A 66250-nucleotide genomic window follows, 5' to 3' on the forward strand; every position below is an offset into this window, starting at 1 on the left:
GCGAAAGGTGGAAAAAATGTGGGAAACTGTGAAGTAAAGCACAAACATTTGCTCATTTTTTTTTCTTCTTATAAGCATGTGAGGCCAGCGAAATTTAGGTTAAACTGGATAGATCATGTACCGTTAAGGCAATATGAATTTTACTTCCATCGACAAAAAAACACCAAAAAAACAGCGCACCTAAGGTTTGAAAATACTGTGTAAAATTCACAATGTCCTTTTTAGAAAGTTTAACGTAATGTTTTATAAAAAAAGTACAACATTGTATCTTTCTTAATAATACACACATTTATATAAATATAAACTCTCGTCCTACAAACCTTACCTGTTCCTTCAAAATAAAAAATATTTTAGGAAAATTAACTATTGAATTTCTTTAATTATTATCAAGTTCCTTTAGGCTAGACTCGTAATCTGAGGGTCCGGGTTCTTATCCCCGTCGCACCAAACCTGCTCGCCCTTTCAGCCGTGGGGCGTTATAATGTGACGGTCAATCCCACTATTCGTTGGTAAAATAGTAGCCCAAGAGTTGGCGGTGGATGGTGATGACTAGCTGCCTTCCCTCTAGTCTTTCACTACTAAATTAGGGACGGCTTTGCGCGAAATTCAAAAATAAATAAAATAAAAATAAAACTCCTCAGAAGAGGGTTTACTGTTTCATTTTCTAAACGCAAAAATTAAAAACCGTTTTAGAAAGCAAGTACCTTTTTAACATTATCTGGTATCTAAAATATTATATTACTTATATAAAATGTATTTTGTTCTTAATTTCGAAAGATACCGAAAATCATCGTCAAACTTGCAATATGTCCTTGAAAAAAGAAGCTATTAATAGTTTCTGTGTCGTCATCACAGAAACACACGATGGGTTTACGTCTGCCAATTTTATCTTGTCAGAGTAGATTATCTTAGATATACACTGGCAACGGAATTGTAGGGATGAGTACTGGGGACACGTACCCTCTTATTTTGCGAAACAATAAACTGCTTCTCTGTATAAAATAATAACTATAACATTAAACATTAATGAAGTCGATAAGATAGCATGTTTCGCCTAAGCCTAAAATATAAGGTGAGTTGTAGCTGTAGGCATTCTTACGATCTCGATTTAAGTTGGTATTTTTATTGGCAGATCTATGACACTGCGGCAGGTGTCCTCCTACTGTTATGTCCCTACAATTTCAAAATGTTTGCCGCCTATGCAGATAGATATCCAAAATCTCATTACATATCGCCTTCAACTTTCAAGGTTCATCCAAACTGGGCATGAGAAAAATTCAGAAGTGCTGTTGTCAAATGTAATTATGATTATTCACACCAGCAGTGAACACAGCGAACACGAGTTATAATTTAGATGTAATGCTGTCAAATGTAAAGTATCCACACCAACCACGAGCAACGTGGAGTAAGATATACAAATACAGCCCGGCATAGCTAAGTGGGCAGAGTACATGACTTCCAATTTGAGGGTCGCGGTTTCGAATCTCCGTCACACACATTATTTCGTGTGTTTTTAATATTCAGTAATGGATATATAAATTACTTGTAGATGTTACTTTTGTCATTAATGTCGCGTTTAGCTTAGTATCAATAAATACCAGTAGATAGCAGCACAGTCATCTATCTAACGCCGTTTATACCATAAAAGACACAGTGTTCAAATTAAATTACAGCTCGACCGAAACAGGAGAATGTTTTGTGTAAAGAAATGTATTAGTACCATATTTGTATGTCAATACTCGATCGCTCTTGTAATTATACGTTTCGTGTTGGTATTTTCTTAATTTTAGAAACTTGGAAAACAATTATAAAATACCCACGCTTCACTGTAGGATTCAAAGTGGCCACAGTGCACCGTTTTATACCTCTCAAGCGCCTCCATTATAGCTAATTACATATATATCCATCCCAATGGAATTAGTACCCACCCTTCCATCACCAAGAAAACCGTTAGGACTCTCATTTCTAATACTTGGATGCATCATATGCCAAGTGTGGTCCCACTACCTAAAGGACCAGTGATAGTCAGATGGTCAGGGACCTCGAATCCCCGTCACACCAAACACGCTCGTCGTTTCAGACTTGAAGGTGTTATAATTTAACGGTCAATCCCATTATTTGTTGGTAAAATAGTAGCCCAAGAGTTGGCGGTGGATGGTGATGACTAGCTGCCTTCCCTCTAGTCTTTCACTACTAAATTAGGGACGGCTAGCGCAGACAGCCCTCGAGTAACTTTGCGCGAAATTGCAAACAAACTTAAATATACGTTGGTATGTTAGTCTTTTTAATTTAAACTGTCATAATGAATTCAGTAGAATACTATTTTCATAGCTCAACTATTGTATGTGAAAATGGAATACTACTTTCGTAATTCAATTGCTGTATGTGGAAATAGAATACCATTTTCATAAGCTACTATGATATGTGAAAATAGAACATTATTTCCTGCTTTTTTGTTACCATAATGAATTTTTTGGTTTATAATAGCAGAAATAACTTCAAGCGTTTAGGTTTAAAGCGTCTGTAAGTGGCTATCTTAGTAAGTTTAGTTGATTGTATTCGATTCATAAAACATTTTTTTTCAATTATTTTCACTCTTCTTGCTGCTTATATCTGAATGCAATAGTCTTTCTCTCTCTATCCTTCGTTTTCCAAGAGTGGACAGAACGCATATGTGTAGCTTTATGCTAAATCAAAAACAAATAATAGTATTCTGTCCAGATTGTCTTAACACAACCATTTAGGGTTAGTTTTATCTGTATCCTTCTAATTGTCAACTTCAGCTTTCATTTGTGTTTTCAATAATTTAATTAATCATGTATAACGAGCAACTATAGTACTGGTTTCGATTTTGTTCTGTTGTTGTTTGAATTAAGCACAAAGCGACACAATGGGCTATCTGTGCTCTGCCCACCACGGGTATGGAAACGCGGTTTTTATCGTTGTAAATCCGCAGACATAACGCTGAGCCACTGGGGTACTCGATTGTGTTCTGTAAAAATTAAGTAAATATTTGTTTAATGGGCTCATGATTGTTTGTTTTTTTAATTTCGCACAAAGCTACTCGAGGGCTATTTGTGCTAGCCGTCCCTAATTTAGCAGTGGGGAAGACTAGAGGGAAGGCAAGTAGTCATCACCACCCACCGCCAACTCTTGGGCTACTCTTTTACCAACGAATATTGGGATTGACCGTCACTTTATAACGTCCCCACTGCTGAAAGGGCGAGCATGTTTGGCGCGACCGGGATGCGAACCCGCGACCCTCAGAGTCGCACGCCTTAACACTCTTGGCCATGCCGGGCCCGGCTCATGAAGACCTCAGTGTTTATTCTAAACTATACCTCACTGATAAGTGACGCGGAAGTCTTTTGTTTATTTTTTTTATAAGTTAAAAATTAATTCCTAGTCAGAGTGGAGTTCGATCCCTGCGGTGAATACAGCAAAAAAAATTTCTGAATTAAGAAGAACACACTTATTCAGAGAGGAAAGATTTAAAATGTTTAAACGTTAAAAATAAGTTATAAGTCGTTTTAATATTTTTAATATAATTATCAAACAAATAAAAAAATAAAGAATGGGACAAAAATGAATCATAGCAGGTCAAAGTTCATCTATTGAAGATGACGTAATTACAAAACTTAGATTTTTTGGTTCCTCTTATATTCGGTATTTTTTTAAGATCAAAGTATAAAACACAATAGTGTATTAATTTATTCGGCCCGGCATGGCCAAGCGTGTTAAGGTGTTCGACTTAACTCTGAGGGTCGCGAGTTTGAATCCCGATCGCACCAAACATGCTCGCCCTTTCAACCGTAGGGGCGTTATAATGTTACGGTCAATCCCACTATTCGTTGGTAAAAGAGTAGCCCAAGAGTTGGCGGTGGGTGGTGATGACTAGCTGCCTTCCCTCTAGTGAGTCTTATACTGCTAGATTAGGGACGGCTAGCGCAGAGAGCCCTCGAGTAGCTTTGCGCGAAATTCAAAACAAACAAACATTAATTTATTCACAATCAGGACATCAATGATTTAGTCACAACCACTTTAGTAATACATGTTTTACCAGTCGTAGGTTTTTTTGTCATGTCAACATAATCATTGATACGTGTTTTTCGTTCATTACACTACGTCACACAAATTTTGTTCCTGGACAGTATGTGTTATTTCTTAATTGTTTTTGTTGTAAAAGTACAGAAAATGGCCATTTGTTTCCTTCAAACTTTGCTTTCGTAACCTGGATAATGAAATTTAGAAATTAACCTATTTTCTGTGTAAAAACCGGGAAATTTGCACATTTTCACTTACATAAAGTCCGGATAAAACAACATATGAATCAAGATTTACATGCACTTATTCTAAAGTTACACAAAAATGAACAATTTTTTTTTAGAAGTGAGTAGTTTCTCGAGATTTACGACTGTAATGTAAATCGCTTTCACGTATCAGTTCCCAAATATAGTCTCCCATCATGTTTTCGTTATACACTTCCAGGTCACAAAAGCAAAGTTTGAAGAGAAAAATAGTTCTTTTCTATTTACTTTAGACATAAGCAATTGGGAAACAACACTTTCTGTCCAGGAACAAGAAAAAGTAAACATTTTGTTACATAATGTTATGATTAAGATATTATATTGTGTGAAACAGCAAAATGAAGTACTTTAAAAACGTAATATGCATTTGTTCTTGTTGTTTCAAAGCATCATGAAAGAAATTAAAAGAAAACAAATGTGATAAATCAGTCAGTGGACGCACAAAGTAAACAATAAAACTAACCCATTTTAAAGTCTTGGCTCTTTGTATTTGAGATGAGAGCATTCACAAAAGCGATGGATAATCATGATGGGTTTGAAAGTATTCACCCAAGTGAAAGCTTTTTGTGATAGGGTTTGACAGTATTCAAACAGGTGAGAGCTCTTCGTGATGGGGTTTGACAGTATTCAAACAGGTGAGAGCTCTTCGTGATGGGGTTTGGCAGTATTCAAACAGGTGAGAGCTCTTCGTGATGGGGTTTGACAGTATTCAAACAGGTGAGAGCTCTTCGTGATGGGGTTTGACAGTATTCAAACAGGTGAGAGCTCTTCGTGATGGGGTTTGGCAGTATTCAAACAGGTGAGAGCTCTTCGTGATGGGGTTTGACAGTATTCAAACAGGTGAGAGCTTTTCGTGATGGGGTTTGGCAGTATTCAAACAGGTGAGAGCTCTTCGTGATGGGGTTTGACAGTATTCAAACAGGTGAGAGCTCTTCGTGATGGGGTTTGGCAGTATTCAAACAGGTGAGAGCTCTTCGTGATAGGGTTTGACAGTATTCAAACAGGTGAGAGCTCTTCGTGATGGGGTTTGACAGTATTCAAACAGGTGAGAGCTCTTCGTGATGGGGTTTGGCAGTATTCAAACAGGTGAGAGCTCTTCGTGATGGGGTTTGACAGTATTCAAACAGGTGAGAGCTCTTCGTGATGGGGTTTGACAGTATTCAAACAGGTGAGAGCTCTTCGTGATGGGGTTTGGCAGTATTCAAACAGGTGAGAGCTCTTCGTGATGGGGTTTGACAGTATTCAAACAGGTGAGAGCTCTTCGTGATGGGGTTTGACAGTATTCAAACAGGTGAGAGCTCTTCGTGATGGGGTTTGGCAGTATTCAAACAGGTGAGAGCTCTTCGTGATGGGGTTTGGCAGTATTCGCACGAGTGATCCTTGTGATAAGTTACAAAATACAGTGGAGCGCCATTAAGCCGCGGACCAGTAAACCGCGAAATCGCTTAAGCCGCTGTAGCAAGTCTTGTGAGCGAGGATTATCGCGGCTCACCGCTAATTTAAGAACGTGTAAAAACGCGGCTTACGAATTTAATCCTGGCTTTATAACTTCAAGGGATATTTAAAAAGGATTTGCTTTAATTTGGGAAATAAATAAAATATATTACAATAGAAATCGACTGTTAATCTACCTTATCCGCTCTCTATGTCAGCTTTATGGAGGCCGCCATTGTTACCGAATCACACCTCTCCATACATTAAAGTTAATCCGCGGTAAATCCGTGAAAAAAGTGATCAATAATTAAAGTATTATTTTTAATTCGATAATCCGATATAATGATCACGAAATGGCCCGGATGAGGCTCCTCGGCGGAACTGTTGGCGAATTCGGCTTTTCAGTCACAAAGGTTTAAGCCGCGGACCACTTAAGCCGCGGTTAAGCAGGTTGACCCCCCAAATACCGCGGCTTAACGGCGCTCCACTGTATTGACGTAAATGTTCTTTGTGATGAGGTAGAAGGTACTGGCATAAATGCCTGCGTGATGGGTTTGACAATATTCGTATGAGTGTTAGGAAGTTTATTACAGCTAAACAGTCATTATCTGTAAAGTATTTTCTCATCTGCCAACAATACTTCAGACTTAATTGTTGTGAACATTTTTCCATTGAGTTTTAGCAATGTTACTTGATATTTACTTTATTCATATCCGTAAGACGCGTCAAGCATTTTGTCTTCAAACGACGCAGGACATGATTAACTAGTACGTGTATGAGAAATTTAAACTACAAATTTTAACAGCTTATCAAAACCACTTTGAATCCGGTTCGCTTACGACAGTCAGATAACCAACTTTTAACATCATTAGACGTCACCTTTCAAGGGTAATTTTAAACGTTCAAGTTGGGTAAAATACCGTTCGTTTCGTAAGAACTGTGTTTTCAAATATAATTCTGGGAAATATTCATGCAATGTATTATGCAAGAGTTTTTCTCTTATCATCCAAGAAACGAAGAAATCAAAAACTAAAAATACGCACTGACACATATTATATGCTTGTTGACATAACAATGGGTACTAGAATAAAGTAAATGTTAAAATATAGGTTATATAATTCAAGAGTCGATACTAAAAAGTAAAGTGTGTTTCATGCCAGACTTAATAGTAAATAAATGTGTTGATTGTTCATAGGTGACCAGTCGATTGTCTATAGGTGCCGGATATAACAGTGAAGTAGCCAGTCAATTGTATATTCGTGCCGTCTATCACAGAATACAATCAACAAAACTTACTGAGATAGCCACTTACAGACGCTTTAAACCTAAACGCTTGAAGTTATTTCTGCTATTATAAACCAAAAAATTCATTATGGTAACAAAAAAGCAGGAAATAGTGTTCTATTTTCACATTACATAGTAGCTTATGAAAATGGTATTCTGTTTCCACATACAATAATTGAATTATGAAAGTAGTATTCCATTTTCACATACAATAGTTGAGATACGAAAATAGTAGCCAATCTAGTGTCACAAGGTGCCGGATATAAGAGTAAAGTAGCCAGCTAATTTACCTCTAGGTGCCGGATATAACAGTAAAATAGCCAGTCGATTGTCTGTAGGTACCGGAAATAACAGTAAAGTAACCAGTCGGTTATCTCTAGCTACCGGATATAACAGTAAAGTACAGTCGACTGTCTGTAGTTGCCGGATATATCAATAAAGTAGACCTTCGATTGTCTGTAGATGCCGGAAGTAACGTAAAGTAGCCAGTGAATCGTTTGTAGATGTTGGACGTAACAGCAAAGACGTAATAAGTGTTTGTAGTTGTTACATTAAAGAAGCCAAAATCCGTTAAATACGTAAAGATTCAACATTCAATGGTAAGGAAATAAGATAACGTTCAGGTGTTTTATCAGCTTTCAGTTCAAGTACCATTTCCAAGAACTTCTTGATAGAAACAGTATAACTTGAGGAATTTTCCTGACGTTGTAAAGCAGTTTGGTGATAAAACAAAACAATAACGTCTCCGAGAGGAAGTATACTTGTCGTCAGATATTCCCAATATATGGACGTTTAAGCAATGGTGTGTTTTATTAAACTGGTAGAGTAAGAAAAGATGAAACACTCGTAAAGATCGAGTTTTTATAGCATTATGTCACAACTGCTGGTCTCCCACTGACACAGCGATAACTCTTCGGATTTACAACGCTAAAATCGGTGGTTCGATTCCCCTATGTGGACCCGCCAGATAGTCCGCTGTTGATTTGTTATAAGAAAACACGCAGACATCTGCTGTTGCCAAGGCTTCATTGTTCGGGGCCTTTCCGAAAAATATACGCTCGTGTTTTGAGACTGCAAATACGCTATAAGAGTAACTAACGGTCAAATCTCAGACAAGAGTAGCCCAACAGCTGGCGGCGGGTGCTGTTCACCAACTATCTTCTATCTAGCCTGTCCTTTCAAAATTAGGGGCGACTGTGCGCAGACTGCCCTTTATCTTTGTGTAGCTTTGTGCAAATAAGCAAACAAACACAGTTGTACGAAACGCCTTGCTCATATCATTGTCATACACTAACAGCAAAGAATGAAATCTGTATGCTTTTGGACTTTGTTCTCATCTATATAATACATATATAGAGATATTAGCTCGATACCACATTAAAGATAACTTAAACAGTACCTGGTATTCTCGTCATATAGTTCTTAAACAGGACGAATGTAAGTCTATTATTTATCGTTCTAGGCTGCAAAATATTTTTATATTAATTAAAAACTTCTAAATTATGTTCATCAATATTTTTTAAAGAATTAGGTTTTTAGACTATCTATTTTCTTGCCTATGTCTGTATGTTCTTATTGGGTATATATTCAACAAAAAGTTCATAGATTTTGCTGAAAAGGTTTTACAGACACTAAAGTTACTCAAGAAACCACGAGATAAAATATATTTAATGAACACTAAAGCTTCTCATGAAATCTTCAACTAAACTATATTTAATGAACACTTAAGTTACTCAAGAAATCTTCAACTAAACTATATCTAATGAACACTAAAGTTACTCAAGAAACCATCAGCTAAATAATAGTTTACAGACACTAAAGTTACTCAATAAATCTTCTACTAAACTATATTTAATGAACACTAAATTCACTCAAGAAACCATCAGCTTAACTATATTTTATGAACACTAAAGTTTCTCAATAAATCATCAAATAAATAATATTTTACAGACTCTAAACTTACTCAAGAAATCATCAACGAAACAATATTTAATTAACACTAAAGTTACTTAATAAATCTTCTACTAAACTATATTTAATGAACACTAATGTCACTCAAGAAACCATCAGCTTAACTATATTTTATGAACACTAAAGTTTCTCAATAAATCATCAAATAAATAATATTTTACAGACTCTAAACTTACTCAAGAAATCATCAACTAAACAATATTTAATTAACACTAAAGTTACTCAAGAAATCATCAAATAAATAATATTTTACACACTCTAAACTTACTCAAGAAATCATCAACTAAACAATATTTAATTAACACTAAAGTTACTCAAGAAATCTTCAGCTAAACTATATTTAATCAACACTAAAGTAACTCAAGAAATCTTCAACTAAACACTATTTTACAGACACTAAAGTTATTCAAGGAAGTATTATTACCTACACTATATTTAACAGACAATAAAATTACTCATGAAAATCATCCACTAAACCAGATATTACTAACACTAAAGTTGCTTAAGAAAATATTAGCTACATACATTTATGAAGTTACAACAAACAACTATTATCTAATCTAAACTTACAGCTAAACTAAACTTATGAACTTGAAATTACAAGACATTATTAATTAAAATATGTTTATTGAAAACAAAGACTGTAGGATGTCTATCGCTAATGGATTAAAATTCAACTTTAGTTTTAGTGTCTTCAAGGCGAGAGTCTCTTTGATTCTTATAATTTGCTTGTAATTAGAACTACGAAGTTATTTTCGTTAACACTTCCGTTACATTCTTGGTTCAGATGTTTAAAGAACACCACAGATTTATATTATGCTGCCTTAAACTCAAAATACAGCTTGATTGATCCAACATAATCTCGTTTATATAACATAGATTTAGGATCTAACGACAGACTTATTGAAGGTCTGTGACTGTGATCAGTTTGATTCTACAAATTAGTATGGATCAGGTGAGATGTTTGTTACCCAACTTAATCCCGCAGATATAACTTAAGCTATATTATATTTACAAGCCTAATTATAGGCTAATAGTAATGGAAGACCAACTAAACCTGTAAATTATCCTCCAAGAGAGTGATTATTATCTGATATACGGTTTGAATTACACATGACAACTCTATCTGTAACAGTCAAGTAGCTTAGGCCTAGACCAATACATGTACAGAAATGAAAGCTGAAATAACTGTAATCATGTATTTTAATTTGATTTGGTTTGAATTTTCGCACAAAGCTACACGAGGGCTATCTACGCTAGCCGCCCCTAATTTTGCAGTGTAAGACTGGGGGGAAAGCAGCTAGTCATCACTACCCACTGCCAACCTTTGGACTATTCGTTTACCAACGAATAGTGGGATTGACCGTCACATTATAACATCCCTATGGCTGAAAGGGCGAACATATTTGGTTTGACGGGAATTCGAACCCGCGACACTCGGATTACGTACTAGTCGAGTGCCTTGACCACCTGGCCATGCCAGGGCTTTTATTTTGATAACATCATATTCTAACAACGTCATATTGTTCCTATGTTTATGAGCAAATTAACATAAAAGAAACTTGATTAAGAATGGAGTACTGTTCTTTTGTTAAGGCACAAAAGATTTGTTTATTTGAACCCGTAGTCGTATTTCAATAGCCTTTTGCCCACTTAGTTTCCACTTCAGGTGCTTTTTTTTTTTTTTAATGACCCACTTTCATCCTTTGATCTATATGTCCTTATAATAATTTTATAATCATCCTTGGATCTTGATTTAGTCCTTGTAATGATTATGTTCACTTGAATGATAATATATAGTTTATTATATAAACTTCTAATTTTATTTTAACATCAACGTTATAATTTTCCAAAAGAGGGAAACTCGCTTGACAAGTCTAGTGAACCGTCAGGTAAAAATTAACAGATTTAGAAACAACGTGAAAGAACATTTTCTGTTCGAAACATTTCCACAACTCTGATATTTTTTTTTTTTTTTGCGTATGGATCAAATGATGATACGATAGATGATTATAAAGGATTAAGTTTTTGTATGTATTAATTACACAGGCCTTCTAATTGAAACTTCATAAAAGCTGTTTTGGATCTAATAACGGATTTTCCATAATTCAGCTCTGCAGATTACTAAAGTAATATTTTTTTCTAACAAGTGAGGATTTTTTACAAATCGGGAACTAAAAAAGTGACTTCAATCAAATTAATTTTTCGTTTACCACATTGAACATTTTATTATTATTACGTTTGAGTTATCGAACGGTCGATAAGACTCACGTCGCGATTGGTCTAGAGAAATCTACAGCCAGTGGTTATCAACATTTAAAGTATAACAAAATATGACTCGATTTCTGTGAAAATGATTTACTTATGTAAAACTACATATGACGTTTTGTAAAAATTTTGTATGTTATGGAGAAAAAATAAATACCATTTTCTGGTTCATCATGGACGAATTACTGCAGGGCGTGTAAAAGTTTCAAGACAATAAAACCATCGCAAGCCTGTGTTATTATATATGTACTTACGTTTGCATACATATTTATCTGTAGCTAATCTGTAAACAACAGATTAAGTAATCAGGTTAAATCTCATAAGTTTGACCCCAGGTTCAATAAAGGTTTATTGTTGTTACCATAAAACGTAAACACTAAACATGCTCGCCTTGTCAGCCGTGGGGGCGTTATAATATAACGGTAAATCCAAAAAGAGTAACCCAAGAACTGGCGGTAGGTGATGACGACTAGCTGCCTTCCTAGGCCTGGCATGGCCTAACGCGTAAGGCGTGCGACTCGTAATCCGAGGATCGCGGGTTCGCATCCCCGTCGCGCCAAACATGCTCGCCCTCCCAGCCGTGGGGGCGTTATAATTTGACGGTCAATCCAACTATTCGTTGGTAAAAGAGTAACTCAAGAGTTGGCGGTGGTTGGTGATGACTAGCTGCCTTCCCTCTAGTCTTACACTGCTAAATTAGGGACGGCTAGCACAGATAGCCCTCGAGTAGCTTTGTGCGAAATTCAAAAAAAAAAAAAGCTGCCTTCCCTCTAGTCTTACGTTGTTATTTTAGGAAATAAACTTCGTGTAGCCTTGCGCGAAATTCAAAACAAGCAATACTGTAAACATTGAGTAATATTATGCCCCAACATCCATCACATGTGTCTCATGTTATAACTTAAGGAACAGAAATAATAAAGACCTAGTTATTTTTGATTCATCTAAATTAATAATTAAATATAACAGGCTTTCAAGTTCATATGTTGCTTTTATATGTCAGAATGTGTGTAATACTGTGTGTATTATCAGCTGGTGTTTTTTGCCACACTTAAAGTAGCATCCAGTGAGTGTACAAGTAGGTGGCGCACCTTACAGTTCAGCTTTCAATACATCTGTGGTTAAGAATGTTGAAATGTATTATTTCTCTCCTTTAATTTGAAAACATTTTCAGTTATTAATACGTATTTCAAAGATATACACACTGAATCATGTGTTTAGTTTAATTACAAGATTTTTGAAAATAATATTCTCCAAAACACGGATGTATTTATTACCAACTTGGTTAATGGAGTAAAATAGCACTATAAAAACAACAAAACTCACATTACCAGAGACGTACACACCACTTCCAGAACGTTTTAAAATGATTCAAGTAAAAACAGATTTTAACGGTTTTTATAATTCTTTATGAAAATAATAACAGTCACAGACAATATAATAACCTCTATAAAATTATCCCTCTATTTAGGTTGCAAAGGTTTCAGTTTCGTTGTACAATCCTGAATATTTTGGTTCATGATGTCTTTCCATTTATAAATTTTCACTTACGTTGTTAATAACTACATTTAAAAAAGACAGTTTTATTTATTTTTACACCAGTAAACGTAATACAAGGGCGGTGTTTTGGAAGAAAAGGGTTCTTTAGATTTATGGTTAGTGACTTTAAATTGTATTTTTATATTATAATGTTAAAAAGAGTCTTTAAAATGATAAAACTAACTGAATTAAATCAAGCTTCATATTGGATGACTCGATAATTATCGTTTTCGGTCGTTACCATAAAAAATTGAACCATGGGTAGAAATTCATTCATATAAAAATTACAAAATACATAACAAACGAAGCATCTATTTGGGTTGTAGAAAACGTTCACGATTTTCCAGATATGATCTACGTAATGACTCTAGAATTTTTTTCGCATATTCTAACAACTATCTTTAAAATATTAGCAAGAATAAACAGGCCTGGCATGGCCAGGTGGGTTAAGGCGTTCGACTCGTAATCTGAGTGTCGCAGGTTCGAATCCCTGTCACACCAAACATGCTCGCCCTTTCAGCCGTGAGTGCGTTATAATGTGACCGTCAATCCCAACGAATAAAAAAAAAGTAGCTCAAGAGTTGGTGGTGGGTGGTAATGACTAGCTGCCTTCCCTCTAGTGTTACACTGCTAAATTTGGGACGGCTAGCACAGATAGCCCTGAGAAGCTTTGTGCGAAATTCAAAAAAACAAACGAGAATAAATGTTCCACTCAATGTCCTTATAAATTTGTTTATTTCAACCAAATGATTGTTTTGTTGTTTATTTGTTTTTCAGAGAAAAGAATATGATTGGATTAACAGTGTTGATTGTGATTTTAACCGCGATGACTGCTAGGCCAGCTGAAACCAAGGAAGTAAAAGACAACACGTCATTAAAACTGGCAGAAGTAAGTAATAAGTTTGCACTAGATCTTTATAAGCAGCTAGCAAAAGATGAAAATATTTTTATCTCTCCTCTCAGTATCTCGACAGCCATGGGCATGGTGTATCTTGGAGCTAAGCAAAAAACAGCAGAAGAAATGGAAGAAATCCTAGGTTACAAAAATAAACAGCTTTCTAATGATGAAGTTCATCAGGGTTTCCAGAATATTCTTAGTTTGATTGATGAAACTAAAAAAGAATACGAACTGATCTCGGCAAATTCAATGTTCTGTCAAATTAATTATACAATTTTGGATTCTTATAAGAAAAGCCTAGAAGGAAAATATAAAGCAGAACTGATAGAAACTGATTTTATTCGTGCTGGAGAAGAGGCTGTTAACGAAATTAATTCTTGGGTAAAGGACAAGACATTTAACAAGATCAAGCAGCTGTTCGACAGTCCTCTGAGTACTGACACCCGTTTAGTTTTGTTAAATGCTATTTATTTTCAAGGAGCTTGGATTTCTGAGTTTAATCCAAATGAAACCTCGACTGGAACCTTTTACAACAATGGTAAAGAAGAGACACACATTCCATTAATGCACAAGAAAAGCAAGTTTGCCTTTGCATACATACAACACTTACATGCTAATGTCCTTGAACTGCCATACAAAGGTAAAGACATTGGCATGTTTGTTATTCTTCCTATTAAAAAAGATGGACTTTGGAACTTGGAACAACAGCTGACTTCAAGCAGCTTTACAGAGATCATCGACCAACTAAAAGAGGTAAAAGTTGACGTCATCCTGCCTAAATTTAAGTTAATAGATGAGAGAGACCTAGTGCCTTCTCTACGGCAACTTGGAGTTAATCGGTTATTCACTCCACACCAATCCAATCTGTCGGGTATCAATGGCGAGCAGGGGTTGTTTGTGTCTGGTATCAAACATAAAGCTGTTATCGAAGTGAATGAGGAAGGTAGCGAAGCTGCAGCGGTAACAGGAGTTGAAATATCTACACTTTCTTTAGGCCCAATGTTTCATGCTAACCATCCATTTTTCTTCTTCATCAGGGACAAGAGGACCGGTTTTAATATATTTCTGGGAAGAGTAAACGAACTTTGAAGCAATTATTACAAAAAAATAAAATAAAAGAAAGTTTTGAACTTTGTATGATCAATATTTTTCAGAAATTTCCCAAACTTGAAACGAGGTGTATGTTACATCGTTAAAGTGAAGTGTAATTTTAACAGATGAATATAAAATACAAATAAAAAATAATAATTTCTGTTAACAGTTTCATTTTAAGTGGAAACCTGATAAAGGGTTGTTGCACGAAACGTTGTTTCTGTTTTTATCAATAAAATTATATTAATTTGGAAACCTTTTCACCATTACTTTAAATTCTGTTTTGCATTTTGTTATTTTCTCGCATGCGAAATTATTTTCTTTCGAAATGGATGAATATGTTTAGATCACAGAATTTTGCTCACAAATATTACTGGATATATATTTTTTTTAAATTATCATTGAAAATAAATAAAATAACGAATGTTTCATCTGTCATTGATAAAATAAATAAACCGTTTGTGTTTGTTGATTATAAAAAGGCGCTGTTATGTAGTGCTGTAAATTTTAACGTGGAGGCCATTCATAATTAAATTTTAAGACGTATGTCAAATAAATCATTATTTTAAAGGTATTTCAAAGCATGGATTCAGTCTATTTTAAACAAACCCAATTTGACATGATTGGATCCAGTTAAAACATTAACAAACATTCAAAAACCGTTTGAACTTAAATTTCCAGCAAACCAGTTTAACAACAATTGTCTTGCTTAAAACAATAAGTTAGAGTTCGTCCCCCAGTGGCATAGCAGCACGTCTCCAGACTCACAGTAGTAGAAAACTGGGTTTCGATACCCGTGGTGTACAGAGCACAGATAACCCCTCATGTAGTTTTGTCCTTAATTACAAATCATCAAGCTCAGAGTTCGTGTGTGTGTGTGTGTTGTTTTTTTCCTGACAAACTTTTAATTGATTCGTGTGTATAACTTAGTTTTAATACAGTTACCCTTTAGCTTCGTATTATTTAACTAGATTAAAGACAACGGTCTACTCTCAAGCCTAGTCATTATCACAATAAACAGAAAAATTTAGTAATTCTACTGGGTAGATTTTAACGTTAAGGTTATACAACTGTATAACTATGTGTTATTTAACTAGGAAATAGTCAACAGTTTAACCTTATCTATACTTAACGCAACCGTTTATCCCAAAATTATTTAGTTATTTTATTAAACACAGGTTAATGTTGAGAATATAAGAACCATTTAACTTCAGGTTACTTTAAAAGGAAAAAAGAAAAGTCCACTCCTATAAATACATAACACAACCGTTTAACCAATAACTGATTATTCAGTTAAAACAACGACAATAGTCTGATGACTCATCATTAGTTCAAGCGTCATAAATAGTTTTATACAGATTATTTACTCTGTCTAGATTCTAGAGAAGTGTTTCTCTAATTCAGCTCTTTATATGTAGTGTTTCCAACTTACCCGAGAAATTCATCTAGTTTTAAAATTCATTTCTCTTTAGCACAACTGCTTCACTAGGTTATTCACTATTATCAGTAATCATTTAATATGATAAAGTATATCATTCAGCTAGATTATTAATACTGTAGGTGCGTATTATTAAGATTTTTTTATTCCTAATATATCTACTTAAAAATAATTTATTACTGTAGAACACTAGAACAATGTAAGTCACCTAAAAGTTTTTATTTTGTTTTCTTAATCTGAAGGACACCTTATACGATATACTTTTGACTAGAAGGAGGGATACCAGTTAGAAGCACCTGCCGTCTATGCAGCTGCTTTTAAACAAATAGTGTGAATGATTGTCACAACTGCAACATCACTCATAGGTGATGGTATAGAACTGTACGGTGGCATACTGCGACTCGAAACTTGGATCTTTCGACTAGCAGCTGTTACGAATTATAACTTATCACGGATTTATTATATGACGTATGTTAACGTATTACGATTTCAAATAGCCCGAAATTTTAATTTTGAAGTTAAATAAATGTCGATATGTATTAAATTTATCACATTTGCCAAAAAAATTGATAAACATAATATTTTTTTCTTATCACAAATATATTTTAGTGTACAAACAACAATACAATTTATTATAACGATTGCTACAAATAGTTAATACAAATAAGAATGTATATGCAAAAGTTTTATAAACTTACAAACAATATTAAGACTTCTATCTGGTTTGGAATTGAATATGATAGCTTTCGTGCAGCTTTGAGCGAAATTAAAACAAAGAAACAAACACAATCACGACGAGCGAATTAATTCTATACTGATACACAGGTACATTTCTTTTGACAGAAAAGCTCGCTGTCTCTTTAAACATAAGTTTTTCTGCTGAAGTTATGAGATGTTTTCGAAGAAGTACTAACGTTCGAAGTTAATTTGCTAAAGTTAACCGACTTTAAACGCTCGAAATCTATAAACATTCTTGGTTAAATATCTGTAATGTTCCGATTAATAAACGTTTATTACAGTTAATAACTGTAGCAAACCAACAATATTAAACTGCCTCTTCGCGTTGCGTTGGTTATCTTTTATAATCTTGAGAGGATATTTTCAAGAAATTTCAGCTAAGGCAACAATACTGCTATTTTATATACACATACCGTACATTGTTGATTCTTACACCCGAGAATTTTCTATAAATTTAGAGAGCAGGCGAGACTTTCGCAATGCATATTTAACACTATAACTTACATATATTTTTAAATATATATTAAACTGAAACAAACATCGATATTAAAATAAATATATACTAATAAGTCCGTTATACAGCCAAACGCTTATATTAAACAGTTATTGGCTTTTACATGAAATCCTTTTCATTGTATGATAAAAGCACCGTATTACAAATTTATCAGAAATGTTTGGTTTGAATTTCGCGCAAAGCTACACGAGGGACTGTCTTCGCTTCGCTAGCCTCCCTAATTTAGCAGTATAAGACTAGAGGGAAGATAGCTAATCATCACCACCCACCACCAACTCTTGGGCTACTCTTTTACCAACGAATAGTGGAATTGACCGTCACACTATAACGCCCCAACCGCTGAAAGGGCAAGCATGTTTGGTATGACGGGGATTCGAACACGCGCCCCTACGAATAAGGTGTCAAGTGCCTTAACCACCTAGCCAAGTATCAGAAATGTAAGTATGTGATAATGCAATGTATAGAATTTGTAATTCTTCTTCGCGTATTCACAAAATATTCTAATAATATAAAAAAATAAATCATTCCGATCATTGTGTTTCTTTATTAATATTTAGCATGTTTCTTATGTTGAATCTGAAACAAACAAAAAACGTTTAATTTATACTAGTCTATGTGTGTGTTTGTTCTTCATAAAGGTATGCAGGTAGACAATGAATTTAATAAATGTTGTGTAACAAATAGCGGCAAATATCATATGATATTGCAAAATTCATGTGTGTGTGTGCGCGCGTGCACAGGAAGCGGCACACATATAACTCACGTATTGATTAAGTACCCTTACAATGCTTCGCTGGAAAATGCAAAGTGTCTGACAATGAAAATGTACAGGCGATATTTCTAAAATACCGAATAAATGAATGTTTAATTCAGCTATTTTCAGATCGATTTAAAAGAACTAGAAAATACACAGCACAGGAGATAAACAATAACATTCAGTTGTGATCACGTAATCGGTTAAAACGTTCTTTGTCGCTAAGTGGTTTCCCAACAATTGTTTTTGTGGAAGACGGACAACAAAGTTCCAGTTCCCAGTTGAGTCAAGTGAAAATTTTAATGACTTACATCGCTGAAATACAGGATTCGATTCCCCTTGGTGGACACAGCCTGATGTGGCTTTTCTCTCTAACAAAAATCCGAACGAATTTTGTGGCTCTTTCAACATCAGATTAATTCAGTGTAGAACATGAATCATATTACACAGTTACATAGTTCTAAGTTAATACAAATATGTGCTCAGTAACTACATGTTTCCCAGGATCAGACCTAATCAGTGTACGATATGAACTGCACTACTCAATTTCAAAAAGTGTAAATTAACATAGGTATATCTTCAGTCTATTCAAGTGTCTCTCGTGATCAAACATATTTTCCAAATTGTGATTTTTAACAGTAAAAGAACTGTTGTTTTGAATTAAGCACAAAGCTACACAATGGGCCCACCACGAGTATCGAAACCCGGGTTTTAGCGTTGTAAGTCCGCAGACATACCGCAGAGCCACTGGGGGCCCTTTTTTTTTCATCCCATCTTAAGACCTCAGAATTAAACAGTAAAAGAAGCAAAGTTTCGTTTAATAATATCGTTATAATCATTTATGGTTTTGTGAGAATAGCTGGACACTGAACTACTTGTAATTTTAGGTAAATATATAAGGGATTTTAAAATCGTTAGGAGTTTCTGAGTTTAAAAGATGATAATAAAAATCAATTATACTCTGTAGCTTAAAAATGTGGCTTACAATTTAGAATAAATAATCAAAATTAGTGGTTTTAGCTTCTCTCCTTTATTCAATTTCCAACTGGTTTATTTTTCGGACCGTATGATAAACGAGACTCACGTTTAATCTCTCAGTGCGGTACAAAACGCCATTTGAGCCTGATGGAAACAACTAAGGCCTGGCATGGCCGAGCGCGTAAGGCGTGCGACTCGTAATCCGAGGGTCGCGGGTTCGCGCCCGCGTCGCGCTAAACATGCTCGCCCTCCCAGCCGTGGGGGTGTATAATGTGACGGTCAATTCCACTATTCGTTGGTACAAGAGTAGCCCCAGAGTTGGCGGTGGGTGGTGATGACTAGCTGCCTTCCCTCTAGTCTTACACTGCTAAATTAGGGACGGCTAGCACAGATAACCCTCGAGTAGCTTTGTGCGAAATTCCAAAAACGGAAACAACTATGATTAATTTCAATGTATTGGCACTGAAAACAATATTTTCCCTGAAAAACGTGGTCTGCTTACTTTTCGGAGAACAGTCGTGACAATGTTGTCACGGTTTTCTTTTGAAACTTTCCATAAACCGGATAATGCGGATCAAAAAGTTTCCAAACTATCCTGACATTCTCCGATGGCTGGTTATTTCTTTTTTCTTTCTTTTTGTATTTCACGCAAAGCTACACGAGGGCTGTCTTCGCTTCGCTAGCCATCCCTAATTTAGTTGTGTTAAGACTAGAGGGAAGGCAGATAATCATCATCATCCACCGCCAACTCTTAGGCTATTCTTTTACCAACGAGACCGTCACATAATAACGCCCCCATGGCTGGGAGGGCGAGCGTGTTAGGTGTAACGGGGATTTGAACCCGCGACACTCAGATTTCCCTAACCACCTGGCTATGCTTGACCTTCACAGACAGAGAGTTAACTATTTTACATTTGTTACACAATCCTTAAATAATCCTAGGTGTCTCTCAATCAGAGACAGGGGAGCGTTAAGACTATTTTAGTGGGGGTGGGGTACATAATTTCAGATATGAGTAAATTGCATTGGACAGCAACTGTCAAGTAAGTTCCTCGTCGTATGAAACCATAATTTGATGATTGCTAACTAAAGAACAGTATAGAATTAAAAGCTCACGATTCTGAAGTCTCTGAAGAAATAAAAACTGAATATTGGGGCATGTTGTGCTAGTTGTAATACAAAATCTCTTCATACAATATTCCATAAAAACTGAATATTGGGGCATGTTGTGCTAGTTGTAATACACGATCTCTTCATACAATATTCCATAAAAACTGAATATTGGGGCATGTTGTGCTAGTTGTAATACACGATCTCTTCATACAATATTCCATAAAAACTGAATATTGGGGCATGTTGTGCTAGTTGTAATACACGATCTCTTCATACAATATTCCATAAAACTGAATATTGGGGCATGTTGTGCTAGTTGTAATACACGATCTCTTCATACAATATTCCATAAAACTGAATATTGGGGCATGTTGTGCTAGTTGTAATACACGATCTCTTCATACAATATTCCATAAAACTGAATATTGGGGCATGTTGTGCTAGTTGTAATACACGATATCTTCATACAATATTCCATAAAACTGAATATTGGGGCATGTTGTGCTAGTTGTAATACACGATCTCTTCATACAATATTCCATAAAAACTGAATATTGGGGCATGTTGTGCTAGTTGTAATACACGATCTCTTCATACAATATTCCATAAAACTGAATATTGGGGCATGTTGTGCTAGTTGTAATACACGATCTCTTCATACAATATTCCATAAAAACTGAATATTGGGGCATGTTGTGCTAGTTGTAATACACGATGTCTTCATACAATATTCCATAAAAACTGAATATTGGGGCATGTTGTGCTAGTTGTAATACACGATCTCTTCATACAATATTCCATAAAAACTGAATATTGGGGCATGTTGTGCTAGTTGTAATACACGATCTCTTCATACAATATTCCATAAAAACTGAATATTGGGGCATGTTGTGCTAGTTGTAATACACAATCTCTTCATACAATATTCCATTAGATGTATGTACTTTTGTATCAAATTAACAATAATAAAATAAGATTTACTAAATAAATGTTTTGAAAACTTTTTAGGTTTACCACCAAAGAATCGTATTTTGTTTTTGAAAATAGCATTTATAACCAGGCTAATGGTAATGCTGTGATATCCAAATTAGCCCCAACACTCGTTAATTTGTTCTTATGTCATCAAGAGATATGCTAGCTAAAATAATATTTTTCTCAATTTAAAACAGTCTATAATGTAGATAATTATTTTGTTACTTTCAGAGAAACCGTACCTGTTGAGAGTTTTGGAATTTATTCAACAGTAGACATCCTAATATTATATTCAGTGAAGAATATCAAAATAATCACCAAATTTAACTTTAAACCTTCTTATTTATGTTAAATCGATAGATTTTAATGAGAAACTTTGCATAAAAAAGACTTTCACAGTGTTATATTTTAACCTTAACAGTTAAATACCATTTTCTTTTCAGAAAAATCTAGTTAAAATATAGAACTTCATCAGGCATATAAGTTAACTATTAATTCTTTTCACAAGAAGATAGATAATATTAACATATTTTTACTAAAAATATCTTTCTACTGGCTTTATTTGTTCGTTTTTTATTTCGTTCAAAATGTGTGTGTGTGTGTGTTCCCACAGCAAAGCCGAGCTCACCATTTCGCTCAAAGCTACACAAGGACTATCTGCACCAGCCATCTCTAATTTAGCGCTGTAAGACTAAAGAAAAGGGAGCTAGTCTTCACCACCTACCGCCAACTCTTGAAGTACTCTTTTACCAATGAAAGGTGGAATTGACTGTCACTTTATAACGACTCCCACGGCTGAAAGAACGAGCATGTTTGGTGTGACAGGGATTCAAACTCTAGACCCTCAGATTGCGAGTTAAGCGCCCTAACTGCCAGGCCATGCAGGGCCGCTTTCCATAAGGCATTGCAAGAAATCCCTAATCTACCAAATTCATCTTATCTAATAAATATCTGCGAAGAATGTAAGCAGACCGGAAATTATAGATACCAGAGTGGAACCAATTATCTCTGGCGAGAACAAATAAGGCCATACCTCTACAATAAAATATATCTGCTAGTGAGGAGCACATAACAGGAGTAATATGACGGACATACTAGAAATAATGAAATTTCTCAAACAGGTGTGGAACAACAACGTGGAAAATTGTGGTAATCGTGAAGTCCCTATAATAAAGGTGAGCTCTCTGAATGTAACTCATCCCGTTGCTTTCAATAATAGACTCTATATACCCAAGCAAACTGTATGCATCATCTTAGAAAAACCAACACGTTTTCACCGAGTTACAAATCAAATCTTCACCTTTAGAATAACCATTCGAATATATAAATATAAAGATACACTAAATTTTAACTTTGACAGCAACAGATAAGCAAATAGAAACCTCAAAAATAATCGGGAACTGCATTAATTTGCTTACATTTCCAGAAACTTTGGTTATCAAGAATATGCAATATACGCATGAACCCACAATTCAAACATTAAATCAACCTTAACTTACGCGTCTAAGAAGTTTGAGATTCACGAAAGAAATAGAATGGAAATTACTTTCCATGGAAAATAAGTCTTTCTAGAAACTACTTTCCATTTCATAGATAAATTCTGTCGCCAGAAAAGATCTACGACGACGATCCAAATGACTTTATGAACATAAGTTCATCCAGAAGAGAACTGTGTTATGTTCTAAAAATGCTACGCAACCATCCTTCAAAACAGACCACAATATGGTGATAAGAAAGGAACAAGAAACTTTTAGATGGACAAACTTAAATTCCATCGAAGAGTTGTTGAAACACTAGTGAAGATCGTCAGTTCTGGTTTGTTTTGAATTTCGCTCAAAGCTACACAAGTGCTATCTGCTCTAGCCGTCCATAATTTAGCAGTGTAAAACTAGAGGGAAGGTAGCTAGTCATCACCACCCACCGCCAACTCTTGGGCTACTCTTTTACCAACGAATAGTGGGATTGACCGAACTTTATAACGTCCCCACAGCTGAAAGGACGAGCAGGTTTGGTGCAGCGGGGATTCGAACCCGCGACCCTCTGATCACGAGTAGAGTACCTCAACCACCTGGCCATGCCGAGCGTAAATCGTCAGGAATGGTTAGATCCGAGGGGAAAATTAATTCTGATTCTATAAAAAACTAAAGTGCCATCTAGTGAGTAATATAGAAGTAACAGAAAATTGCTAAACGTGTTTGATATCGCAGCGTTTTTTGTTACAATTATTCGTGATGTAAGTGAAATATTTTTTTCAAAAATAAAAATAAGTTCGTCACTAAATAATAATAACATTTTCATTTATAATAAATCTATTTTCCTATGGCACTTAACAACAACGGACAATTTTATTTGTTTGTTAAGCACAAAGTTACACGTGGACTATCCGTGATCTGCTTACATAAAGTAACGAAAGCTAGAAATTCAGGGGTATAAACCCTCAGAATTACCGCTGAACTATTGGACTCTACTTTAATGCACTCCTAACATACTCTATTGATAATGAGTAAGAGAGAACAGAAACAACTGTATATTTAAAAACTGGAAGAAGTCTCAATACTGGAGAAAAATGTTTTGACACGTAAGTGTGTTCTTTTCGGTTTCACGTTGTCTTTTGAGGACAAATTTATTAACAACAGAAATTTTGAATTTCAATTCCTGGGCGCATGCGCAATAAGTCAGGGCCTCATCAACAACACTCACGAACCAAACCAACTGCCAGGGAAGGAGCTTGAAGTCCAGGATTTACGTAATCCTTTCAGCGAAATAACGAGAAAACAGTTTAACTTAAAGTTACCTTGAAAAGTGTAAAATTTGAAAGACTTGTGTGGTTAAGCAATATTCAACGATTCTTGTTTCTATATAGTTATTTTTTTGAATATACATATATATATTGTTCATTTTCAATCCGTTTAATGGCCAGAACCTTTATAATCACATAAAAATGTTCAAATATCACTAAAGATAATTTGAGTTCAAACGTAACAGTACCTGAAGATAAAAACAGCAGGTAATTATATTATATTATGCCAACCCTGTAACTAAAGTTGACGAAAACGTTTCTGAACATTAAAAAGATATTAAATATAGAAATACAAACAACATATTATATGTATGTATATATGAGATTCTGTCCATTAATTGGATTGGAAATCAACAAGAATTTTAGTATATATATATAGATAGATAATTACGTAAAGAAGAAGAATCGTCGAAAGTTGTTTAATCATAAGTCTGCCATATTTTAATACCTTTCAAGACCCCTTAAGTTAAACAACTTCCTATCTTTCTATGTACTTAAGTAAGCTCAAAATTCTTTGGTCGTATAGACGCTGTTAAACAGTTTTCCTGCAAGAAGACAACGTGAGATTGAAACATGAATATGTGGAAATTAGCTTCTTTCAAGGCTTCTCGTTCCATTTACTGTCGTTTATTGTTCAGACATAGCTAATTTGATAATATGAACTCTATATCGAAGACCAAATACAAATAAACGTGTCTTAAATACTTTTGAAACGAAAAGCCATGAGCTTTCATTTGCCAAGGTAGGGCGGTATATGTAGCATAGTGGTCAGCGAAGCCAAATTGTGAATCCGAAGGTTCAGGGTTTGTGTATCGCTGTCGCAAAAACGCGCTTCGTACATTGCAATCGTGGATACGTTAAAGTGACAGTAAAATCTCATTATTTCATTATAGTAGTTCAGAACTGTTTTGCACCTAGTCTGTCAGTCAGTAGTTAGGGACAGCTATGCGAAGATAGCCAATTGCACAAAAATTCTGAAAGATATTACCAAAAGTTAATTGTAACTCTGGCTTGGATTGAAATATATAACTTATTTGTAATTGATATTAGTCTCGACGGCAGCAAATGCGTGTGAGGAGAGGGTAGTGGCTATAGTGACATATTTTGGAAAAGGTAACTGAAATCATATAACTGGTAATCACAGCTATTACACGTCACCGTACATTATTATAATAATGTACTTTAGCTTTAATTGCATTTTATTTTAGTTTTGAGTTTGTATTTGCCATATATTTTTTATTAAGTTGTAATCTGTAGCTTAACGAGGAGGGCGCGATTGGACGGGCAAGACTCCCCTTAAGGCACTCCCACAGCGCCGGCCCTTATTAACATAGTCAGATTATTTAAATATTAAACACGAATTTTGGTATTGCATTGTTCTGCAGCATTGTTTTAAGGTCTGATATGCCAGAGGTAGCCACCTACCATTTACCATGTACGTTTGCTACCAATGGTTAAAAAGGAAAACCTGATCATCAACCTATTTGTTTTTGCTCTTTCACGTGAAGAGTCGTGCTGACATTCTCTATGCAGAGAGTTGCCCTTGAGTACGCAGTCGCATAACCTTGCTTGTCTGTCACGTCAGCTGGTGTAACTATAGCATATTTGGTTCTCTGTGGTATGTATCTTTTATGAATAAGATAATCATAGATGTAGAATTATTTATTACACTTCAATATCATAAGTGTCTTATAGATTTATAGTAATTGTTTATACAAATTGCTGTGTTTTTAATATCCCCAGGACCGTGTACTAATTTGTTCATTACATTTATAGTGTATTAATATGACCATTAGTAATTGTACTGAGTTGTAGACTTAATATTGCGTATGCCCCTAATTTAGTAATTAGGGGTCTTTTGATAAATACAGTTATTCGCGGTTAGCATGAAAACCTTTTTCGGATTAAATTCGTTATTGAATCTTAAATTTAAAACAATTTTCAAGCCTAGACTCTGGTGGCTAACATAAACCCTATTCCTTCTCTGTGTTTGGACAAGGCAGTTGTTAAACTTGATGTATTTACTAGATTTTCATCTACATACAGTACTATACTTCCGTTTTGAAATTATTTTTCACTTATTTACTTTGTAATGTTTACGTATTTCGCGGCAACTCGCCTATTGCTTTACGTATTGCTATAGTTCTGTTTGCTTGTTGTTGTTTTTACATCACTAATTACCTTTTTCATGTGAACAAATCCAGTTCTAATTGTTTATCAGTACACCGAGGGAAACGAAGTAGTGTCGCGGCATGGCCAGGTGGTTAAGGAACTCGACTGGTAACATGAAGGTCCCAGGTTCAAATCCCCCTCACACCAAACATGCTCGATCTTTCAGCGGTGGGGGTTATAATGTTACAGTCAATTCTACTATTCGTTGGTAAAAAGAGTAGCCCAAGAGTTGACGGTGGGTGGGATGACTAGCTGCCTTCATTCTAATCTCAAACTGCTAAATTAGGGACAGGGAACAGGGAGGGCAGGTAGCCCTCGTGGAGCTTTGCGCAAAATTCAAAAGAAGTAGATTAAAAATACCTTCTACATATTTGACGTCAGCTATTAAATGCAATTTGGCTTCGTAATCTGAGGGTCCCGGGTTCGCGCCCGAGTCGCGCCAAACATGCTCGCCCTCTCGGCCGTGGGGGCGTTATAATGTGACGGTCAATCCCACTTTTCGTTGGTAAAAGAGTATCCCAAGAGTTGGCGGTGGGTGGTGATGAGCAGCTGTCTTCCCTCTAGTCTTACACTGCTAAATTAGGGACGGCTAGCACAGATAGCCCTCGAGTAGCTTTGTGCAAAATTCCAAAAACCAAACCAATTCAGTAAAATACGAAAATGGAAAAAAAAAAAAACACGTTTTTAATAGATATATTTCTCTGCAGTGAGTCGAAACTAAGGTTTTTCCCCACATTTCCACGAATTATTATAAATAATCAAAGATGTAGTAGCTGGCGGACCGTATAAACAGCCACCAGCATGTTACGCAATTAAATATTAAGTTAACACAGACACCTGCCGGCTCAAACTGAGTGAGAGAAAACGTTGTCCATGTAAAAAAATATATTATGCGGTAAGCGTTAGCTTCATATCTCAAAGCAGTAAGACTGATTTTCCAGAAAACTAATTATTTCTCACGATTAAATAATGGACTTAGATCAACTCAGCTTGACCAAGACTTCAGTTTAACGTACTCTTAACTTGTAAACTACGTCGCGTGCAATAGGTCTTAAATCTTTCACTTTCAACACTTTTTAAAGTAGTTTCAACGCATCTCTTGTTTACTTGATTCTCCAACCAGTTTGACAACATGAATGGAAACTTTACGTGTAGTTTCTTAATCTCAAAAATTGTCAACGAACCAAAGAGATTCGAGGCTTTCTCAGGGGCTCGTGTTTGAATGAGCCGATTTCCTCCAAACTTTGTATTAACATCTAAGGAGCTTAATCACATTGATTTTTTCGAAATATTTAAATCTGAGAATGAGCCCCAGTTTGGGGCCAAAGGAATTTAGTGATCTCTAAAGGACCGAATTCCAGACTCACACATGAAAGTTCACGAGTGCATCTAGAGAGTAGTTCAAAGTGATTATACAAGTTTGTACTTTCAAAATTTTCGTGGGAGGACACGTTTACAGTGGTCAAGTGGCTTATAGGAGCTCTCAGAATTGGTCGAATGAATTTAAAGTAGACAAGAAACATATAAGTTATCGTTCAAAACATTGTGAACTATTTGTGATGGTTGTGGACCGTATCTGTACTATCAAGACACACACCACAACAACTTGCTATAGGACACTATCTATGAGTGATACTCCACTTTCTGTAGCTCGAACTGTGGTTATCCAACTGTCATATATTTTCAGTGGATGTGGTTCACTTGACTCTTGCCTAACATACCAACGTTTAAGGAAATCTATTTAAAAGTACCTAAAATATAACATCTCTAATGTTGATAGTTTCTTCCTTTCTTTTACTTTGCAAAGAAAACGTGTACGGAAACGTTTTTTGATAAAATAAAACATACTTAACCCTTACCGATAAATTTTTTCAACCTATAATTAGGAACTTCATTTAGTGTAACTACAAGCCACTTGAGTAAAGTTATTTAACAAAAACGCTCAAATTTAACGCCAATTTTGGCGAGCTCTTATGCAAAAAGTCATATGAGCCAAAATTCCATCATTTTTGCTACAGCTTTACTTGAAAATAAAAGCTAGCTGTTGTTTTCTTTTTGTCATACGGATTAAAAATGGGTGATTTAGAATAGTACAGATGAAAGGACATAAAGATACGTAATTATCGGTTAGGCCAAACATGCTCGCCCTTTCAGCCGTGGGGGCGTTATAAAGTGCGGTCAATCCCACTATTCGTTGGTAAAAGAGTAGCCCAAGAGTTGGCGGTGGGTGGTGATGACTAGCCTTCCTTCTAGTCTTACACTGCTAAATTAGGGACAGCTAGCGCAGATAGCATATTCTAAACACGAATATGTTTATTTTCCTCATTTAATAAATAACTTTCCACAAATTCTTAAATATCTCAGCCCTTAGTGATTTATACATAATATTTTATTTTTTTAAACAAAGGTACTAAATCCACTCGATCTTTAAACTTGTCTGTGAAACTGAAAATCAAACGAAACTATCTTTGACATACACATTCAAAGACGAAACTATGAATTTAGTACCTCTGTTCACATAAAGCTTTGACGTATTTCTCGACAAAGCCCTGCTGTGATCGCTGATGTGTTATGTCATGCTTGCTCAAACTTGTAGGACAACAAATGTGTCTACCCTCAAGTGGAAAACCTGTTCTTTGATACACGGAAAAAGTAAATTCAGTTTATTAAACCCTCAACCCACCTTTGAAGTTGCGTACCTAATATATACCTTTAAGACATTAACCTTCAATTTAGCAACTTTTCATTATTGTTTATTAAAAGTAATTACATATTGGATCATATTGAGTAATTTTATTCTTTTACCCGTTAACAACGTTTCGAGAAAAGAAATTCCAAAAGAAAAAAAAAAAAAGGCTTGGATGAAATCAACTCGGTTTCTACGTAAAATACGTAAGAGACCCCTACAGCAAGGAAATGGTTTTATTGTAATATTTATGGTATTTAAGGCCCGGCATGGCCAAGCGTGTTAAGACGTTCGACTCGTAATCTGAATGTTGCGGGTTCGAATCCCAGTCGCACCAAACATGCTCGCCCTTTCAGCCGTGGGCGTTATAATGTTACGGTCAATCCCACTATTCGTTGGTAAAAAATAGCCCAAGAATTGGCGGTGGGTGGTGATGGCTAGCTGCCTTCCCTCTAGTCTTACACTGCTAAATTAGGGACAGCTATCACAGGTAGCCCTCGAGTAGCTTCGTGCGAAATTAAAAACAAACAAACAAAATTATGGTGTTTAAAAAAAATAGTGGCTTGTATGTTATTAGATAATTGCACTCTCAAACAGTTTCGTGCATAACTAATTTAGAAATGTGTTTTTAAAAAGCCAACAGGATACGGACCACATAAGTAATCCAATATGATTGTATCCGCATTATTACATAATACAATACAGTATAACTGTGTTTTTATTAACAAGTACGTTTTTTTTCCTTTCTGCGTAGTTTGCATCTTTGTTTTACACGTGTTTGAAAATTAACATGATTGCAGAACGTTACGAGAATAAACGATATTTCTTTCATACAATATGTAAAGAATCGAAAATAATTACTTTATTTACATAGAATGTTACAGGCTTACAAGTCCCTGGTGGCACAGCGTTATGTCAGCGGATTCACGACGCTAGAAATCGGTATTCGATTCCCGTAGTGGGCAGAGCACGAACAGCCCCTTGTGTAACGTTATAATTAACTAGAAACAAAGAAATCAAAAACTAAAAGTAACTCCAAGGTTTCTGAAATATTTTGTTTATTGAGAAATTTTTGTACAATAGTTAATGACTGAATCGGCATGTTTTGTTACCAATAAAAAATAAAACAACTTCGTAAACAAATTGTCAAGCAACATAAACAATGGAACATAGTTCTCCAAGCATGTCAGTACATTTTCTATTAAGGTTCACATAGCTACAAAGCACAAACTGTGAGAATGTTTAAGAATTGAAAGATATTATTTTTATAATCTTATTTAAAAGAACACGAACGGTATGTCACTAATTATTATAAACATTTATCCATAAGTCAACAATTGGCTAAAGTCGAAACTGGATATGAATTCATTAATTTTGTGTAACCTATGGTTTTTTCACGATAAACCCTCGTATCACTAATGCGGTGCGAGGCCCTATTAGGTTTCAAAACAAAACTATTAGTCCCATTAATTGTTGTTGAAACCCCCTATGGATTTCATTCAATTTTTAGTATCAGTTCTTGTACTTTAAGGCACGACATGCTGACCGTCCAGATTGCCTTTGTTTGTTAATAAACACACAGCTACACAAAGGGCTATCTGTGCACTGCTCACAACGAGTATCAAAACCCGATTTTTAGCGGTGCGAGTCTGCAAACATACCGCTGTGCCACTGACGGGCCTCACATTGTGAACCATATGTAAACAAAAAAGAAATTTAGGGTTAAGAAAGAAAATGTTATTAATAAATAGAATATTTCGGGTATATATATATTTATGAGGAAAAAATGTTCACATACATATATGAATTTCACCATTGTCTTTTATTTATTGCTATAACTTAAAATGTTTTGGTAATTATTATTCCAACTAGATGATAGATGTTTTCATTCTGATTATCAAAGATGTGATAATGTTTCCCGAACTGTAAAACTTCGATAGTTGGTGTTCGAAAAAAAAAATGTTTCTTTCTATACTAAAAAATATAAATTACAATACTGATGTTTTTAACAGCAAATAAAAGCAAGATAGTAAGAATATTTTTTAGTTTTTCGCTCTTTCCTCCTAACAAATGATTTTCTAAATCACTTTCAAAATCATGCTTCATTTATTTCTTAAACTTCTGCAAGTTATTTAACGCATGTAACGAGATGACTTTACTCGAACAAAGAATGAATATTAGCCTGTATTTAATACATTAGAATATTATTGAATTAACAACTACAAATTTAGACACGATGATGACTTGGAAAATTAGACATATTAAAAAACACAATAACTTAAAAGAAAAAAAGAATGAAATATTTAGGTTTTAAAACTTTCATCAACAGATTATATATCACTGTCAAGGTTAGTACCAGCCACTTAGTTGTAAACAGAATTGATTAATAAAAGTTAGAAAAATTTATAATCCCTCTAAATATGTTGTTTAATAAATAATTACATTAACACTGAAGTCTGATAAATATTGGGAAACCAAATAATAAAAAGTTCCATAAAAGATTCTACTGTACTTATTATTACAGAGTGAAGTGAATGTCCAGTCAGTATAAATATGAAAAAAATTGTGGAATAAGCGTAATTGAACATTGGTTAAAACCTCTGTAGTTTGAAGTATGATCAAGAAAAAAAAACTGACAAAACCGTGATATTTGAATGAGTACAAAGATTCAAGTAGAAGAAATTTTGGAACATGTCCATAAAGATACAGCATTGTAATAATTTGTGTAAATAAGAAAGAAAATAATTTATAAAAGAACTTTCTTAGTTTTCAGTTGTTGAGAACAAGAACGGTATTGAAAATGTAAGTGTTAAGTTTTATCAAATTATTAAATTAAACCTTAATTTTGTTTTTGTTTTAAATTTTGCTCAAAGCTACATGAGGGCTATCTGTGCTATTCGTCCCTAATTTAGTAGTGTAAGACTAGAGGGAAGGGAGTTAGTTATCACCACCGACAACCAATTCTTGGGCTACTCTTTTACCAGCAAATATTGGGATTGATCATCACTTTATAATGCCCCCACAGCTGAAAATGCGAGCATGTTTGGTGCAACAGAGATTAGAACCTGCAACCCTTGGATTACAAGTCCCTTAACCACCTGGCAATGCTGGGCTGCCTTAATTTCATAAGAATGCTTAGTGATAATACTGTTGGCAGTTAAGAACGCCTGTATATGGTCATAAATATTATGAGAAAATGATGTAGAACGTATTGTTTGGGTGATGAAGATATATTTTATGTTTATGTATCCGACATTCCAAGATTATAGATAATTTATATACCTGAATTTGCAATGAAATAACATAATGAAAATACGCTTTTTCTTTGAAGTATCTAATAAAATAATAAATAAATATTAACATTTAACATTAAGTCGGATTTAATTATTTGATATACAGAGAGAGCTGAGTTAAATAAACAATGTTATATGATCAGTATAGAACTTTCTTTCAACAGACAATAAAAAAAATAAATTGTCCCTTTCATTGTTTCTTTTGGAATAAATTTGAATATCACCAAAGTTTATTTTGACGTCAATAAGTACACTGTCAAAAATTTAATCAAATAATCAATTATATCATTGTTTACCTACAAAATTTTGGTACGTGCCAACGAGAAACATTCGAACAAAAAGAAATTTTACCTATTTTTATAGAATTTACCATTTTCTTTCTTTATATTTGTTTTCACATGCTATTGAAGTTTAAAGTCATGCACCACAGGAACTTCAGATCAATACAGACAATTGTCTAAGTATGTGTTAGTGTGATTTGATTTCAAAACTACAATCTGTTCTTTCAGAAAAGTAAGTATTCTTGGAGTTGATCAGTTTCTATAAATTATAGATTACATTTTATTGTATTCAAAATAAATGTGTGTGTGTGCTTCCTTATAGCCAAGCTACACTGGAACATCTGCTGAGTCCACCGAGAGGAATCAAACCCCTGATTTTAGTGTTGTAACTCTGTCGATTTCAAAATAAAACTAGACCCTTTAAACTAAAATATTTTATATGAAATTTATCACTATATATATTAAGTAGAGATAACAGATTAAATAAAATACTATTGAATCACAAAGTTTTTTGGGTTTTTTTTTTTCCTGTGACAGATACAAAGATGCAGCAGTTAAGACTTGTACTACTAATCTGGGCTTTAGTAACCATAACAGCTGCTACAGAAGAATGGATAGGTGTCACCAGCACTGTAACACATAACCTAGCAAATGCCATCAATAAGTTTGGACTTCATCTCTTCATGCAGTTACCAAAAAATGAAAATATTCTAATTTCTCCTCTAAGTATCTCAACAGCCTTGGGCATGGTATACCTGGGAGCCAAAAATAAAACAGCACAAGAGATGGAAGTAGTTCTAGGTTACAATGATGAACAACTTTCTAATGGAGATATTCACAAAAGTTTCCAAAATATCCTTCACACTATAGAAAGATCCAAAGAAGAGTATGAGCTAATTATAGCTGACTCAATGTTTTATCAAAGCAATTCTTTGATAAGGAATTGTTATAAAAGGAATCTAGAAGAAAAATATAAAGCACAAATTAAGGAAACTGACTTTGCTGGTGATGAAGAAAAATCAGTTAATGAAATAAATTCATGGGTAGACAAGTCAACACACCACAAGATCAAGCAACTTTTTGAAAGTCCTTTGAGCAGAAATACTCGTTTGGTTTTAGTAAATGCTGTTTACTTTCAGGGCACCTGGGTTTCTAAGTTCTTTCTAAAAGAAGGAACTTTCTATAATAATGGACACAATCCAAAAGTAGTTCCATTAATGTATTTAAGGCATGAATTTCCCTTTGCTCACATAGAAGAGTTGGAGGCCAAGATCATTGAACTGCCCTACAATGGAAGAGACTTTAGCATGTTTATTGTTCTTCCAATCACGAAAGATGGAATTTTAAACTTAGAACGTCGTTTGAACCCCAAAATATTGGAACAAGCCATTGAAAATCTGACAGAAACTGAAGTTGATGTAACCCTACCCAAATTTATATTGTCGTATAAGAAAGACCTTTCTGACACACTGAAGTCACTTGGTCTGGTAAGCCTATTCTCAAAAGAAAAAGCAGACCTATCTGGAATCAATGGTGGAAGAGATATGTTTGTTTCTCATGTAAAACATCATGCTACTATTGAAGTAAATGAGAAAGGCAGCACTGCTAGTGCTGCAACAGGTGTTGGTATTGTTGGTTTTACTTACCATCCAAACTTTTATGCACACCACCCATTCTTTTTCTTCATAAAGGACAAAAGAACTGGGATAATTTTATTCACTGGGCGTGTAAATAAACTCTAACAAATTTTATACTTGTGTGCTATTCACAAGTATTGTACTAATGGTCTTTCAAGTTCTTTCTATATTTTACATGCATGGTTATATTAAATTAATATTCTTTCAATCAGTAAACAAGAGAAAAATATTTACAATTTGTTTAAAATACAGAAAATCTCCTAGAACCTAGTGGGATTAATAGATTTTGTAGACCAAAATATTTAAATAAATCCTATGTTTATATATTTTTTGTCCACTTTAAGATATAGTTCATCATGACTACATAGTTTTAAGCTTGTTTAGACTTCTCTAGTTTGTGATATAGGAATATTCTATTTGTCTTGATGTAATTTCTATGCTCGTGTTGTACGATCTTGAATCACCTAGCAACCATAAAGCTGACGCTAAAATACTTTAAACACGAATCCTTCTTTGATTCCTCTTTAAGTAAAAGTGTGCATAAGTTCTAACATACAGTCTTATGTTTTGTAAATTATTTGTATTAAATCTATCCTACCTGGTATTGCAGAAATAAACATTATTAGCATAACTAACTAGAGGTTTCTTTGGTATTATGTAAATAGACAGAATGCTTCTTGAGAATATACAAGTCACCTGATTAACTTAACATAGAAATAATTGACCAAAGTAATATTTTTGGCCACGACTGATCTTGAGTTTAATACACAGAGCTCATGACAGAACTTCTTATAAGTACAACAAACCTTTTTGACCCTCAGTGTAGATCCCCACAGCTTTACATATTCATGCATATATAGAACTATGGTCTGTTGTCTGATATCTTTGAAAGAAAAAAAATGCATCAGCACTCCTGACCAGAATCACTGGTTCTAATTCATCCACAAGACTTGCACCTTGATCAAATTTTGAAACAACAGCTTCTAAAAACAAAGTGGTGTCCACTACCAACCTTAAACAATTTTTAATCAAGTAAACTGAAGTATCACTGGGATAAATTCAGCATCCAAAGAAATTTCAGGATTAATCAAGTTTACTCTTTACTCTAAATTTACTTAATACCTACATCTGAACCACATATTTTGCAGCAAGTTACATAATTTTTGTTTTAAATCACATTAACTTTGATGTCACCTTTGTCTGTATGCTAAATTTAGAGAACTTTCTCTAAAGTACTTCGTCAAAGAGCCAACCACTACAGTTTACATTTTAAACAAACTTTTGATCTTTGAAGATTATTTCATGGAAATTATTCAAATGCTTACAGGAACAGACTTCAATTCATAAGAATACCTCAGGCTGAATTAACAATAATTTGGATAATTATGCCTAATACTCAAATGTCAGCCTTACACACTTTTTTTCAAATTTACTTAAAACCTATAGAGAAATTATGAAAAACAGTCATACAGGAATAATTACAATAAAGATTAGAAACTTTTGTTGAAAACCATATTAGTAGTTTACAGGGTTTCAGCCTTAATTCTCATGGCATCTGGTACATGTCAACCAGTTATATTAAAAGTTACACTTAAAAGAAAAACAGATACATGAACTAAATGTCCTTTATTAAGTACAGAGAGTCAACCAATTTTAATCTCTGTGGAAGTGTTACATTTTCAGTTTTATTACTTTTTTAAATAAGTTATAATAAGCACAAAGAACGAAAAATCAAATCCTCTAGTTTGAGGATGTTTTTTTTTTGGGGGAGCTTATTTACTGATGAAATAAAAGTTCTTTCGTGGTCTATTACTATATTTCTGGACAAAACATATTAAATAAATCTGGAATATTTTAATTTATATGTACATCTTATTTCAATGAAACTACAGCAAATGATAGGAATGCAGAATATGCTCTTCTCTAGTGTTTGATATATAATTTTGGCATGGCCTAGCGTATAAACTGATAAGGTTCGATAAAACATGCTCGCCCTCCCAGCCGTGGGGTGTATAATGTGATGGTCAATCCCACTATTCAAAGAGTAGCCAAGAGTTGGCGGTGGGTGGTGATGACTAGCTGCCTTCCCTCTAGTCTTACACTACTAAATTAGGGACGGCTAGCACAGATAGCCCTCGAGTAACTTTGTGCGAAATTCCCAAACAAGATATATAATTCACAATAAACTGATAAGAGATAACATAAAATAGCACTTCCAATGCCATCTAGTGAGCAGCAATTGTAATATATAATAACATGCAAATAAATATGGGAAGGGCAAGTAATAAAAAATATGACACAATATGGTTAGTCCTTATCAACTCTGGCAAATATTTTTTGAAACAATAGTAAACACCAAAATTATCACAGGCAAACAAAGGAATTGGTTAAGGCCTGCACATACTCACGCTTGCTATATGTACTGTCATTCATAATTGTAGTTGTATTAACCTGCATAGCCTTATTTATTGTTATTGTTTCATACCAATCAAAACTTTTATAAAATTTTGTTTGCACTTACAATTATTATGTTCTGTTTAATTTATGTATTCTCCCCACTTCTTTCATGGTACCTAAGTCTTCTGTATTTCCTAGATTCAAATGCTTATGTCTAATGTTAGGCATATAAATGTGTAACTGAGAATTCTGTTTCAACTATAACTATTAACAATATAAAATTCTAAGTCTGATTTTGTAACTCTGATCATTTTAGTTTCTAACTAGAGGTTTATTAGTAAGAAGCTGAAACAGTCATGTTAGTTTTACTGTTGTAAATATTTATACAAAAAATTAACCTCACTAAATATTTGTGTTGTTTGAGTTCATTTTCATTGTGTATTCCTGCCCATCCACATGTGCATACAAACACGATGCAATATAATGTGTGGTAATGTAACTAAGTGAGCTGTAAACACTTGTCCTGTGGTGCCAACACATCACCATGCATGTCCAGTCAAACTCCATACAAAATGTGTGTGCATAAAGCTTGTTTATGATAGAAAGTTTAGTGACCAGAACAGCATTATTAGCCAATTACAAATGCAAACTTATTCTAATGTTTTCAGTCCCACTTGGTGGACTGTACCACCGTTTCTCTGGCACAAAGTACTGTCTTTTTTAAATTAAAAACGATATGGACCAAAAGTTATTTTGCAGTGGTTTCAGATACTGAGTTTGTAGTTAGGAAATTTACTGATGATTTTGGTTGAGTATCAGAGTATCATGTGTAGTGTGGGCACGGATAAGTGTACAGTAAATTGCAATGCTGTTTTCAATACAGGTCTGTTCCAGAAAGCTACCCATCCGTATTGTAATATTAATATTATAAAAAAGTATAATAAGATCACTTACTATCCATAACAATAAAATATTATCAAGCCTTAATCTTGATTAGCCAAACTTAAATTTAGAAAGCAACAAGATAGTTTTCTATGTAATTTGCTTCTTATAAGTCCAAAATATAATGAATTTTCTAACAAGTTTACCAATCTTGTACACTTAAAATTATCTTTCTTAAAACACTTGACTACAAATACAAAGATCCAGTGCAACAAAAAATGTTTTAATTACCTTTAAAATTCTGTCTTTCTAATTACAACAGTTAGTCCTAAAATTTTTCTTTCAACATTTCCAAATATTCAATAACACTAATAATATTCTAGTTTGTTACAAACTTTATCTAGTTTAATACTCTGTGTTAAAATGTGCTGATCTGAAGTTACCTGTCAGCTGATTCCTGAATTGTAAGCTAATAACTGTTTACATTTTTCGAACTGAGAGATTACAAAGCATAGTCTCTCATGGTCCTAGTGTTCTTTCTTCTTGTTACTCTCAGTTTTTCATGCTATAGGAATCCAGAGTACAGTTATTTTGTTATTTTGAATTTTGCACAAAGCTACTCGAGGGTTATCTGCGCTAGCCGTCCCTAATTTAGCAGTGTAAGACTAGAGGGAAGGCAACTAGTCATCACCACCCACAGCCAACTCTTGGGCTACTCTTTTACCAACTAATAGTGGTATTGATTGTAACATTATAATGCCCCCACAGCTGAAGGGGTGAGCATGTTGGGTGTGACTGGGATTCAAACCCACGACCCTCGGATTACGAGTCGAACGCCTTAACACACTTGGCCATGCCGGGCCCCAAAGTAAAGTGACAGTCCTATTAGCAACTAAAGTCATCCTCTTATGAGCAAACACCTAATGTCATTTATTACTTATATAGCACAATTGTAAATCAATGCAAAAAACATCTAAGCTATATTGTTTTATTGAAATTCCTAAATATACTTACAATACCATGTATTCCTACACTTATTTCACTTTACCCACTGTGTCTTTGAAAAAAAGAAACACTTTTCAGGCTTAAAGCAGTTTTATTTGTGTAATTACTGAAATAATCTAAACTACTATCAATAATGGTTGCAAATCATTTACTGGTCTTTTCCTGGGTCAGGAACTACATTTCTGCTCCAATCTTGCTTATAGTAATTCAAGAAAGTGTCTTGTTTCTCCCTGACGGGGAACCAAACAAACCCATTGTCATTACCAAATCTCTTGAGCCAACCAGCTATGCCAAGAGTTGCACACATTCCTAGTCCAACACCTACACTCTTATCTGTAACAGTAATTTAAAAATAAGATTATTAAAAATCTTTATATACAGATCAGAAAATGTTTCAATTTCAGCCAAGTTTCCTTAATCAGATTTCATGTTTCGTATTATTTAAGGTGACACTTTGTTTACAAGTATAAAATGCCTTGAGTAAGAAAAAAAATCAAGTAAATCAAAAAATTCTTACATTGTTATTTGATGAATGTTTAATTATTCACTTTGTACTTAGTGTCTGACCATTTTAAATATTTAACACACAGATGCTGAAATAAAAACACAGAACTGAAAGTACATACAGTGAAACTAAATTAGATTATTGGCTACCTAAAAATACTGTAAAAATAACATTTTCAAATACTATCATATTTTAAAAATTAACTTATTATGTATTTGACATTTCACTACATTTTCTGTATGCAATCTCTTTATAAAGCTCAACAAACATGTAAAACAAATATGGTATCAATATAAATCTCTTTATAAAGCTCAACGAACATGTAAAACAAATATGGTATCAATATAAATCTCTTTATAAAGCTCAACGAACATGTAAAACAAATATGGTATCAATATAAATCTCTTTATAAAGCTCAACAAACATGTAAAACAAATATGGTATCAATATAAATCTCTTTATAAAGCTCAACGAACATGTAAAACAAATATGGTATCAATATAAATCTCTTTATAAAGCTCAACAAACATGTAAAACAAATATGGTATCAATATAAATCTCTTTATAAAGCTCAACGAACATGTAAAACAAATATGGTATCAATATAACTTCTCATATACAAACTTATTTACAAACAAAATTGCCATAAACTGAAGTCCATCAATAAATGAAGAATACCTTACACTCACAAATCTTTTTTTTTTTATTTGAATGAGGAAAGTTATATATTAATAAAATAAACACTTCTTCCACATTAGAAAACTTTCAAAGTTTATTTTTCATTTAACCATGTACATGTTTAAGAACAGTAAGAGATAAACGTAATCATGGTATTTAAAAATAATTTCCCTCACAATAAATAATTACATGAAATATATATGATCAGTAATAGTTTTAGAACATCAATATATTAAACACACTGGTCTCAAATTCAAAGTTCAACATTAATAAGATTATGTGATTTACTAAACATGTATATGTATTCAAATACTTTTTTGTAGTTGAGATAGATCCATGAGTTCTTGAAGGAAAGGGCAAGAGACAGTATTTGCCTCCCACCCTTTAGATTTTAGAAACAATTACATGTATCATGATGTAAACTTAACACTGTAATTAAACTAATTATTTTTTATAATTAATATTAAAACTAAATTTGCATTTGCAACTAAGCACATGTAACATTCTTTTAGACTGTTAACTTACACTGTAAAAGCTAATCCCCTACATCTCCCTCCCAAAAAAAATATTCCTCTGGGCACCCATGGATAGGTCCTCTCTTTTCATAACACAGCTCTCAGTGCACACAATACATGTGTGTTTGTGTACAAACCCATACATACACACCATATCAAACACAGCAGCAAGAAGACACCTTATTGTTAAACACCTTGTTACCAAATTCTTGAATACCAACACAGAACTAACAAAAGTTATTATGCACTATGACTGTCAAAATCTGTCTTCCAAACCAATATAACAAGTGAAGTGTTCCATGCAGAACTTTCACTCTGTGTTACTCATATCAATATTAAAACCTTTATCCAATCCCTTTGAGTTGAACAGTTACATATCAATAAAGAGATTTAATCAAAGATTCATGTAACTAAAAAGGGTAAAGTAACTAAATACCCATTAAGGTTTTTAAACAAAGACTACAATTTTACAAACCTAAAGTAAACATCTTACTCAAAAGACTAGAACTTACATTTGGCTCCCATTATGCTACCAGCTGCACATCCTCCAAGGAAATAGTTCAGTGGATCATCTTTCTTTCTCAGGTTTGTTGCAACACATGTAGTAGCACTAAACACAGCTCCCATTGTTGCTACAGAAAAAATATATTTGTTAACACATCTGTACATCTAATAACATGAAAAGAAAAGATTACTGCACACAAATGCAATGAAATACATGGATCCATAAATTTTCTTGAAACATTTAACAATTACCATGGAAAAAGTTACCATTAAAAGGAACCAAGTAATACAACACACTGTATTGAGTTGAAAATTTATTATTTTGAAATGAGATAAGAGCCACAAAAGAACAAATAAACAATACATATTCATCACTGGTAATAATAAATATAAACAGATCAGAACTAAAATAATTTTCAAAGTAACTTATAAATTAACAAAGAAATCTTGTTTGACAAATAAATTATAAAGCAAAAACCTACAAGGATTACAATGAATTACATCACCGATTAGACATCTTAGTGCTTATAATACTTACCACCTACAGTCTCAATAATACCTCATGAGGTGCAGTAAGTCTAGGAAATTTGGGTTTGTTTTAAATCCAGATACTAAAGATACCAAAGGTGCAGCTCTATTCTAGGGAAATCTGATGCCTTACCCTCTTGGAAAATGTTGAAATAAAAGCAGCAAAATATTGTGATCTGACATATTTTATCAATTTGTTGGTGAGCTGCTGATCTTTGTAAGGCCAAGGCTATTCTGAAACACAAATGATCAAAATTTTGCTTTTCATGTAATGATACATGTCAAATTGTCATATTTTCTATGAAATAAATGGCTTATAAGCATAAACTTTATAGAAAACAAAAGAAATCAGGTTTATTATAGTTGAATACAACTCTTTCCCACATTAGACCATGATTAGAATTACATCTTTCTCTATTTCCTTGCCAATTAAGGTCTTGTGTTCTTAATGTTCCTTGTGAACAGCATTCTGCAGGCAGATATGGTCACCATCTGTGCAAAATTGCCATTTCTACTCAGTCTCAACTTGACAATGAGCAACTTGTCTCTTTTGTTGACTGTCAGGATGTGCTTTCCTTCTTTGTGGAGTCTCACTGTTGCTTTTATTGCACATATTTTGCTGCTTGTGATTGGCAGTAAACTTTCTTTTCTTTTTCTCAACATTTCACTCTGAGGTACATAATCAGCATCAAAATTTCTATCATACTTAACTTCCCCCTCTCCTTCCACAACAAAGTAAAAAAAAAAAAATTAAGTTTTTCACAATTTTGCAGGTTCAACCTGCCTATTCTATAAAAGGAATTGTTTGTTAGTAGACACAATAGTGTTTGATAGAATTTTTATAACACCAGAATGTCAGCACACCTCTATAAAACACAATTGCAATTTTCTGTTGTGATTTCCACTTAAATCAGACCAAAAATCTGATCTGTCTTCTGCAGTAAAAATTAGATTACAAAGTATTTATTGACACTAAAAATGTGACATGACAGACATTAAACCTTACCACACTGATTCCATATCTTTAAAAGGCCTATTATGGTGGTTAAAAGGCACAAAGAAACACAAAATAAGCATTACATATATTAGAACCTGTTATGACTTTCCTCATGTCATTGTATCAAGTTATGATGATTTGATTCCATTATATTTGAATACACATATAAATACATGGCCACTAACAAATAGTGTTAGATGTAATATACTGAGAATTGTCTGAGTAAATTGCATAATCTCACAAGAACCAAAATGAGTTAATCCTAACTCATACAATACCTTTTAATTCTTAGAATCATTATAGTGGCCCTTCTTTTTAAAATGTTCCACAAAGCTATACATGAATATCATTTCTCTGTTATCAATAATGTAAAAAAAAAAAAAAAATCATCCCCATCGGTGTAAAAAAATCTACGCCTCTATCTATGAAAAACTGCATAAGTTCAACAAAAAAGGCCCCAGCACAAGCCCTAAAAACACACCATTAGCAACAAGAGTCACGTTTGGCAGGATTCCATTAAAAACATTTCGTTTTCTCCTGCTCAACCATCCTACAATGTAATAAACCATTCTTTCCACAACCCTTCCAATGTGATTTTCTTGACTAATCTTTTGTGTGGCACTTTATCAAAGTATTTGAAAATCTAAGCACACTAGTCTACACCATTTCCATCTTACAAATAACATGCAACATTCTCCATCAAAAAGATCATAGTAAATACATACAATTTGCTATTTAGTGAACCAAAATGATTTTATTTTATGTCATATTTCACTCCTCAATTTTTCACATACACTAAAACTATTCCCACTAGAGAAGCAAAACTTATTGGTCTGTAATTTTCAGGACAACTGTCTTCATCATCCACTTAAAAATAGTTCTAACATCAGCAACTCTCCAATCCTCAGGTACCTGTCCACTGTCAATTGGCCTACCATACATTAAGGAGAATGCCCAGATGTATATTCCTTTATCTCCTTTAAACCCCTGAAGAAAGCACTGACAGGACCTGATGCTTATCTATTTTTAATATTCAAAATTTTTTCTACCATGAAGAAATTAATATATAAATCATTTCCAACATACTGTCAACACAGAAGAGCAGATTTAAAGTGTCAGCCATCTCACAGCTTTCAGTTTAATCCTTGCCAGAAGCACCTTTTTAATGAGTTGTGTATTAAAAATTGCTTCTCACAAATACATAAAGTTCTAAAAAATGTGTGTAACAAAATATTACATATAGTAATTTTTAATTCAACTCTTTAATAACACATTTAATTTTTAATAACTTTTCTCTTCATCCCAAAACCTAAGTTAAACTCGCTGAGAAACTATCATACATTAAAATATGATTATCCATTTCTTATTTCCACAATGTGATTCTTCCTTTTACAGCCATTCCTCTTTCAATTTTGTATGTTACAAAAAACAATCACTATACTTCATGCAAAAAAAAAAGTATATACAGTTGCTGAAGATCTATTCATTTAGCATACACAAATTTTAATGTGTTCTGAAGATTATTAACAATGCACAGCTTTGAAAATAGTGATACAAAATATTCATTGAAATATAGTTTGATGTAGTAAATTATAAACTATTTATGTTAATGTACAATAAACAGTGGTTTAAGGAGTTAATTTATAATTTGTGTAAACTCTTTCAGGAATGAACAAAGGAAGTTTCAAAAACTCGAGAATACATTGCATCCTGAAGAAATTTTTTTAATGTTTCTTTAATTTTTTTTTTCCTAGAAATGTTTTCATGTTAAATCTGTCTGAGATTTACAAACTGTTTCCTTTGCAACAGAAAATAAGGTAAACTTAATTTGGTTTACCAAATACTAAGCATATAAATTTAAATATGACAAAATTAAAATTTTTGTATCTTAAATGTACAGATTTCTCTAACTGCATAAATCTTTGTAATTTGCATGAAATATGCACATATTTTGTATAAGTAAATTCTTCTTTAAAAGCCTAATCCACATTTTAAACCTAAGTTTATCTTTAACAATTTAAAAAAATTGTACTTCTTTTAGATTTCCCAATTTTTTTTAAAAACTAAATCCACAGTCTCTCTATATTTCTGTAAATGTTTCCTCCTATCTGTCAAATTAAACCTCAAACTTATGGTTTTTATCCTCCACTGTGGCCTTTCTGTGTTTAGTAATCCAATTAAGATTGATCTTTTCTGTTTTCCTTTTTGTCAGAACCATGTCTATCTTAAATTAAAAGCATTTATTTTAAACATTTACCATATCTATTCATCACCCTTTCCTGATCATCCCAATTTACTAATGACAAATCTTGTCTCAAAATTGTTTTGTGAAAATTAGGAACTAATAAATAAGTTCTTTTCATTACAACACATGTCAAAACATCAAACCATGTTATGAAATGATCACTCTTATCTAAATACTCCCCAATCCATACCTTACAACTACATCCTCATTAGTGGGTTAAAAATAAATATATTATTATGTGCCTTCTGATTGGCTCTCAGTGACATATAGCACAGAAATTCATCCTAAATAATGTAAGACTCTCTTTACCCCCCATAACTTGACTCAAATACCAATCAATGTGAGTAAAGTTATAATATTCCTACACTGAAAATGTATTTCCAACAGTTACTTATTTCTGCTCACATACATTGCTATTCTTGTCTAGTTCTGCCCTCTATTTGCAAATTGTTTTTTGCATGCCACAAGCCTTTCCCTCACATGTACCCCTGATTCATGTGGTTTAACTGATTCACACATGTAGATTGTCATGCAACAAATCTCCATCAATATATATATATGCCCCACACACCCAAGTGATTCTCTCTCTGCCATTGTACCTTAATATTTCTGAGTATAGGCAGAAGCAAAAGCACCAGCAGACAGTGGGGAGGAAAAGTGAGATGTGCAAGTAGAAGTAACTACCTGTTAGAAATATATTTTCAGGGTAGGTAGGTAGGTATTTCATGTTTATTGGCACAAAGCTAATAGGCTACCTGTGCCAAACAAGATGTAGTATACTATAATGGAACGTGGAAATTAAGGTAAAAATATGTAAAATTAAAACCTGCCAGGAAGACTGAAGCATTAAGTGCAAACTTGCTGTTAGTCACCTGAAGTTGGCCTTTCTAGTCCTGGGTTCAGGTCAAAATAAAAATTAAAATGCGAAAAAGAAATCACGCAAACAAAAACCTTAAATTATGTTAAAAAGACCAATGGCTCTTTAAAATGTACAAACATGAGTGAGGTGGGCAGTATCACTTGACACTGGTAACTGCCAAGGGCAAACCTATCTTAAAAATATGTTTAAAATGACGTCATCGTTCTTGGTTATAATGATGGCATGATAATAAAATATGTATGATTGTGACCTGAGTGCCACACATTGATGCATCAGTACCAGATAAATAAAAGTGGTAAGTTAAAAAATTGTGACCAATGCATAGTCTAGCCAAAACAACTTCCTCCCCTCGATCTTTACAGAAACAAGATGGCCAAAGAGCTAAAGATGACTTGATTTGAAAAAGCTTATTATTTCATTGCTCACTCCAGGTCGACTACCAACTGGTGTATAGTCAGGTTTTGATAACTGGACCATAGTCCATGTATGGAACAGAGACAGTAGTGATAGAGCCAGAGCAGATGGACTTTGCTGCTTTGTCAGCTAGCTCATTCCCATGAATACCAACATGACTTGGTATCCAAAAAAACTGGACAGAGATAGATGATACAGAGAGATGGGGCAGTTTGTTTAGATATTAATAAGAATAGGATGGTAACTAACAAAGAATAATGCCAGGGCCAATAGACAGCTGAGTGAATAAGTATAGACCATAGAATTTGTATATTGCACAGTTTCAATGTGATTCAGGGCAAGAGAAATGGCATACAATTCGGCAGTGAACACAGAAACTGTAACAAACCATGGCAAAGCCTACAGAATCACCTGATTTTGAACCATCTGTATATATGGGAATGGATGGATCATTTGAAAGATGTTCAGCAAATAAAGGGTGATATTTCCAATCAGGAGTATCTGCCTTACTCAGGTGACTCAAAGATAGGTCACAGTTGGGGACAGTAAATAGCCATGGTGGAAGAGGCTGATCTGTGCATACAGCTATGCTGTTCAAAGATAAATCCAATTTTTGTGATTGTGCCTGGATTCAAAGGCTAAAAGGAACAATGGCAGATTTTTTATTATAAAAAAGTGTGGCTCACTGATAATGGAAAACACAACACCAAGTAGGTTGCTGTGGTAAAAATCAAAGTTTGGAAGCATACATCAGAGACAGTTGCAAACAGCAAATATACAGAGGGGGTTCATTATTGGACTCCACATACAAACTTTGGACTGGAGAAGTATGAAAAGCCCCAGTACAAAGCCAAAGCTCCTGATAGTGGATAGGACCCAACATTTTCAGTGCTGAGGTTCTGGCAGAACCATAAACCATAATACCCACAGTCAAGTTTGGATTGGATAAGGGAACAATAAATTTTAAGCATAGAGTATCGATCTGCTCCCCAAGAGGTGGAAGAGAGGATGTGGAGGATGTTCAGTGCTCTTATACATTTGGCACAAAGTTGCTTGATATGGGAAATAAAGTTTAATTTACTGTCAAATATAAGACTTAAGAACTTTCCTCAGGAATGACAAGAAGTACAGCATCATCAATACGAAGTTCTGGATCTGTTGGTGGCAGAAATGTACACAGTTTTAGAGAGAGAAAATTGAAAACCATTTGCTGTGGTCCACTTAAATAAATGATTGATTGCAGTTTGTAGCTACTGCTCAATAAACCTCATGTTTGATGACTGACATGAGATGTGAAAGTCATCAACAAAAATACAATTTTCAAATGAAGAGGTTAGCTGTTCACTGATGGAATTAATCTTTATAATGAAAAGTGTGACACTAAGAACACAGCCCTGAGGGACTTCCAATTCCCGTGGGGAAAAATGGGAAAGTGTTGAGCCCACACAGACTTGGAATCAGCAGTTTATTAAAAAAATGCTTAATAAAAACTGGCAAATTGCCACACAATCCGTATGAGTGAAGGTCTCAAAAGATGCCATATCTCCATGCTGTATCATAAGCTTTCTCTAAATCAAAAAAAAAAATTGAAACAAGATGTTGTCACTTCAAAAAGGCTTTTCTAACTGATGTTTCAAGGCAAATTAAGTGGTCTAGCATGGAGCACTGTCTTTGGAACCCACACTGAGTGTGTAAGAGAAGGTTGTTTGGTTCAAGGAATCAAACAAGACGAACGTTAACCATCCTCTCTAAGGTCTTACTAAGACAACTCATCAAAGCAATGGGGTGGTAATTTGAAGGAATCTTTGGATCTTTCCCAGGTTTAAGAATAGGGAGTACAACAGCTTGGTGCCAAGCATCAGGAAAGACATTCTCCTGCCATATCCAGTTAAAGACAGCAAGAAGAATAGTAAGAGAGGCAAAAGAAAGGTGGTGTAGCATCTCATAATGTATATCATCAGGTCCAACTGATGTATTGCCAGACTGATGAAGTGCAAGTATGAGTTCCACCACTGTAAGAGGACAATTGTAGTCATAGGGATTATCAGTCGAAACGGAAAGAGCCAGATGTTCAACTCGTGTTTTAATAGCCAAGAAGGAAGGGGATGAGTTTGAAGAGCTAGATACATGAGAGAAACATTCACCAAAAGTATAGGCAATGTTCTGAGCATCAGAAACTTCACAGCCATTGAATATTAAGACAGAGAGGTGGGTAAAAGTATACCATCCACTCACCTTCCAGATCTTGTCCCATATGACATTTGAACTGGTGGTTGAAGAAATGCTGGAGGTATACTTAATCCAAGACTCCTTCTGGCTTTGACGTCTAACTCACCGAGCATGTGCATGGGCTTGCTGAAATGCAATGCAGTTTGAAAGTGTGGGATATCTACAAAATTTATCTCAAGCATGTTTCTGAGCTTTTCATGTTATATAACAAGCAGAATTCCACCAAGGGTGAGAATGCCATGGGAAAGAAGTTGAGGTTCTGGGGATGCACTGAGCAGCTGTTTGGACAGTACAGTTAGTTACTGCTGCTACACAATCATTTATCAATGATTTACATGAGATGGCAGGATCAAGTTCCAAGAGAGCAGTGAAAGAGAGCTAGTTGACCTGGTCCAACTTCCATCGAGTCACACTGGTCAGGTCGGGTGGCACTGACCATAGCCAATCTCTCTTAATATGATAGGAAAATGATCACTACCCTGTGGATTAATGTAAACCTCCCAAGAAAAGCAAGTGAAAAGCAAAGGAGAGCAGACAGAAACATCTAGAGCAGTAAATGACTGAGTGGGTGCATGAAAATAAGTGTAAAAGTCAGTACTGAAGAGAGACAGGTTGTGATTCAGGAGCATATGCTCTACAGCACGACCCCTCACATCAATACTAGAACCACCCCAGAGGGAATTATACCCATTAAGATCCCCCAAATTAAAAAGGAAGATGGCAATTGCTCAATGAGGGCATCAAGGTCTGAGAGATGATAATTTTTTCCAGGGGTACTGTACAGAGAGCAAACAGTGATGGTACGACCCAAGGAGATACAAATGGCTATACTAGACAATAATTATGAATGTTTTTTACTACTTGTCAGTAACATAAATTGCACTACAAATACTCTGATTCTTTATCATTATACAACATTTCACTGCTATCTTTTTAATTTATACATCCTATAACAACTAACAATTAATCTTTCTACCCTTGAAACCCCTCGTAACCCACACAGATTCAAATAACCTCTTGCTATCGTTTTTAATAACTTTGTCTTAACAAGATGCTGTTCATCCCTTATACAGAGCTACCACATTCCTCTTTTTTAAAAACCTTACAATTAAATAGCTTATAATATAGAATTTCAAGGTATTTCCTATTATCAATATTCTCCAATACTGATCAAGTTTCAGAAATTCCCATTATATCAGTCTTCCATTTCCACGTGAGCTTCAAAGTAATGTTTTATTCCTAATACTCCAAATTATAGAATAACAGTAATTAAAGTTTTCATTAAATCTGAAAGGATTATCTTTATAACTACTATTACTTAAACTACAATCTAAACGTTCTTCCAATCTCCCCATTGCTCTAATTAAGACCTGTATGAGATTAATAAAACTCAAAACAGCAGATTATAATATTAGTGGCTAACAAAACCAAGTCATATTACCATCACAGTTAAGAGGACCAGCTTATTTCTTTTGTGCATTAATTAATAAAAAATTTTCTACTTTATAGTTACAATGCACCCATAAAATTATCAAATATTTTGAGTTCATTTGAAAGTTCAACAAGGTTTGTTTTTTGTTTGTGTAACATTAAAATAAATAACAAATTTCTTTTCAAGTTTTAGACAAATTCACTTGCAAGTTCAATTTTTTTTCCCTGTAACATAAAATGAAACATAAGTTTCATTATGTATTTTAGAAAAGTTCATTTGCAAATTCAACAGTTTGTTTCTTTAATATTAAAATAAATGTAATATAAATATCATTATTTTTATCGCATATCATACATGTACTAACTTACTCCTAAAAGGCACACAGGAACTTATTAAGTGTCTGTTAGAAAATGGTAGCATACATACAAATAAGCATTATGAGAGATGGAGTGGTATTTCAGATGTACACAGTTTGTAATAATTTACAACTTAGGTATAATTGCAATCACTAAGTACTACACCCAAAAAATAGAAGTTGTACATTTCTTTACAAAGGAAGCAAATATTCTTCTGATGAAGGAAAGGTTACTCTTTGAAAGTGCTCTAGCACTTCATATCTTTTACTCAATTCTATACTCAAGTTTTAGTGATTTGTGACATCACTTAAGTCAAAATCTAGGTAAACCTACACTGACACATAGTTATAACATTACAGAAGTAACTTACCAAATGGTGCTACCCAATAGCTTATCCTACCAAGTGTCTGTAAATATCCCTGGGGATGACTCACAAGGGAAATGTCATATACTGAGATTCCAAGTGCTGTAAAAAAAAACGTATGTAGTTTTTCTCACAAGAATCTTTAACTTATAAGTTATAAATTCTTATTATTTTGAAATGAAAAATGTATCCCTAGTCAGATTAACGGCTCACAAACTTCTTTCATGGTGTTAACCTTTGCCCTAGAAATACCACCTTCACTGCAACCCTAAATTTAAAAAAAAAATCACAGTAATGCTTTATTAAAGTTTTCACAAGCAAATGGATGGGGACATAACGACAAAGTGGATTACAATACAAATTCTGTTACATCAACTGAGAGATGCAAAATGATAACTGTGACTTAACAATTTCTATGCAAACCACGTTTCATTTAGCAAGCATAACATCTCTAATCATGAATGTTAGTCACAAATCTGTTTTAACATCATTTAGTCAATTATGATCTTTTATTTTCTTTCTGCACCATTAAAGAAAATTCCATTTTGCAAAGATATTAAAATATGATACTTCATAGTTATTTATATCATTTTATTGGATAAAATGTAATAACACAAATAATTTGCTTTTTTTTCTCTCTAAATCTTAGAGAAATAAAATCTTCTAGAGAGCTTATGACACTACTGAGACCAAGACCCACACTTTTAGAAAACTTTCATACAACTTTTGCAACCAAACTGTTTTTATTTTGGTCTTGAGGCACTGATTGTTATTCTAACACATACAAATAACTTTAAATGTTCAAAGCATATACTTCACTATATAAAAATAACAGCATGTCAAAGACCCCAGCACATTTTAATTTGTGAACATCTTTACTCTTGTCAAATCAGATTGGTTTTAAGACTCTTAAATTACCTGGAACTATTCTCTAAATATTCTTCCATGAGCATTCTTAAACATTAACACACACCTGTTTTAACTTATAGTAAATAAACACTTTACACTGAAAAATAACCTGAATATGAAAATTAATATGGTTTTAATCCTTATATTTCAGAATAAAGTGAGCAACAGGAAGATGCTACTATAACATGTTATACAGTAAACATTTCCGTTTTCAAGTCTTATTATTACAGAACCTTTTCAAATCTTCTCAAATTTAATTTTTCAGTTGTTACAGAAAATTTTACTTTATTAATTCCCATTACTAACTCCAAGTGCTTTGTTACATGGCAGAGGTTAAACTTAAAGTAAGTCTATAGTTTGGTTGTGTGTTAGACACACCTTACAATATGTTGAATATACATATTTACATTAAGCATGATTATATTTTAATTAGAGTACCATTATACCTGTATGCTATATGATTTATGTATTACTGTAAATTCTTGTTAATATTATTGTGCTTTTAGATCTCTATAAATGTTAGTTTCTGGCTGTACTATTGGACTGGTACTGTCTTATTACTTTATTCTACACCTAAACATAGCAATTTATTTCAGACAAAGTTCCCTTAAGTTACTGTCAAATATAGTTTACAGATTTTTCATTGGTAATGGTTACAAGGATAAATGTGGAAAATCTTATTTATGAATAAACACAATGATTTAAATTACAACTTAAATGAAGGACAGAAGTTGAAAGTTTAAGTCTGAAACTAACATTAAATGCTTAAGAACAACAATATGTTTGCATGTTGAGTAAGCAAGATATACTCTTTTTAAAAATAAAAGTTACTTTATTAATAGTACTAGTTATCATGCTGGATATATTTAGTGGTATTATTTTCACAATATAAATTTGTGTGGTACTGTTAATGTTACTGTTAGCTTGGTATATGGATTTATGACTAAATTAAATCTCCTACTCCTAGCCAGGTAGTGTTATAAATGGACGAGTATTAACACTTTTATTGACAAGAAAACAACGTTTCGACCTTCCTTGGTCATCTTCAGGTTAAGAAACTCTCTCTCTCTAGTACCAGACGTTCTGAGATACATTTTTATTTCAAGTGGGTTTTTCGTTATCAAGGAGGTAGTATTAGGTTTACAATTACAGACAAAATTATCATTGAATGATTAAAATAGAAAATGTCCAACTGATGAAACAATGTATTAACAAATAAACAAAATAAGAAATAAAAGAATGACCGTAAAAAAAAAACTAATATTTAATTAGCTATGATCGATTCATTATTATAAGGATGATTTTTCGTTTTGACTTGCATAGATGGTAACTCACTGCTTTAAATTTTAATATGGAGTTAATAATAACTTATTTAACCAGAACTGATAAATTACCAGCTAGTGTGGCATATTTAGTGATATACCACATTTTTTGAAAACAGTCTTCTCCATCTGGGGTGTCATAGTAGCTATAACCCATAATGATTAGTATGTTTATTATTTAATATTAATAAAGATTCATCAAAAAAGCCTTATTTCAGTACTCCGCTAAGTACTTAGATTAACCTAAACACCACGAAAACAAACGACCTTTCCTTCTTTACTCTTCCGAAATCCAAGTTATTTGTTTTCCTCATAGAGGGCAAACTTATTTTTTGCAATGAAACATATCTTCTTAAATTATTTAGCTTGACGTTTGTTCATTTATTAAAGACTTTGATAGGTATTACTATATTTTATTTACGGCCCATTTTACAATAATTATATTTATTTACTAATAAGAGGAACATTTTTTTCTAATATGTATAAAGTGTAACGAAAAAGTGTTAACAATGTTAAACAAAATAAAAAATGGAAGACAGTATAAAGAGCTACTCTGTGAAGTCTAGAAAAAAAATAGACTTTCCTTAACGCTGTGCTAGTATAGTTTTATTACAAATGTCAAAGTTCGTGAATAAGTCAGTACAGCTTGGTTTGTTGTAATTGACCTTGGTCAGGTAGAGCAAAGGGCGAAAGTTTAAAAACCTTTGAAACGTGTGGTGTGTTTTCTTATAGCAAAGCCACATTGAGCTATCTGTTGAGCCCAGCAAGGAGAATCGAACTATTGATTATAGCGTTGTAAATCCGGAGACATACCGCTGTACTAGTGGGGAGCATCTTTAAAACAACAAAACACATTTGGTATGGATAAATGTGATAATTTCGGGTGCGTCGATTTTTAAAAATAATTGGATAGAAGCAGTAGAATAAGAATAGTTTTTTAAATAACATTTTACGAAATAATTTGTTTCTTTGGTTGAAATTAAGCACAAAGCCACACAATGAGCGATCTGTGTTCTGCCTACCACGAGTATCGGAACCCGGGTGCTAGCGTTGTAAGCCCAGAGATAAACTGCTATACCACTAGGATTGGCTTTAGGAGATGAATCCGAATTCTTTGACTTCGCCTGATTTTGAAGCAAAGAAAGAAGTTGGGCTTAAGGTACAACATAGTGAAATATTTTAACGTTCCGAATTTGGCGCATTTAACGCATCAAATTTAATAATATTCTGCAATTTTGCTTGTAAGGATAACCATATTTTACATAAAGTAGTAAGAAATATCCTACAAAATATTTTAATTATGAAATACTTCTGTAATTCAGGCTTAAGCATTATTCTAACCCTATTATAAACCGGAAATTAAATGATGCGAATAATAAAAGAATGCAAAGCTTAAACAGCAACAATATATTTATTCTTTACATTGTAGCTGGGTAACTTATTACTGTATATTTTAGTTATTATGGGAAACGAGTCAAAATCCTGAAGAGTTTATCTACATTCTTTGACTTCAAGAGTTTTGTCGTGATGTAAGTTTTGTTCAAACTCACTTATTTGCAGAAGTTACTGAAGTAACGATATGGGAATTATTCTATAAATTTTTATTTTTATTCTTCAAAACATGATTTGCTTTTGGGCTACTAAGTTAGTACGCCAAGTTTGGTATGGACTGGTCAATTTATTTAGGAGATACATCCGCAGATATGCAGAAAGTTTTCCATGATATTGGATAGTTTCCGTACCTGTATGACTTAATATGTATAACACATATGGGAAAAACGTCTGAAGCTCAATTTTTATACACAATTTTCCTCGCTGCGCTTGCATAGTTAGGTAATTTAAGTTCAAGCCTACACAATGAGATCTCTGCATTCCACATATTGCTCATTATTAGTTGGTAAAAAGTTGCCCAAGAGTTAGCGGTTGGTGATGATGACAAACTGCCTTCCCTCTAGTCTTTCACTGCGAAGTTAAGGACTGCTAGCGTAAATAGCCTGCATTTAGCTTTACGCGAAATTCATAACGCTATGATGCAAAATCGATAATTACTTAGCATAATACGCTTTATAAATGCTTGATCTCCAAAATATTCCAATTCCGTTTCTTAGCAGGACAGCTTTCAGAATTGGGGAAAAATATGCTAGTTTTTTAGGCATGGTACATCTTGATCTGCATGAAGAGAGTGGCTAAGAAGACATTTAGTACTGTTGGTGCTAAGCCAATGTACGATAAGACAACAATGAGGAAAACTGCTATACGTCATGCTATACAATGCCACATGACTCATAACACTTTTTTGTCAGAGTGGTCCACCTTATAAAAATAGAGTATTTGACAGTGACTTGTTCCTACGTCAACCTGACTTATTACCATCAATATAATTGTAACATAACATGATATGCTGTCGTACCACCTTTTCTGTCCGCTTTAGGCCTGGCATGGCCAAGCGTGTTAAGGCGTGTGACTCGTAATCCGAGGGTCGTGGGTTCGCATCCCCGTCGCGCCAAACATGCTCGCCCTTTTAGCCGTAGGGGCGTTATAATGTGATAATCAATCCCACTATTCGTTGGTAAAAGAGTAGCCCAAGAGTTGGCGGTGGGTGGTGATAACTAGCTGCCTTCTCTCTCTGCCTCACTGCTAAATTAGGGACGGCTAGCACAGATAGCCCTCGAGTAGTTTTGTGTGAAATTCAAAAACAAACAAACTGTCCGCTTTACTGACATCGGAATTTTTCATTTATTTTATTTACATGCAGTTTTAGCATGAAAACGTGGTCCAGAAAGTTGTTGAGATTGCTTTGTTGCTTTGTTTTCTATAGTGAATAATGTCTATTCTACCTAAAAGGATATTGCAGTAGTTTATATGATTCGGGATGAAAGGATTAGTAGATATAATATCCTTAGCTGGAAAAACGGTCAATGATTGAATGCCACAGGTGATCAATGCTGTGAGCAACAAATGACATGAGATGATGCTGTCAACCGTATAAAGAAACCGAGTCTACCTATTGAATTCAGATGTATTTTATTGATTTGGTTGGTTTCTATTTTCGTCTTGAGGTCAGGAAGGATAACAATCTATTCTGTGATCCGTTTGTCTACGAAAATACGTGTTGTTTTTTGTTTTATTTTTGATGTTGTTCTAATTTTTGTGTCTGAATATTGTTTTTGCTGCCATTCAAACGTGTCTAATATCTTTCTCACATAAAATAGAATTCAGTCAAATAATCAAGCACAAATTACTCTCATAATTAAAAATCTGTTTTTATTAATGAGTCTAACAATCTGATACTTGTAAGGAAATTAGTTTGTCTAAAGAAAAGTCACATGGTTTTGTGTTCTATGTGGAAATAAACTGATAATTTAAAGAAATAGAGTTGAAATTAAATTACTCATTATCTAACAAAATCTCATAAAGAGAATGAATAAAGTTAAAACAGAAATTGCCGGCATGGCCAAGCGCGTAAGGCGCGCGACTCGTAATCCGAGGGTCGCGGGTTCTCGCCCGCGTCGCGCCAAACATGCTCGCCCTTTCAGCCGTGGGGGCGTTATAATGTTACGGTCAATCTCACTATTCGTTGGTAAAAGAGTAGCCCAAGAGTTGGCGATGGATGACTAGCAGCCTTCCCTCTAGTCTTACACTGCTAAATTAGGGACGGCTAGCACAGATAGCCCTCGAGTAATTGTGCGAAATTCCAAAACAAACAAAGCATGAAAAACAGTTAAAATTGCAAAAAAGCACGAGGGGTGCAATGTTTAAGAGCTGTCAAGCCAGTGTTTTAATATATTTCTGATTAGTAATTTGAAATTTTATTTTTTCTACAAACAGTCAAAACCTGTCTTGCAATCAGCAATTTTGTCGCAATCATTTGTTATGAGAGTTTCAGTTCTGTTAACAATAATATAGATTTCTTGGCTCATTTTAAGTTTATAAGGCCAAGGCAACAAGCTTAGACTCAATTGTGTAGGCTAGACTCAAGCTTAACTCAATTACAACTTATTGAACGACCCCCCATTATCCAGCACTTGACGTTTAACCATATAACAACAAAACCCCTCAAAATTACAAAGACAATGTACAAACTTGTTTTCGCTATTTTATACTGGATATCCCCTTTCTAAATAATTCAACATTCTACTATAACTGTGAAGTACAATAACAGGCTTTTAATTCTTCTCAGTGATAATTTAACTAATTTCAAACTAGTGTTAAGCAAATGAATGTATTTTAAACAAATGTCTAGCTTTTAAAATGAATGATCAGTAATATCCGGGCAAGTTTTTCTTAGAGTTAATGGCTTTGCACAAAGTAACGAAGAGCTATTTCTTTTCGCTTCGTACTGAAACAAACTAAGGCAGATTGACTGGTTTGACTTTCGCGCAAGGTTATCAGCAAGGTTAGCAGTGTAGGACTAGAGGGAAGGCAACTAGTCATCACTACCCACCGCCAACTTTTGGGATACTCTTTTACCAACCATTACATTATAACACCCCCACGGCTGAAAAAGCGAGCATGTTTGATGTGACGGGGATTCGAACCCGCGACCCTCGGATTACGAGTTCCGTGTCTTAACCATCTGGCCATGCCGGATCCCAACAAACTAAGTTTCTAAATTATAATGTAGTGACAAACTTTCTGATGGGTTAGGAGCCTAAATTGTAAATTATTTTAGGATTAAAAAAGAAGAAGAAGAAGGCAGCATTAGTCTATAATAATTTTATTTCATTTTTAATGATGCAATTTATGTATCATATTGTTTTGTGCAGTTATGTATTTATGGAGAAGTTGCATGAACTTCAAGATTTCCTCAGTTGTTTATGTTGTTTCTTCCATTTTGTATTTCAAAAAAATACTAGAATGTGAAGTTGTTATATTAAAAAAAAAAACAAGCATAAATCTGTATATTAGCATTCAAACAAATGGGTTAAATATGAAAAACATTATTTACATATGTTGACAACATTTGAAAAGTCTGCTTTGCCATACATGTGTTTAGTCTATAAATCATCAACAGGTTTTATACAATTTTCTTACAAGTTATATTTGCTTTCCCAACTATGAGATTCTTCAATTCATTGTATCTTTTCACACTTAAATATGAGTCTTAAAGAAATGAGAGGACTAATATAGTTCATTCTGTTAACAAACAGTTAGAAACTAAACTATTCTAATGGAATGGTTTGAAAATATTCATTGTCTCTGTATGTTCTAATGACTTGCAATAAAAATCATACAAGTTGTTACTGCAAAGTAAAATATGTTGGATTGAATTTTCCCTTCATAGCTCTAATGATAATCAGCTGCATCTAATATTACTTAAAATGATTTCACAGAAGAATAAAGATGAACTTTTCTATAAACATATTTTGAAAAGAAAATTATTTATTTTTAGTAAGTCAAGTTTTAAGTGAATAACATGAAGATTGTTTTGTTTTTTTTTTTTTTGTTTTTTCACTTCCAAATGTTATTAAAATTTGTAATATCAAGTGAGGAAGGTAAATCTCTATGAAAATGATAGCTCTATTCAAATTGTATATCTTTATAAAGAAAAACTAAAAATAAATATTTATTATTCTGATAAATTCTTAATATCTAAGTTCTTGAGGTCTAGTAGATGAGTAGAATTCATGTGAAGAAATTAATCCAAAAATTACATGTTTATGTGATTATCAGAGGTTAGATTTACTTTAAAACACTGAACTTACTTGTCAAGTTCTTTTAGTGTAATGTAAGTCACGTTCCTTATACTGTGTTAGAAATTGACTGTTCTTAAGTGTGTGGATACTTTAAGTTGGTCTAAGCATTGTGTGAAATGATGATATATTGTTTTCTTTTTCTTAATATGTTTTAATCCAGTTCTGATTAGTTGTATTTTCATCATACATTAAACAACTAATCAGTTGAAGATGATTACAGGAAACTATAACTTTTGGTTTTAATTAAATTATATTAAACTTAGATGTTGTAGTCATATTAGTAATAGAATTTTATTATTTACAAGATTCTGAATAAACAGAATTAAATAAATCTTGTCAATACAAATAGTAAAACAAGTATGTTGCATGGTGGCCACATTAAGACAGTCAGTTACTGTCAGAATGTTTTGTTTTGAGAATTTAATTTTTCCAGGGATGTACTGTCTGTATGACAATTTATTAGTGATACATGATGTACTGTTATTTGTTTTTCAGTATTATAAGACTTTTGATATATGTGTTTAATTGAGGCTACTTCTTGAAAGCAAATGCTTTTATAGTAATATTAATGCCCAGTATTATAAAAACAGTGGATTTAAGTTTAGTATTCTGTGTATGGCCCACAAATCTTCATTTCAGATTCTAAAAACTCATAGTAATTGATATTAAAACAATGTTTCAGCTCTTCTGTTTGTCAAGGAAAAGTTTTGGATGGCTGTAACCGACAAAGTTCCTTTATATTTTCCGTTTTGTTAAAAAAGGTTTTAGATCATTAATGAGAACAGCTTTTTTTTTTTCCCCTAACTTCTGCTTGCTGAAAGCTGAATAAATAATTCAGATGTTAGGAGAAATTTGAAGACGTGTCTGACTTCATGTTAAGAACTCTAAAAAACACTATTCTTATTGGTTGTTTGTAATCACAGGTGTCTTATGTGCAATATTGGTATTGGTATTGTAAAACATTAGTTACAAAGATATTTTGTTAAACATTGTCCAAACTGTATCTTCAACAAATAACAGTATACACATCCACTCCAATCAGTTTCCCAGTAGGCTAGAGTTGTGTTGAAAAGAAGCTATTCAAAGAACAGAAAATGCAAAAGCGTTTTTCTAAAGGTTTGCCTTCAAATTTTTTTACGAAGCTAAAGATAACACTATTTTAATGTTTTGGTAAGCCTAAGATTACTATTTTTTTCTTTTTGCAGAGGAACCTTTTTTTTAATATGGTCATTTTCAGTTAAAACTTCTAAGTATAAGTAACTACTATATTTATTTGACATATTTAGTGAATTATTATTGTTAACCATTACAGCATTTAGCACAAAAAGTTTGTAACTTTCTGCAATCTATTGGTTGCTAATTTGTGAAGTGCTTGTTTTGTCTTGGCTCTTTATGTACATGCCAAAATACTGTTAGATTGACCAATACATAACACATTTAATCAGTGATTTGAACTTCATCCATTTTATGTTTGATGTGGCAGCTAAGATTTAAAGATCTTTAGATGATTTTCTTCTGATTATTAATCTGAATAATTGTTTATATAATCTCATTTTTATTAATGGTGTCCTAGAAATCAAATACTGTACAGAAATTAGGTATTTGTTGTGATATTGTTAATTTTTCACCTTTGTATCAGTAAGAATAAAATATTGTGTATCATTCTACTGAATATCTTGTGCAAACGTGTAAACAAAAAAAAATGTAATTAATTTTTTTCTCTAAATAAATATTTTCGTATTTTCTAAATAAGGTTGTCTCATTAAACAATATCAAAAGAGAATTCACATTTAACAGTGTGTTCATATTGTTTGTTCATGTATTTCTATGCACTGTTTTATAAATTGGAATAAAAATAATTCCAAAAAATAATATTTTTGAAGTTTGGATTATTCTAAGGACTTGTCAACTTTTAGTCTATTTTCCAACGTCACAGTACTTTTTGAAGCGATTATTGAATTGTGGATAATTGATTCTACAAAAGTTGTGTTAATTTATTCATTAATCTAGTATCTATATATTAATCAAAATCCCTGAATGTACAGATTAATTACAAATGAAGCAAGTAAAACATTGAAATACTTTTTATCATCTGTTATTTTCGTAAACTATGTCAGAATAAGGTTAATAAGGTGTGATGTAATAACAATTTCTTGTAACCATGTCTGTAGGAACCAGTGATATGTCAGTATCCCACAGAAACAGGTGTAATTGTAACAGCCAAATGCTGTATTCAAATTTTATACCCCTACTGCAAAGCATCATAGAGTAGGATGTTTTGGGGTTTGCCTTTGCCTGTCTGTTACTCATCTATCCCAGTCTTAAGGACAGGATCTCTCAAATTTCAATGGATGGATCTTAGCCAAACTTATAGAACAAACACAGCATGCAGAGTTCTATGAATGATCAACTGTGGAATTTCAAACAGTTACCAATACATAAAAAATCTTCCCCATTCCTGTGGACATGATATTTCAATGTAGGATGAATGCATACTGACCAATCTTATATAATAGGTAATACAAATAACGTTCAAGACCCAAATAACTTCTGGAAGTTCATGAGTCAAAACTCACAGAAAATTCACCAGATGTTACATCTTCAAATTGTGGGGACTTAGACATCCATTATAACATTAGTGCAACCATAAATGTTTTATTGATGTACCACCTCATACTTTATTAACTATCTTTTAGTTAGTTAGCTGATAAAACTAGTTAACCTCAAAATACTCGTGGAACTGATAGTTTGAGTCAGATAATAATGAGTGTTTGTGTGCTCTTGCTTTAATTACAATTAGTATGGGATAAAAAGTGTTCTTAAACTATTATATATAAGCAATATATATGGGTATTTTTAAATACATAAAAAATAATCAAATGCTGCTGTTTTATTATACTAATTAACTTGCATAAGTGAGAAGAGCTCATAATGTCGGGAACATGGTATGCAGCAGTTGTTGTTTTGTGTTTAGCACACAAGGGTATTGAAACCCGGTTTTTAGCATTGTAAATTCGCAGACATGTTGTTGAGTCACTGGAGGGCATGAAGTAGTATAAGGTTTTCTGGTTTTTTGTATCTTAGGATTTACTGTTGTTTGTTTATTATTGATTTAGGTGTGTGCGTATATATATATAACAAAATGAAAAAGACCGACACAATCTCATGAAATATTTATTCTTACCAACGAAAGACAGATTCATGCCACACCACAGTTATACAGCACCACCAAACCTCACAAACCCGATTGTCCAGTATGACCCAAAATGTCGGCCTATGTACAAAATAAAACAACACTTCATCAACAAATTTCCTTAAAAAAACCCGTGGAAAATATTATACGCAAACAATTACACCAAGAACAATAACTCCCAAGATATCAGGTCATCCCTTAAGTAATGTCCGATTTTAGGTTCAGAAAAAGATAAAGGATTTCAAACACTTTTGATGTTATTTAATCAATAATATATGTTCCATTATTATTAATTACTTCTGCCAACGTTCACAAACTTCTGAATGCTACTTCTATAAAATTCTTAGGGTTTGGAGGAAAAGAATGTAGAGAGGGTAGTTTTGACATCTTTATGTGTCCCAAACTCTTTTCCATCAAGACAGTTCTGCAAACTTCGGAATAGATAAAAAAAAAAAAAGAACCTATCTTCATTGAAGAAAACAGCTCTGCACTAAATCAACACCTTGGGGTACCAGGATACCTGCATCAGACTGCGAAGCAATATATTGTATGATCTTTTGTCCTACACTGAAAATGTATATTCATGTATCTCTGTAAATTACTCGAACTTGAGGGTAACAAAATCTTGTTGAAACATCATACAGTTATAATAATGTTTTTTATTATTCAGGCAAGCTGTCGTAAAACTTATTTTCTTCAAGGTCGGAAGAATAAGGAGGATGTGGAAATTTTCCCAGTCTAGCTCTTCAATCTTTGCAGATGTGATCCTTTCTGTATGGGGCTGTGCATTATCCTGGTGTAACACAACACCTTTACGACTGATCAAAGCAGGCCTCTTTTCCTTCAGTGCAACATTCGAGTGCTCTAACTATTGCTAATAGCAGTCTGATGTTATAGTTGCATTGAGTGGCAGCAATTCAAAGTGGATCACACCTATAATATCCCACAAAAAATAAGACTTTCCTAGGGTGGAGGTCTATTTTAGGCTGCACTTTAACCAGTTTACCTGCACTGAACCATTGTCTGCAGCACTTAACATTTTTATAAAATATCCATTTTTCATCTCTTGTCCAAACAAAAGTGAGTTACGTTCACGGGAGCGCAGAGATGTGCAAATGTCCACTCTTGCTCTAAAGTCGGCTTCTGTCAAATCATGGGGGACCCATTTTTCAAGTTTTAACACTTTTCCCAGCTGTTGCAGACGACAGTGATCTGTTGAATGGATTAAATTAAGTTTTTGTGCTAGTTCTTCAACTGTTACAGCACAATCTTCATTAAGTGCAGCCAGCAGCAAGTCATCATTAAATGTAACAGGACGACCTGAACATGACGTATCACTTAAGGTGTAGTCACCTGATGTGAACTTCTGAAACCACCTTCGACGTTTTCTTTCATTGAAGGACTCCACACTATAAACACCTTGAATGTTTCTTGTAGTTTTTGCTGCACTATTGCTTTTTTTAAACTCATAAAGCATTATATGTCTAACGTGATCCTCAGACACATACATCTTCATAAGGGTTTATTTGATTAATAATCTGAAAAATTGGAGTTAGGTTAGTTTCTTTTATTTATCTGAACATTTTTATACACGTCCTACTGCATATTTTAGTCATGAAAACCTGCTACAAAGAAAAAAATGATGATGCACTTTCTGTATTAAATTTTCGGGCATTATTTATGGGATGACCTGATGCAACAAACGACAAAACCTTATACTGCTGCATACCATATGTTCCAGACATCAGTGAAATAACCAACATTTGGATAAAACTTATAACAAAACGCAACATTCCAATAAACACCAAATGTATTCAAAATCCAGGTTCAAAACCAAAGTCCACACTATGTGAAAACTACACTGACAAACACAACAAAATAATTTATAAACTACAATACAACAACTGCCACGACTTCTATATTGGAGAAACTAGCAGAAAAATTGAAACAAAATTCAATGGACACAAAAGAACACTCACACACTTTTTTGAACACTGCAAGTCAAACGAACACAACATGATCATAAAAAACTCACAAGTAATAAGAAAGACAACAAATATAAACAAACGCCATACTTACACAGCAACTAAAACCAACCTTAAACCTATGTAAAGGAACACCTTTATATCTATACTAATTAATAACCTGACATCCACTCGCTACAATCCCGTACCCTTCATACTCTCGTCCCTAAGACGTGTGTCCGGCAACGTTCATTTGCAAACTGTTTACCACTAGAAAAGCACTCTTTCTTAATAAAACATATACGTTTGAAACATCACTTTAAATTAACCTTCGTGTCTTTCAAAGTAATTATTCTGCAAACATGTGTTATAAATTTAATATTATAATAATCGATTTTCTTTTAACTCCTTCGCTTCATACACAGTATTTGGTTGGCTCCCTGAAGACACTGATTGTAGTGTACAAAGCAGTTAGTACTTTTTAATGACGAGACACCCACTTAAAATAAAATGTATCTCAGAATGGCTGGTATTGGTATTGATACTTTTATTGATAAGCAGAGAACAATGATCTGACCTTCCAAGGTCATCTTTAGGTTAACAAAGAGAATGTTTGCAAATGAACGTTGCCGGACACACGTCTCAGGGACGAGAGTATGAAGGGTACGGGATTGTAGCGAGTGGATGTCAGGTTATTAATTAGTACAGATATAAAGGTGTTTGCGAGCACGTGTGGACCGGGATTCGAACCCGCGACCCTCGGTTAGGAGTCGAACTACATAGGTTTAAGGTTGGTTTTAGTTGCTGTGTAAGTATGGCGTTTGTTTATATTTGTTGTCTTTCTTATTACTTGTGAGTTTTTTATGATCATGTTGTGTTCGTTTGACTTGCAGTGTTCAAAAAAGTGTGTGAGTGTTCTTTTGTGTCCATTGAATTTAGTTTCAATTTTTCTGCTAGTTTCTCCAATATAGAAGTCGTGGCAGTTGTTGTATTGTATTTTATAAATTATGTTGGTGTTGTGTTTGTCAGTGTAGTTTTCACATAGTGTGAACTTTGGTTTTGAACCTGGATGTTGAATACATTTGGTGTTTATTGGAATGTTGCGTTTTGTTATACGTTTTTTCCCAAATGTTGGTTATTTCACTGATGTCTGGAACATATGGTATGCAGCAGTATAAGGTTTTGTCGTTTGTTGCATCAGGTCATCCCATAAATAATGCCCGAAAATTTAATACAGAAAGTGCATCATCATTTTTTTCTTTGTAGCAGGTTTTCATGACTAAAATATGCAGTAGGACGTGTATAAAAATGTTCAGATAAATAAAAGAAACTAACCTAACTCCAATTTTTCAGATTATTAATCAAATAAACCCTTATGAAGATGTATGTGTCTGAAGATCACGTTAGACATATAATGCTTTATGAGTTTAAAAAAGGCAAAAGTGCAGCAAAAACTACAAGAAACATTCAAGGTGTTTATGGTGTGGAGTCCTTCAATGGAAGAAAACGTCGAAGGTGGTTTCAGAAATTCACATCAGATGACTACACCTTAAGTGATACGTCATGTTCAGGTCGTCCTGTTACATTTAATGATGACTTGCTGCTGGCTGCACTTGATAAATATTGTGCTGTAACATTTGAAGAACTAGCACAGAATTTAATCCATTCAACAGGTCACTGTCGTCTGCAACAGCTGGGAAAAGTGTTAAAACTTGAAAAATGGGTCCCCCATGATTTGACAGAAGCAGACCTTAGAGCGAGAATGGACATTTGAACATCTCTGCGCTCTCGTGAACGTAACTCACTTTTGTTTGGACTAAAGATGAAAAATGGATATTTTATAAAAATGTTAAGTGCTGCAGACAATGGTTCAGTGCAGGTAAACTGGTTAAAGTGCAGCTCAAAATAGACCTCTACCCTAGGAAAGTCTTATTTTTTTGTGGGATATTATAGGTGTGATCCACTTTGAATTGCTGCCACTCAATGCAACTATAACATCAGACTGCTATTAGCAATAGTTAGAGCACTCGAATGTTGCACTGAAGGAAAAGAGGCCTGCTTTGATCAGTCATAAAAGTGTTGTGTTACACCAGGATAATGCACAGCCCCATACAGAAAGGATCACATCTTCAAAGATTGAAGAGCTAGACTGGGAAAATTTCCACATCCTCCCAACCTTGAAGAAAATAAGTTTTACAACAGCTTGCCTGAATAATAAAAAACATTATTATAACTGTATGATGTTTCAACAAGATTTTGTTACCCTCAAGTACGAGTATTTTACAGAGATACATGAATATACATTTTCAGTGTAGAACAAAAGATCATACAATATATTGCTTCGCAGTCTGATGCAGGTATCCTGGTACCCCAAGGTGTTGATTTAGTGCAGAGCTGTTTTTTTCAATGAAGATAGGTTCTTTTATTTTTTTTATCTATTCCGAAGTTTGCAGAACTGTCTTGATGGAAAAGAGTTTGGGACACATAAAGATGTCAAAACTACCCTCTCTACATTCTTTTCCTCCAAACCCTAAGAATTTTATAGAAGTAGCATTCAGAAGTTTGTGAACGTTGGCAGAAGTAATTAATAATAATGGAACATATATTATTGATTAAATAACATCAAAAGTGTTTGAAATCCTTTATCTTTTTCTGAACCTAAAATCGGACATTACTTAAGGGATGACCTGATATCTTGGGAGTTATTGTTCTTCGTGTAATTGTTTGCGTATAATATTTTCTACGTTTTTTTTAAGGAAATTTGTTGATGAAGTGTTGTTTTATTTTGTACATAGGCCGACATTTTGGGTCATACTGGACAATCGGGTTTGTGAGGTTTGGTGGTGCTGTATAACTGTGGTGTGGCATGAATCTGTCTTTCGTTGGTAAGAATAAATATTTCATGAGATTGTGTCGGTCTTTTTCATTTTGTTATATATATATATATATACGCACACACCTAAATCAACAATAAACAAACAACAGTAAATCCTAAGATACAAAAAACCAGAAAACCTTATACTACTTCATGCCCTCCAGTGACTCAACAACATGTCTGCGAATTTACAA

The 66250-nt window shown here is 33.8% G+C and overlaps 2 protein-coding genes across 2 annotated transcripts; one reads left to right on the forward strand and one right to left on the reverse strand.

The window, feature by feature from the left end:
• Positions 1 to 8179: 8179 nt before the first annotated feature.
• On the forward strand, positions 8180 to 34798 carry LOC143245606 (uncharacterized). The gene is made up of 3 exons (XM_076491962.1): positions 8180 to 8462; positions 13578 to 14785; positions 33067 to 34798. Exons 2-3 carry the CDS (start codon positions 13588 to 13590, stop codon positions 34269 to 34271), a joined length of 2403 nt encoding a protein of 800 aa, XP_076348077.1. The 5' UTR covers positions 8180 to 8462; positions 13578 to 13587; the 3' UTR covers positions 34272 to 34798.
• A 3621-nt stretch (positions 34799 to 38419) lies between these two features.
• Positions 38420 to 52642, reverse strand: ND-B14.7 (NADH dehydrogenase (ubiquinone) B14.7 subunit). Its single transcript, XM_076490969.1, has 4 exons — positions 52401 to 52642; positions 50104 to 50199; positions 40661 to 40780; positions 38420 to 38783 (listed from the first exon to the last, which is right to left on the reverse strand). Exons 1-4 carry the CDS (start codon positions 52483 to 52485, stop codon positions 38599 to 38601), a joined length of 486 nt encoding a protein of 161 aa, XP_076347084.1. The 5' UTR covers positions 52486 to 52642; the 3' UTR covers positions 38420 to 38598.
• Positions 52643 to 66250: the final 13608 nt, after the last annotated feature.

The sequence above is a fragment of the Tachypleus tridentatus genome, chromosome 2 (genome assembly GCF_004210375.1).
Source record: "Tachypleus tridentatus isolate NWPU-2018 chromosome 2, ASM421037v1, whole genome shotgun sequence".
NCBI lineage: Eukaryota > Metazoa > Arthropoda > Merostomata > Xiphosura > Limulidae > Tachypleus > Tachypleus tridentatus.

What these genes read in the sequence shown, in the direction of transcription:
- LOC143245606 (XM_076491962.1), top strand. Translation starts at nt 13,588, where the DNA reads ATGATTGGATTAACAGTGTTGATTGTGATTTTAACCGCGATGACTGCT. An exon ending in GGGAAGAGTAAACGAACTTT is followed by an intron (nt 14,786 to 33,066) that starts GAAGCAATTATT and finishes TTCCTGTGACAG; the next exon opens with ATACAAAGATGCAGCAGTTA.
- ND-B14.7 (XM_076490969.1), bottom strand. Translation starts at nt 52,485, where the DNA reads ATGGGTTATAGCTACTATGACACCCCAGATGGAGAAGACTGTTTTCAA. An exon ending in TAAATATGCCACACTAGCTG is followed by an intron (nt 50,200 to 52,400) that starts GTAATTTATCAG and finishes TTTTTTTTACAG; the next exon opens with CACTTGGAATCTCAGTATAT. An exon ending in CTATTGGGTAGCACCATTTG is followed by an intron (nt 40,781 to 50,103) that starts GTAAGTTACTTC and finishes TTTTTTCTGTAG; the next exon opens with CAACAATGGGAGCTGTGTTT.